This window comes from Phyllobates terribilis, unplaced genomic scaffold, assembly GCF_046119375.1.
Source record: "Phyllobates terribilis strain yellow unplaced genomic scaffold, ASM4611937v1 Scaffold_292__1_contigs__length_2399606, whole genome shotgun sequence".
Classification (NCBI taxonomy): domain Eukaryota; kingdom Metazoa; phylum Chordata; class Amphibia; order Anura; family Dendrobatidae; genus Phyllobates; species Phyllobates terribilis.
In genome coordinates this window covers 1,808,734-1,880,822 of record NW_027363052.1, presented here as the reverse complement: position 1 = coordinate 1,880,822, position 72,089 = coordinate 1,808,734, and the positions used below count along the sequence as shown (strand labels likewise).

General features: G+C 43.3%; 1 protein-coding gene and 1 pseudogene across 1 annotated transcript; one reads left to right on the top strand and one right to left on the bottom strand.

The window, feature by feature from the left end:
* Window positions 1-4,057, bottom strand: part of LOC141220428 (uncharacterized) — a 6,020-nt pseudogene extending 1,963 nt beyond the window's left edge.
* Window positions 4,058-35,260: 31,203 nt separating this feature from the next.
* LOC141220427 (uncharacterized) lies at window positions 35,261-62,124 on the top strand (the record flags this gene model as incomplete). The annotated part of the gene is made up of 7 exons (XM_073666346.1): window positions 35,261-35,314; window positions 40,428-40,562; window positions 40,692-40,871; window positions 40,954-41,077; window positions 41,161-41,258; window positions 41,456-41,546; window positions 60,151-62,124. Coding segments are annotated over 7 exons (2,127 nt in total), but the record flags the coding sequence as incomplete, so codon positions are not given.
* Window positions 62,125-72,089: the final 9,965 nt, after the last annotated feature.

Sequence of the window (72,089 nt, the reverse complement as noted above, 5' to 3'; positions counted from 1 at the left end):
TCTGGAAAAAACATTTCCCACATTCTGAACAGGAAAAAGGCTTCTCCCCTGTGTGAGTTATATAATGTCTGATAAAACTTGACTTCAATGTGAAATATTTTCCACAATCTGAACAAGAAAATGGCTTCTCTCCTGTGTGAATTGTCTGATGGTTATCAAGATGCACTTTCTGTTTAAAACATTTCCCACATTCTGAACAGGAAAAAGGGTTCTCACCTGTGTGAGTTCTCTGGTGCCTAACCAAATCTGATTTCTGGCCAAAACATTTTCCACATTCTGAACAGAAAAAAGGCTTCTCCCCTGTGTGAGTTCTCCAGTGATTAACCAAATCTGATTTCCGGCCAAAACATTTTCCACATTCTGAACAGGAAAAAGGCTTCTGCCCTGTGTGAGTTATATAATGTCTGATAAAACTTGACTTCAGTGTGAAATATTTTCCACAATCTGAACAAGAAAATAGCTTCTCTCCTGTGTGAATTGTCTGATGGTTATCAAGATGCACTTTCTGTTTAAAACATTTCCCACATTCTGAACAGGAAAAAGGCTTCTCCCCTGTGTGATTTCTCTGGTGCCTAACCAAATCTGATTTCTGGCCAAAACATTTTCCACATTCTGAACAGAAAAAAGGCTTCTCCCCTGTGTGAGTTCTCCAGTGATTAACCAAATCTGATTTCTGGCCAAAACATTTCCCACATTCTGAACAGGAAAAAGGCTTCTCCCCTGTGTGATTTCTCTGGTGCCTAACCAAATCAGATTTTTGGCCAAAACATTTTCCACATTCTGAACAGTAAAAAGGCTTCTCCCCTGTGTGAGTTCTCCAGTGATTAACCAAATCTGATTTCTGGCCAAAACATTTCCCACATTCTGAACAGGAAAAAGGCTTCTCCCCTGTGTGAATTCTCTGGTGTATAACCAAATCTGTTTTCCAGCTAAAACATTTCCCACATTCTGAACAGGAAAAAAACTTCTCCTCTGTGTGAGTTCTCTTGTGCTTAACCAAATCTGATTTCTGGCTAAAACATTTTCCACATTTTGAACAGGAAAAAGACTTCTCTCCTCTGTGAGTTGTCTGATGGTTATCAAGATGCACTTTCTGTTTAAAACATTTCCCACATTCTGAGCATGAAAAAGGTTTCTCCCCTGTGTGAGTTCTCTGATGTCTAATTAAACTTGAATTATCTGTAAAATATTTTCCACATTCTGAACAAGAAAATGGCTTCTTCTGCTTGTGACTTCTCTGATGATTAACAAGATTTGATTTCTGGTTAAAACATTTCCCACACTTGAAACAAAAAAATCTATTCTCTGCTGTGTGAATGTTTTGATGTTTAAAAAAAGACTTTTCAAGGGAAAAACTATTTCCATATTCTGAACAGAAAAATGGCTTCTTTGCTTTAGGAGCAGTTTGTTTTTTAATGCTTATTTCGTGACTTTGATTTTCCTTAGTGTTCGGTAATGAATCAGAAGACAGGACCTGTTTCAAAGTATCAGATGATTGATCTTTGCTGTGAAGGGATGATGGTAAATCTGGAGTAATGGCATTCACTTCAATCGTATCCTGTGGGATCTCAAGGTCATCTGATTTAAAAATTGAAGATGTCAGCTGTCCCTCTGATCTCCTGGTACAGTCATCTGCCAAGAAGAAAACCAAGAAAAAAAATCAGCCTTACTAACAACAAATCAGATAACAAATGCATTAGCATTTTAGTGTTTCTTGGGTGTACTGGAGTGTCTGTCTATGTGGGGTGCACTTATATAGTGCTAGGCAGCCCTCCTGATCTAATAGTATGGGCAACATCACTAGTTACTCTCTACAAGGAGAAAGGTTACCCCTTAGACCTCAGTCCAGAGCCTCTCATCTATCCAAATCACTTCTCATACTTTGCACTGACGAGGGCCAACAGCCCGAAACTCCGCGTCTGCAAATTGAGATTCTGATTTGGCTTTTATCCTAAGTCATATTGCACGACTCGTTAAAGGGTTGATTGTGACTAGAAGGATTTCTGCTTCCAATAGGTGGCGCTATAGAGTTCAAGTCCTCTTTTTCTCTGAAGAGGCAATTTACATCTGCCAAGAATAAAACCAATTATTTATGAATAACATATCCTTAAAATCTATATTGTTGAATATTTCTAATTAAACTCTCCGTAAAAATGTACTTTATGTAAAAGTATCATTATTTACTAAGAAAACATCACAGAAAAAAATCAGTCTTACCAACACCAAATCAGATAACAAATGCATTAGCATTTTAGTGTTGGTTGGGTGTACTGGGGTGTCTGTCCATGTGGGGTGCACTTATATAGTGCTGGACAGCCCCCCTGATCTAATAGTATGGGCATCATCACTATCCTAAGCCAGACACTGTGCATCACACCTACCTGTGTGACTGGCGTCCTATACAAGCTTCATCTGTGTGCATCTTTAATACTAGGCAGCCACCCCCTCCATGAATTGGTCGGTTTGTGAATGGTTTCTCCATCAGTATTTTGCACCTGCGCTGCCCCCCCTTTATCATGGGGGTCTGCGGCATCCTGCTAGTGCATTTGTTATATGATTTGTGTTGGTAAAGGCTGTATCTTTTTCTGTGATTTTTTTTTATTTTGCCCTATGTTAGCCATCATTATTCACCAAGATAATAACAGTTCACAGTCTAACAGAAAACCTCATAGGATGAACCAGTGGATCGTAGTGTTCAACTGTTTGTTAATTCTGTCTCCCAAATATGTAATAAAAAGCCACCAAACAATGTTATGTAGGTGAATAAAATACCAATAAAAACTTCTACTCATCTCACAAAAAACAAGTCCCCACTCAGGTCCATCATCTGTCAGTGGAAAACCAGAGGTTTCCACATTATTAGTGGCTCAAAGACTCTTGATAAGCAACATGGCTTCTATAAACCAATCCAGCAATATCCACTCCCCCAAAGTCAAATTTCACCCTAATTTTCACTCTCCAACATCCACTGCGTGCTAATTTCCAGAAAGTGCCTGTGGAATCAAAATAGTCACTACTCCTATAGATTATTTCACTGAGGGTTATAATTTCCAAAATGAAGTCACTTTATGGGGATTTCTACTGCTCTGGTTTTTGCAATTTGGCCACATTAGGGCTTCTGTAAATGGTGGGTCCCATCTCCTCTGGGATCTGCTCCTGCGACGTCTGCTTCTGTCACCAGGAGCCGCCTTATTCATCCTGCAGGTGGCGCTGGTGATGGAAGAGACGTCAGAACCAGAAGCTCTGGGCGGCGCAGGCTCTGCGCAGCCAGTAAGATTAGGTTGCCTGGGACCAGTAGTACCATCCAGTCTGGCAGTATGGGTGTGTGTGCTGTCCACCTGGAGTAATCTGCTCCCTGCTTTAGCCAATTGGAAAGCACCGCACCCTACTAAAGCTCAAAGCATATTGCCAAAAGCTAAAACACAGCAAAATAGGGCAGCAGTGTGTACCTGCCCAGATCTTCAGAACTAAATACACTACCAGGATGCAGCAAACCCACATAAAGATGGCGGCTACACAGGTGCAGAATACTGATGAGACAATCACTCACAACCTACCATTTCATGGAGTGGGTGACTGCGTAGTATTTGAATTGCACACAAAAAGGCTTGTATATGGAGCTGATCACACTTGGATAGTGCACAGTATCCGACTTACAGCCTATTAGTTACGGCCATACTATTAGATTAGGTGGGCTGCCCGGTACTATCCAAGTGCACTCCATGGGAACAGACACAGTTTACAATGCCCGCACTGATGGGCCTGGCTGCACCCGGGGATAAAAAAGTGCAAAAATGCATATATATAATATATGGATAGTACCGGGCAGCCCGCCTAATCTAATAGTATAGGCGTAACTAATAGGCTGTAAGCCGGATACTGTGCACCTTAGTGTGAACAGAACCCTATACAAGCCTTTTTGTGAGTAATTCAAATACTAAGCAGTCACCCCACCATGAAATGGAAGGTTGTGAGTGATTGTAGGTTGGTTGTGAGTGATTGTAGGTTGGTTGTGAATGATTGTCTCATCAGTATTTTGCACCCGTGTAGCCGCCATCTGTATGTGGGTATACTGCTCCCTGGTATTGCATTTAGTTCTGAACATCTGGGCAGGTAAACATTGCTGCCCTTTTTTGCTGTGTTTCTTCTTGAATATTGGGGGAATATTGGGGGCTTTGCTTTTTGTGCATATTACCAGAAGCTGCCAGATACAGCCTTGTTCTCCTCTGGTTCAGTCCTCTGCGCTCAGCCCCCGGCTTGTGTATTTGTTTCCTGTTGTGACCTCGGCCCATTTACTGACTACTCTTGTGTGATTTTCTATTTTCATTGACCTCCATGTTGTGACCCGGTTAAGTGACTATTCTTCTTGCCATTTCACTCAATAGAACAGCAGGAAACACTGTGGCCCAAGCCTAGGGGTCTCTGTCTAAGTCCAAATCCATGTAGAGGGGTTAAAGGGTGATGAGCAAGGCAAACCCTGAGATCTGGAAAATGGAGTAGATGACGCCAAGCCTGTTTGTGGTAGCCATCTTTTGCGCTGCCAGGTGACCATGAACAGTGTCTCCAATACATTGTGTCTGCAAACTATTCGAGCAAGATCTATATTCAAATAGCTAAATGTCGCTCCTTCCCTTCTTAACCTGCCATGTGCCCAGACAGTAGTGTGCAACCGTATATAGGGGATTGTCGGATTCAAGAGAAGTTGGAAAATAATTTGTAAGGTCCATTTGTTTCCTATTATTCTTTGTGAAGAATTCCAAAGTTATCACCAGATAAAGTGACACATGTCAGATTTGAAAAATGGGCCCAGATAGGAACACAAAACTGGCTACAAGAAGGGGTTAAATCAGAGTATTTTGGGCACTAACTACTGTAGTCAAAACTGTGACTATAGACAATAACACATCTACTGAAATGATCAAACTCAACAGTCTTCATCAGTAAGTAGTGAGTAACTAGCGGTGAAACCTCTCTGTGGTAATTGGAGTATGGGGCTCGGTGGCTCTTGGGAATCTAAACTCTCGTAAGGGACAATATTTTCTGTCAGATGAGTTTCAAGAAGAAATATTAGACACTCAAAGAGAACTTTTTATAATAGTGCAGAGCTGAGGCGTCTTAAATTTAGCTTAGAGATAGATCATGGCACAGGTGTAATGTTTTTTTGTTTAGTTTGTCACAATCCTGTTTGAAGTTAGTTTTAAAAAAAATTGAAAAGTCAGGATAAAGGGAAACTCTGTTGTTATTGTACAGAAATTCACACTTGGCCTCACTGCAAATTTAATGTTGTCGATCATAAAAGTGAAGTTTGGCCAGAAAGACTGGACCTGGTCTTGTAGGGACCATATGAGCACATTCATCAGCACAGAAGGGAGAGAAGGTGGATTCATCCAATAAGATATCAGGGATCTAGGAAGCCAACAGCATCATTACCCTCCGCTTTCTCTTAGAGGCCCATCATGATATTTTACTTCAAGTGATTTTCTAACTTGTCATCAGGTAACGGTCAGGATCTTCTAATCCCAGGGGGGAGGTGGATCCTCCAGGTTGTAAGTTCTATAGAAAAGGGCTTTCAGTGCCCAAAATCATCTGAACAGTTTTGGGTGGAGGAGAATGTTGTGGTCTAGAGGCAAAATGGTGATCACACGATTGTGATACAGCCAGACTACACCACCGATAAAGCAGCCACAGCCGGTGACTAAGAAGAATCTGTGACTTCTCTGCATTTAGTGTTTACTAGTGATGAGCGAGTACCGTAATATTCGTAATCGCTATACTCGCTATATATATAGTACTTTGTAATAATTGCGTATTCGTTCAGAATAGCGAGTACAATGTAAGTCAATGGGAAATGCGAATAATTTTCTGCTGGACCCTACAAAGGGGCCTGAGGAAAAGATGATGGGAAAGTGAAATGGATGGGAAAGTGATGAAACAGAATGGGAAGAGCCTGGAGAATGAGCCTGAATGCATTTCTGACTCACATATGGTTTCTGGGGATAAGTTTGTCGCAGTGTTACGCCACTTTTACAGACACACAAGAACAACTACCAAACTTAACCTAAATTGAATTTAACAGGCCAAAAAGGTTAAGAAACAGTTTTTCCTGCACAATCACTTGTATATAAGGCTAAATAAATCAGAGAAACCAAAAAATACCCCTTTTAGCGTTTGTTCACACATACTGTTGTGGCTTTTTTTTTCGCCTTTTATAATTGGGAGGGCCCTGACTTATACATTTTGTAGGTCCGTCTGTCATACATCATCTTTAGTGCGCTATTCCCCAGCACTTTACAAGCACAGCTAGAAAGTATCAGTATGTATGTAGATATTTGACCTGAGAGGCCTCAGGTGGCTCTGTAACATGCGTTTTGGAGGGACAGCTATTACTTAGACATTTGGGCGCTCCCTCCATCATTGACACTCAGATAGTGGAATACACATTCCATAGCAGTTTACAATATGCTCATTGTAGCATTGGGCTTGACCCTCCTCCTCCACCACCATGTGAGACTCGGGCCCTAAATTCAAATGTTCAGATCGCCTGCAGTAAGCAGGAAAGCTGAGTTTTGTGAGAGCCCTTGTGTGGCCCTGTAACAAACATTTTGAAGTGCCCTCCTCTAGAAATTTTGGAGTTGCCTCTTGTGTACACTTGAGAGTGCCCTCACTTATTCATACTGTAGGGCCCTCATTATTATTTAACTAATTTAAGGGCAGAGACTACAGAGAAAATGGCCAAGATACATGGAGTACTAGAAGGTAGCAGTGAGTGCGGACTACGACCCTCAGGTATGGCTGAACTCAGTGAACCGTAAAAATAAAACTGCACTAGTCAACTCGATGACAAGCTCAAATATATCACTTGTGCAAGTCACTGGACAAAGTATTTATGGTGCCCCCCCTCCAGGATGGGTTGGTGAAGCTTCTTAGAGATTGGCTTAGAGATTTTGATTGTCAATATTCCCCAGATTATATAGCAGGAGAAGACTTCTTGATACTGTACTACTTGGTCCAGTAGAATGTGCATCGTATTTCCAAATAATACTCCTGGGGCTGGGGGCTGTGTCATAGGTGCAGGAAGATTGCATGACAAGGGCCTCCCTTGACAAACATTACCTACGATGGAGTATGGTAGTAGTTGTGATCCTCAATTTAAGTTTTCAGAGGGCCATCAGTCGGTCATCAACAATCAGTGTAAATTTCTATTGAATATGTATCCCCTATCTCACAATGTGACACAACCTGTGAGAAGGGCCTCCAATGACAAATATTAGTTTGGAAGGACTACTGTACATTCCAGATTTGTCCACTGCACAATGTGCATATGGTTTGTGAAAATTAGGCCTATTGGCTAAGTCATGGTTGACGCAGGAAGCCACCATCCCAAGGGCCTCCAATCACAAATAGTAGTTAGGTTGGAGTAGGAATACTGTCCTGGTTTGTCCACGGCACAATGTACATAGGATTTGTAAAAATTAGCCCTATTGGCTGTGTCCCGGTTGACTCATTATTTTGGCTGTGCCTTTGACAGCTAGCTTGGCTTGTGCCATCAACATCTGAAAATCTGTCAACAAAACCCAAAATGCCAAAAAAGCCTGTTGTTAAGGGACGTGGACGTGGTGTTGTCAGTGGTGCGCGAGAAGCCACTCAGTCTGTGTCAGGTCAGAAGAAGCTTGATGCATCCACAATGTTCCTGGAAAAAGTTCCCGGTCTGGAACGTAAACATGTGTGGAAGCCACAAGAGCGAGAGCAGATTCTGTCTTGGATAGCAGACAAGGCCTCTACGCATTTGTCAAGCAGCACCAAAACTTCCACGACCACACAGTCTACTGTGGATACACAGAAGGCTGGCCCTTCCAATCCTGAAGCTGGTTCTCCTTCCTCCCACCATTATCAGTCACAGGAGACATATGACCCCAAGCTTGGCCACTCCGAGGATCTGTTTGGTTGGCTCTGGCCTATCACCATGCAGCATTGAAGAGGGACAAGAGGTGGCGGCGTGCGTTGATGCTCAAGTATTTTAGGACCTACAACCAGAAGAAAGCCACTTGGAGGAACGTCATTTACTGTCTCCAGAGGTGGAGGCTGATGATGATGAGACACAGTTGCCATCAGGTCAGCCTACAATATCAACTGGGAAGGATGATGAGATAGAAGACGACGTGGTCGATGATGAGTCCACTGATCCAACCTGGACCGTTGGCAGCAATACAGAGGAAGATGGACCAACACAGGCACCAAGGGGTCGTGGTTTGCCCAGAGTAAAAACTGGGTCAACTGTTCCCAAGAGCACCCCCGCTGTGCGCCAAGTCAGGGCAAGAGGGTGTTCAGCTGCTGTGTGGAATTTTTTTTTCTAAAAGTCCTTCAGAGAAAAACATTGTTGTCTGTAGCATCTGCAATACCAAGTTGAGCAGAGGCCAGCGCAAAGGCAACCTGAGCACAAAGAGTATGAGAAACCACATGGCAGCCAAGCAGCCGAGTAGGTGGGCGGAACACCAAGGTACCAAATCTGCGTCTGCGGGTCAAACCAGTAATAATAATACTCTTTATTTATATAGCAACAACCTATTCCGCAGCGCTTTACAATTCAGAGGTTCATATTCAACAGTCATAAGTAACATAGCTAAAGATAATATAATAATTAAAGGAAAAATAATGATGACCCTGCTCATAAGAGCTTACGATCTACAATGAGGTGGGGGGTGACACAAAGGACAGGGACTTATTTACAATGATGGTCCAGTCATCTTGAGGGGATGAGGGATAGACAAAGGTTGCATAAGCTGATCACCAGCCAGTATCTGTAGTGCTTTTGGGTTCCGTGGAAACTTATGCCATGTCGCCTGGGCTATGTCCTTCAGAATCTGCTGTTCAAGAAGCAGGCGCTCATACCTCCTGCCCACAAGCTGCGGTTGCTCACACGCAACAAACATCAACCCCATCCACTTCCTTGTTCCAGCAAAGTGTCCAATTGTCCGTGCCTGAGAGCTTGGAAAGAATGCGTAAATGCCCAGCCACGCACCCACAGGTACAAATACTAAACTCGCACATTGCCAAATTGCTAGCTATGGAGATGTTGGGCTTGTGGGAACACAGTCTTCCATGATCTCTTGGCTGTGGCTGCCCCACGATACAGTGTTCCCAGCCGCCACTATTTTGCCCGATGTGCCGTCCCTGCGTTACACAAGCACGTGTTAAACAATCTGAACCATGCTCTCACCAACACCGTAACCGGGAAGGTCCACCTAATAACAGACACCTGGACAAATTGTTGTGTACAGGGGTGATACATTTCTGTCATGCCACACTGGGGGAACCTGGTGGAGGGTGGGACAAAGGCGCAAACTGGAACATCACACATCCCACCCACGCTAAGAATAGCGGTTCCAACTTCTGTCAGGGTCTCCACCTATTCAAATTCCACTTCCTCTCTCCCCTTCTCCTGCTCCTAATCCTCTGCTGAATTATTCTCCCCATCACTGCCAAGCTGGGACCTGTGCAATAGTGCATCGGCAAAGTGGCAAGACGCTCTGCTGAAGCTGATCTGTTTAGGTCAGAAAGCACACACTGCAACAGAGCTGCGACAAGCTGTAAAACAACAGACCAATCAGTGGCCTCTGGTCGTCTGCGATAATGGGCGTAACCTGGTGGCGGCTTTAAAGATCGGCAAGCCGGTACACGTGCCATGCATGGCTCACGTGCTGGACATAGTTGTTCAGAAATTTCTGAAAACTTTCCGTGACTTCCTGTACCTACTTGAGAAGGTGAGCCATATTAGCGCCCATTTCCGCCATTCCTCTACTGCTTTTGCTGCTTTTACAGTGCTGCATAAGCGCTTGAATTTGCCAAGTCACCGACTCATTTGCGGCCTGCCCACGCGGTGGAACTCCACCTATCTTAGGTTTGCGAGGATTAGTGAACAGCAGAGGGCAGTAGCTGAATACCAGCTTCAGCATGCTGGTCAGACTGAGAGTCAGCCACCACACATAACATCTGTTGAGTGGGTGTGGATCGCTGACATTTGTGAGGTTGTTGAGAACTTTGAGTACTGCACCAGCCTTGTGAGCGGTGATCAGGCTATTATCAGCGTAACCATCCCGCTACTGTGTCTCTTGAAACAATCACTGCATAATCTCAAAGAGAAAGCTTTAAGTGCCCAGAATGTTGATATGGAGCCAGATTTCCCAATGGGTGATACTACCCAGCCCAGCCAATATTCTGAGGCAACATTGGGTGAAGAGGGGGAGGATGAGGAGGAAGAGGACTTGTTTTTCTGTGCTACCGAGGGGTAATGCTACAGAGGGGACACCCAACCCAAGCTTCATGTCTGCCCAGCCTGGATGGGCTGGAGAGGAGGAGGTGGTGGAGGAGGAGGAGGCGAGTCAGCGTGAGGAGAGGGTGGGTACTGTTTCTACTGTTGGGGACACAGAACATTTGCCTTTTTGCAGCTTGACCCACATGGCACAGTTCATGTATAAGTATCTGTGGCAAGACCCTCGCGTGATACACATTTTATCCAACAGTAATAATAATAATAATAATTTTTATTTATATAGACCAGCACAACAGTAAAGGCTATCTGTGCCTGTAACAATGCCAAGGAGGAATAAGTTGCAGAACATGGTCAAGGGGTACTTAAGTGACCATCCGTGCGTCCTTTCTGACACTTCAGTTCCCTTTAATTATTGGGTGTCTAAGCTAAACACTTGGCCGACCTCTCCTTATATGCCTTGGAGGTGCTGGCCTGCCCGGCTGCTAGTGTGGTGTCTGAGCGTGTTTTCAGTGCCGCTGGGGCAATCATCACTGATAGGCGCACACGCCTCTCCACGGAGAATGCAGACAGACTTACTCTGATTAAATTCAACAAGGACTGGATATCTCCACAGTTTGTAATCCCTCCAGATGAGAGCAAGCCAACCTAAATTCACCAAAAATGCAGATTCATGCTACTGCTGTTAACGTCAACCCCTTCCCATAAGAACCCGTTTCCTTCCTTCGTCAACCATGACTCAGCCCATAGGGCTAATTTTTACAAACTCTATGCGGATTGTGCAGTGGACAAACCAGGACAGTATTCCTACGCCAGCCTAACTACTATTTGTGATTGGAGGCCCTTGGGATGACGGCTTCCTGCGTCAACCATGATTCAGCCCATAGGGCTAATTTTTACAAACCCTATGCAGAATGTGCAGTGGACAAACCAGGACAGTATTCCTACTCCAGCCTAACTACTATTTGTGATTGGTGGCCCTAGGGATGGTGGCTTCCAAAATAGTGGTTAAAATGGCCTGGTGCGTGCTTTGTAGCAAGCGGTGGGAAAAGTTTGGACTACTGCTTTGTGTAGGGCACAAAATGCTTTTTTAAGTGGACTAATATGGACAGAAGGCAGGCTGACACCCCAAAATAGCAGTTAAAATGGGCTGGTGCATGCTTCTTTTGTAGCAGGCAGTAGGAAATGTTTGGACTACTGCTTTGCGTAGGGCACCAAACACCTTTTTAAGTGGACTAATGTGGACTGCAGAAGCCAGGCTCTGACCCCTAAAACAGCAGGGAAAATAGACCGGTGCTAAAAAAAAAAGGCAGCACAAAATGCTAGTTCTGTGTGTGCTGGAAAAATATTGCTTTGCCTCTGACAAGAGCTGTTTTAAGATGGACACTGAAAGAACACTAGCTAATACACTCCCTACCTAATACACAATCTCTCCCTCCCTGTTCTCTGATTTTGTTGTGTGCCTTCAGCTCTGAAAAGAGCTATTTTTTGGTGCTATTATGGAGCTAGTGAGCGGCTCCTTTAAACACAAAACTAGTATACACTGCAGGTAGCCCTTAAAAGGGCTTTTGTTTTATCAAGAGGCCTAAACACTCTCCCTAGCAGCTCAGCGATCTCTCCATAGGCTATTACAATGCAGGCTCCAGATCCAATGTGCACAAAATGGCGGCGGCAAGGCTTAAATAGACCCCATGACGCTGGGCAGCCAGCCAATCACAGTAATGCCACAACCAAGATGTCTGCGGCATTACTGTGATTGGTTAAGAAGCCCAGCATGTTTAGTGGCAGCAGAGAAGGCGCCAAAACTGCAGGGCGGGACATCCGAATATAGCGAGGCGAGTACACAAATACTCGCAGAATAACGAGTAACCCGAATACCGTACTATCAGTGTGAAAAGCGAATATTAACAAATACACTCGCTCGTTACTAGTGGTTACTACTCACCTGTGTAGTCAGTTTTGGGTGGAAGAGAATGTTGTGGTCTAGAGGCAAAATGGTGATCACACGATTGTGATACGGCCGGACTCCACCACTGATAAAGCAGCCACAGCCGGTGACTGAGAAGAATCTATGACTTCTCTGCATTTAGTGGTCAGTACTCACCTGGGTAGTCATATGTAGGAATCTCCTCTTTACACCGCTCATCACCCCTCACATATGTCTCTGTAGTATTAATATGGGTCAGATCTTCACCCTGAAACAAATATTGTAAAAGTCACAAACAGATGAGAAGTCACATCTATGATCAACTCTAATCCTGCCATCTCCACCGTTCTCATTACACAAATAGAAAACACATAATACTGGTGGATAAAACAAGACTGAACACAAGACCTTCACAGCTGTCTACACATCATAGGGGAGATCTCATGACACCTTCTCTCCATCTACCTGATGATCCTGAGGAACATTGGGATCTTCTTGTTTACAGTCCTGTGGAAGAAGAGGACGGGGACATCTCTCTGGTGTTTTCCTCTTACTGGATAGATCTGGAGGAAACACATACAGGGACTGAATTAATTCTTTACATACAGATAATTATAGGCCGTGTGTATTTAGTCCTGTCTCTTACATGGAGATGTGAGGGGCTGGGGAACCTCCTTCATGATGTCTTTGTACAAATCTTTGTGTCCTTCTAAATACTCCCACTCCTCCATGGAGAAATAGACAGCGACATCCTGACATCTTATAGGAACCTGACACATACAATGATACAGTCATCCCCCCGATCCTTTCATAGCGTTACTGTATAATGTCCCAGCATTCCCAGCAGTGTCACCTCTCCAGTCAGCAGCTCAATCATCTTGTAGGTGAGTTCTAGGATCTTCTGGTCATTGATGTCCTCATGTATCAGGGGATGAGATGGAGCCCCGGTGATTGGGCTCTGTGGTCTTCCCCATCCCTCAGACACAGGGGCCTGACAGCGCCCACTAGAGGTCTTCTTCACTATTGTGTAATGCTGGTTATGGAGAGACAAATTATTAAATCTCACTACAGACATTTCCAGAGTCCTCACCTCTCAAGTTCTGTCCATCTGTAACTCCCATAGATAAGAATGAGGTAATGTGACGTCATCAGAATCTCTCACCTCTCCAGTAAGTCGGAAGAGGATCTCTAGGGTGAGGCACAATATCCTCTCCGCCATCTTGTCTCTGTCCATACCCATCTTTGATGGGTCCATAAGGAAAATTCTCTTATATAGAAGATCTTCACTGAGAGCATCCGATATTGTAGGGACCTGAATGAGAAGATGATTAGCCAATGTAACATCATAAAAATACTGTGTAATTACACAATTACTGGAGAGAATAAGGGAAAACATATGAGGAGATATATCATTTTACAGTATTTAGTTTTCTTCTTTACATCTAGTAATAAAACCTATATATTTTAGGCCACAGACAACAAGCAGTTTCTTCCTTGGAGTCTGTAGCTGAACTCGTTTCTCAAAGACTCATCTTCCATAATGCTAATTCTCGTCTCATTTACCGACACTGCAGTCGGCATTAGCAATACTGCAGGAGATATTCATTACACGTGACATGAGAAATAATTACTTCATGAATAGGACGACATCTTCATCTTCTACTACGGCTGTAGAAAGATATTTGGCTAGAGTGCTTCACTGACTACATCTCCACCGGTCGTCTATATGAATGTTTTCCGTCTTCCCCGGACTGTAATCTTCTATCACGTTAGATCTCATGTCTGATTCACACACAGAAGTTTGAGGCTTTCACACATGGTAAGGTTTTTAATATTATACAGAGTAGGACTATCTCGAATGGGTGCACCTTGCTATGGTGGGATAGCTTTCATGCTATTTTTGATCAAAAACAGTGTTGATAAGAACCCTAATTTATTTAAATGCACTTTTGCTTTTTATTTATTTATTTACAGTAGGGTTTATGATAATTTTTCTTTATAGTTTTTTTCTGATTTATGGCCATAGTAAACATGCGTCTATGTGCTGCATGGATACCAATTTAAACCAAGCTCAAAATCTGTGTTTTTTCACGGGCACCATAGTGGCCGTATGGGCCGACGCTATGGATGATACACCCCCTAACTATCCAACTATCATTTGGTAAAAATCTCATAGGTCCTGGATTCATTAGTACCTGCACCAAGAATGGGGCTAAGTGAGTATTTATTAAAGGGAATCCACTTCAACGACTACCCCACGGCTGATTAAAGGGAATCTGTCACTCACTGGGACTTATCTGACCTCTAATATGGGCATACAGGTGATAGAAATGTGAATCTATACTTACCTGTATGGCCCATATTAGAGGTCTGTTTGCTGTGAAAAGGCTTTTTATTCAGTGAAGATTCCGATGCTTGCGGGCCGGGAAGAAATGCCCTGTGACGTGTAATCACCATGTCCAGGTCCCGCGCACTTCACTTCTTACGGAAGGCACAGTGGTACTGTGTACTAGGCAATCATAGTGCTGCAGGGATCTTGTGCACAGGCACTGGAGAGTCATGGTGACTTCCCGGCGCCTGGGCACAAGATCCCTTCAGTACTATAACTGCTTAGTACACAGTACAAGTTCGTCACTACCGTAAAAAGCGCGCAGTCGCGGGATCTGGACATGGTGACTGCACGTCACAGGGCACTGTGACGTGCAGGGGAGGTGGGAAATATTTTAATTAACACAGTAGGCGGGGATTTCTTCCCGTCCCCCGGCCAGCAAGCATTGGAATCTTCACTGAATAAAAAGCCATTTCACAGCAAAAGAAACTCTAATATGAGGCATAGATGTATAGATTCACATTGCTATCACCTGTATGCCCATAGTAGAAGTCAGATAAGTCCCAGGGGGTGACAGATTCCCTTTAATCAGCCGTGGGGTAGTCATAAAACCAGATACATATCAAGGTATTGTAAGGTGGCTAGTGGTCGCATAGTCGATGGGAGATATGTGTCACAGAGATGGCTAGTCTCTGTGATGTAACCTGGAGTGTTTCTCTAGAGCACATAAGCACTAAGAGGATTGTTCGGTGCACCTGGGAGCCGGGTTACAGGTAGCAATGGGCGGGTCCAGCTACCCACATACCTCACCTCTGGGTGTGGTTAACAGCCTATAAAATGAAGGCTGTTGTTTGGCACATGGTCTGTGTGTTTGGAGGTAGACAGCCTCCTGTGTATGTTTGTCTTCAGACCAAGCCAGGACACTGGACGCTACCCCAGCTTGTGTGGCACACAGGCCTGGCTGAGCAGAGACCTGCTAAGGACATTTACTTTGTTTGCCTCATCTAAAGGCTATTTGCTTTTATGTTTGGCTTCTGGGTTTATGAAGCCATAAACCCACATGAACTTTTAAAGGAACATGCATCATATTTTCCTCCCGTCGCATCCAAGTGAGTAAAACCCCTACTATATGTATAAAGAAAAGGGTATGGTACTCAGAAAATGTTTCAGTAATCCACCTCAACGCATTTCCCCCAACAGGTTCATCAGGAGGCTTGATACTGGGATGATAATTCATGATGTTCAGCATAGTGTGCCTAATAGCCAGGTGTCCATGTTTAAATAGCCCAATTCATCCAAAACCCCTCCCAGACTAGGAGGCCCATTCCCATTCCTAGAGGTGAATTGTCACAGGATATACAGAATGGAGTCTGTCTACAATAATGTACTGCACCTACGCTACTTCTCATGAGCTAGAGGACCGATAATGTCCATCCCCTAGTGTGCATGTTTGGAAGTGACGTGCTTTACACTGAAATGCTAGATAAACTGATTGCGGCCAAGCCACTCATACCTGTGACTGCGCATGGCCGTAGTTATAATTCCACACCGGAGTGCATCTAGGATCATTGTCCACGATTGCGCATGCCCAGATGTCTGCACTCCACACCGGAGCACATATGATATTGGATTGCATTCCACCAACAGAAAAATCCTATCTCTGAGATCAGCGTCATGGGAGACTAAAAACAAGTATTGCACATCCTCCCATCATGCAATAGGCATGTAGATCTACTTTATCACTACAGAAAATATGGAATGGTGGCCCACAGTAAATTCCTAAATGGTCAAATTTAACCCCCATTGCATAATTAGACATACACAAGGAACACCACACTTGTTAGTTACTTAATAGTATAAGTGGGATATAACTGATAAGAAATAATTCTGATATAGAAGCTCAGATCTCTCGATGAAGTAAAGCAATATGTGAACCTCATTCACAGGGAACTGAGTAGCAATGGGTAGAGTATAAAATCCAAAAATGTAATCCAGAATGGGGCTGTATTCATACAAAACAGGCATAGGAAATTTGTTCATTCAGTCCCTTAGGGGCTAGTGAATCCAGTCTGGAAATCCACTCACTTTCCTTTTTGACTACACATGTATTGAGATCACCTCCTCTCACATTGGGTTTAACCATCTCAATGATGCAAAAGGAGATGTCTCTTGTTTCACCTCAATGTGCACTGTTCATGTGTCTCACTAATGGGGTGTCCCGACCATGGTGTATTTTGCCCAAATGCCCCCCACCCTCCTCCTATACTAACTCTTGGTCGTGCATACATAATCTAGGGGACAGGTGCATGTGGCCATATATAAAAGTCCTGAGGTTTTACAGTTGGAATAATCCCTCTGGAAAAAGATTTTACCTGTAGAGGAACTCGAGAAATATTTACATGGTCTCATCCAATTACATATACAACTTTCTCGAGGTTCTTCTATCCAGCCAAGTCCACTTGGGTGCAGGTTTTTATCGAAAATATGCACTAAACAGTCCCTAATTGACCAACCCTTTCTGAAACGTATTGTGGGAGTAGATCCCACAGCACCCTCAGGTCCAGGTCGGCCAGGGTTTTCTGAGGATATTAAAGATATGGTCACTCTGATTCTTTTAAGTTCCTATTACTCGTGTTATCCCATCTTTTTCTTGCTCTCTTGGTTAGCTATAGAGGAATGTCTGTCTCTCCCGATTTTCTGCAAACAATCGTGCGGAATCCAAAATGTACTGTTGGTACCCTTTTTTCATGAATCTGGTGTTCATGTCTATTGCCTGTATATTAAAATTTGTGACATTAAAGCAGTCTCTTCTCAACCGTAAAAATTGGCCCTTGGATATTGCTTTTTTTTAAGGAGGATGGGGTGGTGACTATCCCACTTCAATAGTTTATTAGTGCTTGCAGGTTTTTGATAGATGAGTGTCCCTATGGTCTTATCCCGTACTTTCTTGATTGGTACATTCAGGAAAGGCAACTGGTAATAGTTGAATTCTGATATAAATCTCAGGCCCACTCTATTGACGTTGAGTTCCCTAACAAATTCAATAAACTTTTCACTCGTCCCTGACCAGATTAGAAAAATTTTGTGAATATATCTATACCATACCCCAATATATGGATGCCACCATTTATGATCATCCCTGAATATTGTGGTTTCCTCCCACCAGCACAGGAATAGATTAGCATACGAGGGGGCACTGGGGCTCCCCATCGCAGTACCCCTGAGCTGGTGGAAGTACTTCCTGTCAAAAAGAAAGAAGTTATGAGTAAGAGTGAATTTTAGAAGATCCTCCATGAAGTCATTATGTCTGCTACACTCTATCGATCTCGATTTCAAGAAATGTCTTACCCCTCTGATACCATCCTCATGTGGTATATTACTGTACAAAGCCTCGATATCTAGTAAGGCCTGCTCCCCTACATGCCTGTATACATGCTCGAGGGTATACATGGAGGGGAGCAGGCAAAGGGAAAACCAACTCCAGAGGGATTATTCCAACTGTAAAACCTCAGGTGGTACTGGGGGAACATTTTACTGTGGGGGGCATCATACACACTGCATAAGGGGCATAATGGGGGCATTACACTGTGTGGGGGCATCATACATCCTGCATAAGGGGCATAATGGGGGCATTACACTGTGTGGGTGCATCATTCATACTGTATAAGTAGCATAATGGGGGCATTACACTTGTGGGGGCATCATACATCCTGCATAAGGGGCATAATGGGGGCATTACATTGTGTGGGGGCATCATACATCCTGCATAAGGGGCATAATGGGGGCATTACACTGTGGGGCAGTAAAGGGGTCCTGTACTATGAGAACAATATGTTTCCTCCCTTCCTGTCTCCATAGTTGGGTCGTATGTATCTATTACAGGAAACAGAACAAAAACCTTATGATTCTTATAAAGGGGCAACACAAGACCCCAAAAGAGTCTCCGTGCTGAAGGGGTTAATGCCCCCTGCGCCCAGTAATGGGGGTCTCCACATACCTACACCTGCAGAGCCGCCACCACATATATGGCTGCTCTGTGCGCACAGGACCTGTGATGAGGTCACAGGAGGGGAGGAGTCAGGGGTCACATGATCAGGGGCCTCAGTTGATGCAGGACTCTGCTGTGCTGGTTGTCATGGTGCTGGATGAGCTGAAGTTTATGTGTGGGGTCAGGAGGGGTTTACAGTGTGGATGTAGCAGAGCCGCGTGTGTACGAGGTGTACGGAGCAGAGCCGTGTGTGTACGAGGTGTACGGAGCGGAGCCGCGCGTGTACGAGGTGTACGGAGCGGAGCCGCGCGTGTACGAGGTGTACGGAGCGGAGCCGCGCGTGTACGAGGTGTACGGAGCGGAGCCGCGCGTGTACGAGGTGTACAGAGCGGAGGCGTGTGTGTACGAGGTGTACGGAGCGGAGCCGCGTGTGTACGAGGTGTACGGAGCGGAGCCGCGTGTGTACGAGGTGTACGGAGCGGAGCCGCGTGTGTACGAGGTGTACGGAGCGGAGGTGCGCATGTACGAGGTGTGCGGAGCCATGTGTTTGAGGTGTATGGAGCGGAGCCGTGTGTACGAGGTGTGAGGAGCCATGTGTTTGAGGTGTACAGAGTGGAGGTGTACGCTTGTACAAGGTGTGCGGAGCGGAGGCGCGCATGTACGAGGTGTGCGGAGCCATGTGTTTGAGGTGTATGGAGCAGAGCCGTGTGTACGGAGCGGAGCAGCGTGTGTACGAGGTGTGAGGAGCTGCCCACTTACTAAAGACTATGATACTTTTCCATCACTGTTACAAATATAACGCTTACATTGGAGTAAGAGTACAGTGAGGATTGGAAGGAAAGCAATATTGAATTGTGTGGATAAAACAAAAGCTTGTTTAAGGTTTATTCAAAAGTGGTTACAAAATAAGGAAAAAAATAGTTGATAGCACAGAAAGAAGTATCAGGTTATAAGAGAGAAAGCAACATTCATAAGTTCTTAAGTATACAGCATGAGATGGTCCGTGGTGGAGATTCTCAAGGTATGAGACATCTGCCCATTCATGTCTGGCTCTCCTTATATACCATCTCGCCTCATAGACATACATTGGAGATTATTTTTACAGTTTCATAACCCAATATGGCGGCTTTCTGGTATATTAGTAACTTCTACCATGTTAGAACAAAACTAGTAACTCATGGAATAAGCCTTTTGGCTACGTGCACAATTACTTTATGTTGGTATATTTTAAACATATGGCTAGTGACCTTTAAGGATCATTAGTTATCTCCAAATAACCCATATTGACAAGAGCCCTATAGGTTTGACATACAGAACAGGTGTCTCTGCCAAGATCTTCAAAATAACCCCTCAGTCTCGCTCTAAAAATGTTTAAAACTGAATATGGTTCGAACCAGAGCTTCAAAGTTTCTTATTATGTATTTATTTTATCATTAGAGATTAATATTTTACAGTCCCCCCTGATTATGATTTAAGAAATATCATAATCAATCCTAAACTCATTCTCTCACCATTCGTACCACATTCATTCCTTATTCTGAAAACCTTGTATCAACTCCTGTATTGAATGTCATCTGAGTTCCCAAAAGCTTCTAAATTAAAAATAAAGACCATCTTCCTTTTTAATTTCTGTCTTTATCTTTTAATATATTTTCTTAATTTTACACATAAAAATCTGATAAAAAATGCTCAGCAAGATCAAAATAAATATGATTATGATTGGATTTGTTAATACATTTCCTGCTGCCATTTTTGCTGAAGACTGTGACCAACTAGTTACTGATCTTCCTAGATTTTTCCACCAAGATGAGCCTGACATACTTGTCCATTCATGTTCAATATCATTTAAATGGCCTTGTTCATGTCTGAATACAATTTCAGATTCTTTTAGTTGTTTTGTTAACAAATTTAACAAACCTTTGTCTTTATCTCATTTGTCCACATATCCCAAGGGAAATTATATACACTGCTCAAAAAAATAAAGGGAACACTCAAATAACACATCCTAGATCTGAATGAATGAAATATTCTCATTGAATACTTTGTTCTGTACAAAGTTGAAGGTGCTGGCAATAAAATTAGACAAAAATCATCAATGGAAATCAAATTTATTAACCAATGGAGGCCTGGTTTGGAGTCACCCCCAAAATTAAAGTAGTAAAACACACTACAGGCTGATCCAACTTTGATGTAACGACCTTAAAACAAGTCAAAATGAGGCTCAGTATTCTGTGTGGCCTCCACGTGCCTGTATGACCTCTCTACAACACGTGGGCATGCTCCTGATGAGGTTGCGGATGGTCTCCTGTGGGATCTCCTCCCAGATCTGGACTAAAGCATCCGCCAACTCCTGGACAGTCTGTGGTGCAACGTGACATTGGTGGATGGAGAGAGACATGATGTCCCAGATGTGCTCAATTGGATTCAGGTGTGGGGAACGGGCGGGCCAGTCCATAGCTTCAATGCCTTCATCTTGCAGGAACTGCTGAAACACTCCAGCCACATGAGGTCTGGCATTGTCCTGCATTAGGAGGAACCCAGGGCCAACCGCACCAGCATATGGTCTCACAAGGGGTCTGAGGATCTCATCTCGGTACCTAATGGCAGTCAGGCTACCTCTGGCGAGCACATGGAGGGCTGTAAGTCCCTCCAAAGAAATGCCATCCCACAGCATTACTGACCCACTGCCAAACCGGTCATGCTGAAGGATGTTGCAAGCAGCAGATCACTTTCTACAGCGTCTCCAGACTCTGTCACGTCTGTCACATGTGCTCAGTGTGAACCTGCTTTCATCTGTGAAGAGCACAGGGCGCCAGTTGATACTTTGCCAATCCTGGTGTTGTGTTCTGTGGCAAATGCCAAGCGTCCTGCACGGTGTTAGGCTGTGAGTGCAACACCCATCTGTGGACATCGGGCCCTCATACCACCCTCATGGAGTCGGTTTCTAACCGTTTTTGCAGACACATGAACATTTGTGGCCTGCTGGAGGTCATTTTGCAGGGTTCTGGCAGTGCTCCTCCTGTTCCTCCTTGCACAAAGGCGGAGGTAGCAGTCCTGCTGCTGGGTTGTTGCCCTCCTACGGCCCCTTCCACATCTCCTGGTGTACAGGCCTGTCTCCTGGTAGCGCCTCCAGCCTCTGGACACTACGCTGACAGACAGAGCAAACCTTCTTGCCACAGCTCGCATTGATGTGCCATCCTGGATGAGCTGCACTACCTGAGCAACTTCTGTGGATTGTAGAGTCCGTCTCGTGCTATCACGAGTGTGAAAGCACAACCAACATTCAAAAATGACCAAAACATCAGCCAGAAAGCATTGGTACTGAGATGTGGTCTGTGGTCCCCACCTGCAGAACCACTCCTTTATTGAGGGTGTCTTGATAATTGCCCATAATTTCCATCTATTGTCTATTCCATTTGCACAACAGCATGTGAAATTGATTATCAATCTGTGTTGCTTCCTAAGTGGACAGTTTGATTTCACAGAAGTTTGATTTACTTGGAGTTATATTCTGTTGTTTAAGTGTTCCCTTTATTTTTTTGAGCAGTGTATTTGTGACAAACTGAACTGTATAGGAAGGATTTTCAGATTTCTTGTCCCTATTGACGTAATATTAATACTTCCTTCTTGGAGATAGGTTTATATTGTACGGAGGGAAGTGTGAAAACTATGGTCAGATTTTCAGCATGTACACAAGATGAGAAGAATACAGAAACAACTTCTTTTTCTGACATAACTTGGAAACAAATTTTGTTTGAGCTTATTGGGGTCACCAAATCATGTATCGTGTGCACATTCTCAACTCTGGCATGACATGAGGTATGATTATGGAAACACAAGTTATAAATGACTTTATCCTGTCCAGGTAGACACATTACCTTAGAAACAAAATGTAAGTATGAAGAAATGTCTAATTGTTCAGTGTTGGTACCATCAAATGCAAAATCTGTGTACTGTAATAGATAATATAGTAATTGTGTATTACTAACAGGAATGCCCAGAACAGTAATAGGAACCATGGTTTCTTCTCTTCCCGATATTGGGATTAGTGTTCCTATACAAATGTTCTGTTCACATCCTAACCACTTATTTACCCACAAATCTGTGTGATTTAACGCAAAATTATATTCTGTAGGCAAATTTCTCATTATTCCTAAAGGTGTAATTCCACTTTCCAATGCTTGTGCAATCATTTTCAGATTGGTAGAATATTCAATCTGAATTTCTAGACATGCTCTGGCCACTTGGGATTTCTGTTCACTTTCTATTAGAGCTAAAGTAGCATCTTGTAAATGTGACACTGAAGATCCCAACACAGCAGCAGTGTTCAAAACCATCTTTTCAAGGAGTTGATGCAAACTTTTCAAATTTTTTACTCCTTTGCCTCCAATATACCCAATATTTTCTAAATCTGATTTGTGTATGAATGTCCATAGTATTAATTAAACTTCCCACTGTTCCTAATCCCCCCCAAAATACCTTCTAATATCCCCCTCTTACTTCTAATATGTGTTGACGTTCTTTTCCCAAACCATTGTTCTATTCCCATCTCCATGTTAATGAGATGTGATTGAAATTGGGGATATCTGGATGAGATTTTCCAACTAGACATGTTAAAAGTCCAGACCATAGTCATCAACACTCCATCCCTTAATAGAGGTTTAGATTGGAATTGATTGATTTGGAAAGGAGTAGATGGTTGAAACCTTGTCTGTGTACATACATTATCTACTGCTGACCAAACATTTACATCTTTACATTGTTTGTAATTATTTTCAGTTAAAACACAACATTGGTAAAGTCCCGAATCCTTAGGAGATGGATTATCTAGAGAAAAATCAAAATTCTTATGCAACCATCTCACATTCCCGTATTGACTTCTATGTATAACATTTGTTGGACCATTTGAAAAACTTCCCAAAAATATTTTGTTTCTGGTCCATGTTAACAAAGACTCGGGAGGTAACTCTAACCTTGTGTTGCATTTCAATAAAAGAGACGACATATTTTCTTGACTATGTTCTGCTTGTGGTGCAACCCTTACTTCTGGAGCGATAGTATTTGTTACTGTAAAAACTACAGATACTTGTACTGATTCTCTGGTTAGCTGGAAGTTCCATGTTTTTACCCAATCTTCATCTCCTTCTGTAATAGAAAGTAATGAAGGATAAAAAATTTCCCCAAAAGTTGTATCTTTAACATAATCTCTGTTTCGGATGTTCTAACTTTCCCTTTTGCAAGCATATCATTAGTAATATCACCCGACCACACAGCTTTCTCTTCACCTCTTATCTCTATATTCTAGTATAACACATCTGTAGGATTACATTCCCATATGCCTGTCATGCCATGTGATACATAATGTATCTAATAATGTATCTAATCTCCTTGTAATTGTGTAAATTTAGACTTAGATCCTATGGCAGCATGTAATATTAAGTGTCGTGTATGAAGTGTAGCTCAATTCAGCATTTTACATCATAACCCATGCAAATGTTCCCAGTAATATCTACTGAATCGTCTGGCTTATCTTCATCTATTAAATTTTGTATACTTGATCCTCTTGGTTTCCGTGAATGTAAAGTTCCTTTGATATGTCCATTCACTTCACTAGTATTTGTTCCATGATATAAAATGTCTTCTGTGTAGATCAGAATTGAAATAGTACAAAGTAGCAGAAATGTGGTTCCCATCAGATAGTAGCTTTTCCTGGGAAACCTTTTCTTTTCTTGAAGGATTGGTGTTGAATCCCTTCCATCAAGGACATGGTATTCCGTATTCCAGCTCTTATTGGAATCCATTTCTTCCTAAAAGAAATGCAGTATCATTATTTTGCAATATACAATTTGCATTGATCAACGTGTACCCACAATTTTTGTTGTCTGCGGATATTTTTAACCATGTTGGATGCTGGTTGCACTAGGATCATAACTTGTCCCATGGTGTCGATTATTTCAAAGGGACCCTCCCAGTTTCTTTCCCAAGGTCCACTCTTCCTGAAAGATTTAATCATGACTAGAGCCCCTTTTTTGAATTTGGATTCATATGGTGGCTCCATCCTCTGCATTCATGTGGAAGAAAGGTTTTCAAGTTTTCCTGCAACAATTGCAACCATTTGGACCTTGGAACAGCATCTTTTTGAGGTGTGGACAAAAATGGTTCATGTGGGAAAATCAATAGCATTTTTCTTCCTGTCATTAGTTCAAAAGGAGTAAATGGAGTTGTGGAGGAAGTTGTTCCTCTAACACTCAACAGTACAAAAGGCATCCACCCAAGCATTACCTTTGTCCAATAACATTTTGGCAATTCTGGATTTTATTGTCCTATTCATCCTTTCCACAATACCAGCAGACTGTGGATGGTAAGGTACATGAAACTATTGTACCCCTAGAATAGTACAAACTGCTCGCATGATTCTTCCTGTGAAGTGACTTCCTCGATCAGAGGTAATCTTTCTTGGGATCCCCCAAGTACAAAAGACACGATTAACTAATGCTCTAGCTATAGACAAAGCATCATCTTTCTTGACAGGTAAAATTTCAACCCATTTAGAAAAAACATCTACTACAACCAATGCATACCTGAGACCATTTTTACCTGATGGTAATGAACCAATATAGTCTATTTGTAACGTAGACCATGGACCATCTGCAGGTGCAGTTCGCAGTATTGGCGATTTCTGTCCTTTTTGTCTTGGATTAATTTGGGCACAAATGAGGCATGATTGAATAATATTTCATACAGTCTCTTCCATCTTTTCCCAGTAAAATCTCTCTGAGAATGCCTAACAATTTCTGTTGGCCCAAATGACCCAAGCTGTCATGATTATATCTCGTGAACTCATCCTGTAGATGTTTTGGTACAACAGGATGCAAGTCCCCATTTAGGTCATGACACAAAACCCGGGAAGCAACAAGAGTTGTATCTTTTTCTTGTTCTTCCGCAAAAGAAGGGATATGCGTGTCTGTTCTTTGAACTGCTGAAACCTCGAGAGGTTCAGGCTCAAACACTTCTATCAGGGCTGCCTCTTTGGCTAACGTATCTGCAGTTGCATTTCCAACAGATCATCATCATCAGACTTTTTATGGGCATGAACTTTGACAATTGCAAAACCGTTAGGGGTTTTTGAAGCTATCTCAAAAATTGTTTTCAGTGTGTCACTATGTACAAGAGTCTTGTTAGAAGAATCTACATAGCCTCTTTTTTCCAAAACTGACAGGTAATCTGTCAATGATCTCACAACATAGGAGCTATCACTGTAGATTACAATGGGACACTGATCGTCAGCCTCATTCAGCTGTAGCACCATTTTTACTGCTTCTAGCTCTACCCTCTGAGCTGAAAATGACTCAGTAACTTTTGTTTTACCACCTGTCTTCTTGTGGGATAAAAAATGGCATATCCTGTATAATAGTGCCCATCTGAATAGAATCTGGAACCATCTACAAAGACTGCTTCATCTCTTACCTCGGCCTACCGTCTGAAAAGTGATAGAATCGGATCCTGAAAAGAATGGAGACAATCATGAGTTTGCCCTTCATATTGCATCAACTGAGGAAGAACATATTTGGCCTTATAATCTACCTCAATTTGATTGGAAGACAATGACAGTAACCAATGGGCAAATCTCTGATGTGGGATACCTGGGATATTTTTCTCAAAGAGAAGCTTTAGTGTAGAATGAGGAGTTTGCAGAATGATTTGGTTGAAACCAACAATGTGTTCAGTTGCTTTGACTGCAAAGTAGACGCCTACCAAGTGTCTTGCACAAATTTCAAAACCTCTTTCTACAGATGAGAGAAGCTTAGAAAAATAGCCCAAAATTCTCCACTCTTCTCCCTGCAATTGTAACAGAACAGCAGACACCGCTGTCTCTGATGTGTGAACTTGCAAAGCAAATGGAGCTGAAGGATCTACTGTGGACAAAGCAGGTGCATTCTGTAAATTCATTTTCAATTGTTCAAATGAGGTTTGTTGTTCAACATCCCAAGGACCAAAGTAATCATTATTTTCACCTTTCAAAAGTTCATACAAAAGGCCTGGCCTTATCAGCAAAATCCTCAATGAAATCCCTAGAATAGTTTACAAGACCCAAAAAGTGTCGCAATGCCTTGTGTGTGGTTGGGATTGGGAGAGAAGCGATTGCCTCTATTCTTTCCTGCAATGGCTGTCTTTCTCCTGGACTCAACAACACTCCCAGAAACCTGACCTCGGTCTGCATCAATTTGACCTTTTTAGTGTTAAATTTCAACCCTGCATCATACAACAGTTCAAACAATTCTGTCAAAAAAGAAACATGTGACTCCTTATCCTAAGTAGACAACAGAATATCACCACATATTGCAGTATGCAATCAGGCCTAGAACATCTGGATAATACCTTCACCAATGCCTGATGAAAAACACTAGGTGACAAATGTGCTCCTTGCGGTAACCTGCAAAACAGATATTGTTCATCCAAGAAAGTAAATGCAAACTTGTACTGACAGCTCTTTTCAAGAGGTATACTGAAAAAAACATTACTGATGTGTAGTACAGAGAAATATTTTGTCTTTGCATTTAGCCTTGCCATCATGTCATGAGTATCTGCAACAATGGGAGCAACATTGGGAGTATGTTTATTAAACATCCCCAAATCCAATATCATTCGATATCTACCATCAGATTTCAATACACACCAGAAAGGATTGCTACTTACAGAGTTAGCCTTAGGTATGACACCTTGAGCTAGCAATTCCTGTATGATCTTATACATAGAACCAATTGAATCTGGAGGCAATTTATACTGACGCTGTGGAGGAGGATCACGTCCTTCTACATTCACAATTACATCCTTCATTGTACCCACCTCATTCCTGAACTGAGCCCAAAGAGAAGGAAAACATTGTACAATTTCAGTCAGTCCCTCATCACCACCAGTTTCAGGCCACAAATGATCTGATGACACAAAACATCATTCAAGCAAATACTTCCAACATGGCTATATTCACTAGGGTCAATGACTACAGGTTTACGTCCATTAGAATCTTTCCAGATCACTTGATTCCCTAGATCAATTACCCATCCAAATTTCTGCATAAAATCTGTGCCAAGTATATTCTCAGAATCATGACAATACCAAATGTCAATTTCTGTTTTAAAAGAACCTGGTATTTCCAACATAACATTGGGAACGAGCTTTGCTTTTGTTTTTCCTTTTCCGCTGAATTCGATAACATTACAACTTGGAGATTCTGATTTTACCATCAAATCAAGGTTAGTAACACTTAATTGTGCCCCTGTATCAATGAGAAACACAGCACTTTGTTCTGCCAAAATCACCCTGAGAAACGGTCTTCCACAGTCATCCAATGTAACTCGAGTCACAAATTCCAATGGATTGGGTGTGGGAGCATTCTTTGCTAGTCAGAAAGATGGAGGAGATGGAAGCAGACCAGTGTCTCTTTTACAAGCACTGTCCCAGGAATTTGACTTCTTCACTGTCATCTCTCTGCTCTGTCTGATTAATGGAGCTTATTGTGACTGTGTTTGAGTATTGTCAGTGTGAGGGGATGTGGGAGAATTGAATGGATGGGCAGAAGGTTTGATGGATGATTCTGGTATGAGTCCATTTTTCCTTCCAAGCTTACCTTTTCTCGATGTACCTGCCTCTGATTCTGCTCTCAAAAATTTTCTGCATTGCCACTTTAAGTGTCCAGGTATACCACAAAGATAACAATGAATATTGTTCCTTTGTGTGATATTTTTACCTTTATGTTCAGTGTAATCTCTCTCTATTCCTGGATGTTAATGTGGGTTTAGGTTTTGGTTGAGTTTTCTCTGATGTCAGTTGTCTATCTTTTTCCTCATCAACTACAGCTATTTTTGCCGTGACCTGATTCCGTTTTATGGATCTCCTAATTGTGTCGATAAAAGTTGTTGCCTCCTGCAATGATGTCAGAGCACTAGCCAATTGCACTGAAACAGGATCTAGATACTTGAATTTTGTTACATAAAATTTGATCATCGATGTTGGTTCCTCATTAGGCCCAACAGGCATCACCATTCTATAGACCTGTTCAAATTTGACCAAAAAAGCAAACGGGTCATCATGGACACTCGCACTCAATTGATGCAAAATGTCAAGAGAGGGCGAGTCTCCTGTGGTAAATAATAGCAATTGTCTAAGTCTGTCTTCTTTTGTAGTATGTGTCAGCTCATTATCCTCATTTAGTCTGGGTGTGGTCTGAAATCTTTTTGCCATATGTGAGGGTAACCAAACTCTGAATGTCTTGTTTTTCTGTTCATCATTAAAATTGAATTTATCTTTATTAGATTCAAAAATGTCGGCATTATCAAAATCATCCATCTTCTCATTGTACTTTGGAATGTCTTTTACAATTTTCATTAATTGATCGTGTATTTTAAGATTGATTCGTGCTACTCTGTCATGTAATTTTTTCTTTAGTAATTCATTTCCCTGTAAAGCTTCTCCTGAAACATCTGGACTTTGTGTCTGTGGTACGAATGATGTGGAGGTATTATCTTCACTTTTACTATTGGATCTTGTACGAACAGAAACCTTTTTTATGTCTTGGTGTAATTTGGACAATAACTCTGTCCGAGTATCAATTTGATCCTCCAATTGTTCAATATGTTCTGCCAAAATCAAACAATTTGGACAATCAAAGTAATCCCCGTCAGTGTCTTGTGTCTCAGTATGACTGGTCTCTTGTGTGTCCACCTGTTTTTTCGAAGACTAAATTATTGTACACACGGACCATAAGCATCACATTTTGAAGTTTTCTCTAACTTTTTTACAGAGAGAAACCTTTTATCAATACTAAGATTCTCTGCTTCACATTGGCTATACTAATAGACCATAATTGTGCATCTGTATGACTATGAACAAATCCATTTCTCACTTATGGAATGGCTTTTCCCCTCCTGGATTGATTCAACCGTCAATGGATGGTCCTTTGTGGCTTTTCTGTGTTCCGCAGACCTCCACGTGGTTGTATGCTTTGGAAGCACACTCCTCACCGTCCTGTAGATTCCATTTGATCCTTGTGAATATGTGGAATTCCTGATACTTGGACAACAGGTTTTTGTTTGTTTTTTTTAGCAAAAACTCTCCTCCCCCCATAAAAGTGACCCCGCTCAGTCCACTTCTATGGGAGCAGTGGTGTAAGGTGTGACCCCGCTCAGTCCACTTCTATGGGAGCAGTGGTGTCATGTGTGACCCCGCTCGGTCCACTTCTATTTGAGCAGTGATGTCATGTGTGACTCCACTCCATCCACTTCTATGGGAGCAGTGGTGTCATGTGTGACCCCACTGAGTCCACTTCTATGGGAGCAGTGGTGTCATGTGTGACCCCGCTCAGTCCACTTCTATGGGAGCAGTGGTGTCCTGATACTTGGACAACAGGTTTTTGTTTGTTTTTTTTAGCAAAAACTCTCCTCCCCCCATAAAAGTGACCCCGCTCAGTCCACTTCTATGGGAGCAGTGGTGTAAGGTGTGACCCCGCTCAGTCCACTTCTATGGGAGCAGTGGTGTCATGTGTGACCCCGCTCCGTCCACTTCTATTTGAGCAGTGGTGTCATGTGTGACCCCCGCTCCGTCCACTTCTATGGGAGCAGTGGTGTCATGTGACCCCGCTCCGTCCACTTCTATGGGAGCAGTGGTGCAATGTGTGACCCCTCTCCGTCCACATCGATGGGAGCAGTGGTGTAAGGTGTGACCCCTCTCCGTCCACTTCTATGGGAGCAGTGGTGTAATGTGTGACCCTGCTCCATACATTAGAAACTGTGTATCTAATCCCATCCTGTATGATACACTCTGCTGAGCTCAATATCTAATCCCATAATGTGATACACTACACTTAGTCCTGTATCTAATAGCAGCATGTGTTACTCTAAGCATATCTAATCGCGCATGTGATACATTCCACATATCTAACCCCAGTTTATGATACAGCAAGCAGCACCATCTATCAGGATCAGCTCTGCCGGCTGTCGTCAGTGACACTGTACTTGTCAGTATCGCTGGCGGTCACCAACAAAATGTGCGATACTCCCCAGGCCGGTGTATTTAATCCCGTCGTCGTGTGAGATATGCCCCGGACCGGTGTATCTAATCCCGTCATCGTGTGCGATACGCCCTGGACTGGTGTATCTAATCCCATCATGTGATACACTACACTGAGCCCTATATCTAGATATGTGTAGTGTATCATGTGCTGTGAATAATCCCAGTGTGTGTAACACTCCGCGTATTGTTATGGTAAATATTTATACTTTACTTTGATTATTATTTTAGACAATTAAATCTACCTATATATTTTTGATAATTTAATATTTTAATATTAGTCTTATAAGTGTTACTCATAAAAGCGATAACACGGCATTGTATGAAATATAGAGCTGTCTTCGTGTTAAGCTTTCCTTCTTTGTTTTTAAAAGTATAGTAAATTAGACAGAGCTAGCTTTCAAGGACTGTTATTTCCAATTAAAATACTTTCTTTCTTAGATAATGTTAGCCATCCCCTTTCTTCTGGGGGTGTAATAAAGTACTTGTTGCCTGGGTTCTGAGGGCTGACAAGAATTATACACTCAGACACTGGCTGTGTGTTATTTTATTTCTCCGATGCATCGTATTTATTTATTTAATTTGAACCAAAAATGGCAGATTTGGAGATAATTATCTCAATCCAAATTCTTGGAAGGGCTACCACAACAGTATCTAACCGCAGCTTATGACACAGAGAGCAGCACTAACAGAAGTGGCGCTGCCGGCAGTCCTCGTGACACTGTACTTGTCAGTATCACTGGCAGTCACCAACAAAATGGCTCCACACTGTGATCCTAAATTTCATCCTCTCTTATCCTGTTACAAACACCCAGAAAGGGAAGAGAGGAGCGACATCACACACAAGTACAGTGTCCATTTAAGGACATGATCAGATATCAAAATCAAACATCAGAATGATGTCAGTTTGAGGCTAAATACCCTGTCTGACAGGTGTTTCTGACAAGTGACTTTAAGTGACTTTTACAACTATAATAATAATAATTTTTTAAAAAAAAGTCACGGTTCGCTGATGGGGCTTGAACCCAAAATTCTGTTTCTAAAAACCAGCGCACTAAGCACTGAGCTATTAACTCAGTTAAAATAACCTAACAGTTATATTTGGTTATATGATTTTCAGTGCAAACCTGATTGAAACTCATTGGGACTTATGAACAGACTGCAAGCAAGCCAAATTCAAATGATGTTTGATTTTGATGTGTGAGTCTGATGTGTGACTTTCTTCAAACATCAGAATCACAATGACTTTTAGTCACCCGGAGTATTTTCATGGTTGATCTCATAAGACAAAAAAAGCTTCTAGCTACTATCACTTGACTGGATAGCTCAATGGTAAGGCATCAGCTTCTGAAGCCACCGCGTCACAGTTTCCTATAGAAATATTATTATTTTTTTTTTAATTATGCCTGTTTAGCACACAAACTACAGGGATGTTTTACTTTTAATATCTGACATTTTGATTGTCATCCTGACGTGTTAAGAGTTTCAGACACGCTGTCTATTTGCATGGTAAATTACATAGCCAAAGTAAATTGGGAGGCACTAATTTACTACATATCTATTTCCAAGTGACTGTACATTTGCATAATTTCTTAAAGGGGTCTAATGATAAAATTTGTTTATTGTCAATTTTTCTTTCCATCCACCCAAGAACTGGCTGCAAACTCCCAATTTACTTTTGCTATGTAATTATTATTATATATCACTACCTAAATAATCAAATAATGAACCTATAGTTTAATGGTAAGGAATCTGTGTCACATAGTTTTGGTTTGAAAGGATAATAATAGTAATAATAATAATAGTAGTAATAATAATAATTAATAATAAAAAGTTCAGTGTCCCTACAGGTTTTTCTTGGCTTATGAGATTAACCATGATAATACTCAGGGGGTCTAAAAGTAATTGTGATTCTTATTCTGATGTGTGAGAAAAGTCAGATATCAAAGCCAAGCATCAGTGAAGTTTGTGTGCTACCAGCACCATTTAAAAAGCAATAGTTTATTTTTTCTGCACCAGCGATGTAAACTCAGAACACCCACTCTGTGAGGCTAGAGAGTTACCATTCTGCCATAAGCTCAAATGATGCTGCCAGATGTTTTTTCTTGGTTTATGATATTTACTATGCAAATATTCATGGTGTCTGGAAGTCCTTCTGATTTTGATGTGTGATGAAAGTCAGGTATCAAACTTATTCATCAAACTCATACATCATTTGAATTTGGTTTGGACAATGACTGTGTGAAAGTCCTGATTACACTTGAAATAACATACCCAAGTACAATGCTTAATTCTCTTTAATAAGTGTATAGCTCACTGGTAAGTGTGTTGACTGGGAAAAATATGCTTTTGGGTGGTTCAAGTCCCAGTAGGGACACTCAACTTTTTATTATTATTACTAATAATGTATTATTATTATTACTATGACTATTATTATTATCCTTTCAAACCAAAACTATGTGACACATATGCCTTACCATTACACTGTAGGTTCATTATTTGATTATTTAGGTAGTGATAAATAATAATAATTACATAGCAAAAGTAAATTGGGAGTTTGCAGCCAGTTCTCGGGTGGATGGAAAGAAAAATTGACAATAAAGAAATGTTATCATTAGACCCCTTTAAGAAATTATGTAAATGTTCAGTCACTTGGAAATAGATATGTAGTAAATTAGTGCCTCCCAATTTAGTTTGGCTATGTAATTTACCATACAAATAGACAGTGTGTCTGAAACTCTTAACACGTCAGGATGACAATCAAAATGTCAGATATTAAAAGTAAAACACCCCTGTAGTTTGTGTGCTAAACAGGCATAATTTAAAAATAATAATATTCCTAATGGGATTTGAACAATGACACTTTAGTTTCAGAGGCTGATGCCTTACCATTGAGCTATCCAGGAAAGTGATAAGAACTAGCTGCTTTTCTTGTCTTATGAGATTCACCATGAAAATACTCAGGGTGACTAAAAGTCATTGTGATTCTCATTCTGAAGTGTTTGAAGAAAGTCACACATCAGACTCACACATCAAAATCAAACATCATTTGAATTTGGCTTGCTTGCAGTCTGTGCACAAGTCCCAATGAGTTTCATTATTATTACAGTTGTAAAAGTCACTTGTCAAAATCACTTTTCAGAATCACTTGCCAGGATCACTTGTCAGTCATGGTATTTAACCTCAAACTGACATCATTCTGATTTTTGATATCTGATCATATCCTAAAATGGACACTGTACTACAGAGACCCCTGTACAGAAATATTAGGGCTCCAGCGACATCACATCTATTATACAGAGAATAGCGCTATCTCCATAGCTCTGTACACAAGGACATAGAGATCAGACAAGGTCCTCATATTCAGGCAGCTTCTATTTTACTCAAACCCTCTTTATAAGAACAAGATCAGAGTCTCATTATACCGAGCAGAGAAGCTCCAGGGACAAAGACCCCGTCTGGTCCTAACACGCTGGGGGCCCGGAGTATCCAGCCACGGGGCCCGGATTCTCTCATTTGTGGCCACAGCGTTTCTTGTAGAATAAATCCCTTTCTCATCCAGTCCTGTAGTAATGACTTTGTTATCAGGTTTTGTAGGAGGGTTCGTCTGACTCCATCTTATGTTATCAATATCTGTGCGAGAAACAAGAGACGTCCGAGCGCAGTTTTACCGAGTGTCCAGAGTCAGTTCTTCTACAGTCTGATAAAGAGCCGCGGTGTCTCCGTCCGAACCTGGGAGTATAGAGCTGTATACAGCGTACATACCCGGCTCCGTACACACGCGGCTCCATAGACACATGGCTCCGCTGTGTACACCTCATACACACACGGCTCCGCTCCGTACACCTCATACACACACAGCTCCGCACACCTCGTACACACATGGCTCTGTACACACATGGCTCCGCTCTGTACACCTCGTACACGTGCGGCTCCGCTCCGTACACCTCGTACACGTGCGGCTCCGCTCCGTACACCACGTACACACGCGGCTCTGCTCCGTACACCTCGTACACACACGGCTCTGCTCCGTACACCTCGTACATGCGCGGCTCTGCTCCGTACACCTCGTACACACGCGGCTCTGCTCCGTACACCTCGTACACACGCGGCTCTGCTCCGTACACCTCGTACACACGCGGCTCTGCTCCGTACACCTCGTACACACGCGGCTCTGCTCCGTACACCTCGTACACACGCGGCTCTGCTCCGTACACCTCGTACACACGCGGCTCTGCTCCGTACACCTCGTACACACGCGGCTCTGCTCCGTACACCTCGTACACACGCGGCTCTGCTCCGTACACCTCGTACACACGCGGCTCTGCTCTGTACACCTCGTACACACACGGCTCTGCTCCGTACACCTCGTACACGCGCGGCTCTGCTCCGTACACCTCGTACACACGCGGCTCTGCTCCGTACACCTCGCACACACGCGGCTCTGCTCCGTACACCTCGCACACACACGGCTCTGCTCCGTACACCTCGTACACACACGGCTCTGCTCCGTACACCTCGTACACACACGGCTCTGCTACATCCACACTGTAAACCCCTCCTGACCCCACACATAAACTTCAGCTCATCCAGCACCATGACAACCAGCACAGCAGAGTCCTGCATCCACTGAGGCCCCTGATCATGTGACCCCTGACTCCTCCCCTCCTGTGACCTCATCACAGGTCCTGTGCGCACAGAACTGCCATATATGTGGTGGCGGCTCTGCAGGTGGAGGTATGTGGAGATCCCCCATTACTGGGCGCAGGGGGCATTAACCCCTTCAGCACCGAGACTCTTTTGGGGTCTGTGTGGTGTGAACAGTGAGGTAACAGCTGTGGACAGAATGCGGCTTAGTTGGTTCCCGTCCACATTAGATCCCATCAGACGACTGCAGGATGAAGGACAGAAGCCCAGAGAAGTCCTCACACAACGCCATTATTCATCTCCTAGCTCCAGCACAGTAATGTAGATACTGGTGATTTCTCTCCATTACTGGATCGAGTATCGGGGGAGTTCTAGACCGCGCCCCGTATGTCTTGTGTCTGTTATTCAGACAATGTACATTTGGGCATTGCCTGCCATACACTGTAGTGCTGTAGCCATGTTTTCTACTGGCATTACTGCGATTGGCCGGCCGCATCTTGTTATCGGTAGTGATGAGGGAACGTGCTCCGTTGAGGGGTTAACCGAGCACGCTCGAGCATAACTGAGTATCATAGGAGCGCTCGTATATCATGTTCGCATCCCTGCATTTGCATGATTTGCGGCTGTTAAACAGCTTCAACATGTGAGGATTCCCTAACAAACAGGCCATCCCTGCATGTGTTGAGGCTGTCTAACATCCGCAAATCATGCAGACACAGGGACTCGAACATGATATACGAGCACTCCGATGACACTCAGTTATGCTCGGGCGTGCTCGGTTAACCCCTTATCTAAAGACCATTCGCTGATCACTAGTTCTTGGGTCTTACAGAAGACCCCGCAATGCGATGCTCGGCCCACTGTCCTCAGAAAGTATGGTAGTTCAAGGAGAGTTGTTATAGGAGGGAGTGCTTAGATTAATGTCCTCTCCCTCCCCCTAAATATTATAAAGTTGCACCCTTTAGTTCCTTCCATCTGGCAGTAAAGGATGTATTTCACCTTTTTTAAACCTATTAAATAAATAATGAATTTAAAAAAATGATGTGGAGTCCCCCTCCCTATTTTTGATAACCAGCTAAGGTAAAGAAAACAGCTTGGGGCTGATATTATCCAGCTGGGAAGGTCCATGGATATTGGCCCCTTCCAGCCTAAAAATACCAGTCCGCAGCAGCCCCAGAATTGGAAAATCCAATTTGATGCGACAAATTTTGGCACTTTGCCTGCCTCTTCCCAATTGCCCTGGTATGTTGGCAACCAGGGTAATATTTTTTGGGTTTACGTCAGCTGTGTATTGTCAACTGTTATCAATCCTAACAGTTAGTATTGGAGAAGCGTCTATCAGACACCCCCATTACAAACCCAGTAAACTAAAAGAAAAAAAAACACACACAAATATTTTTTTAGAAAACAACTCCCCGACAGACAACAGAGGAATAAAGTTCAGAGAAGAAGCTTCATAGAAAGACATTGAAGTTACAGACGTCATTTAACACTTTGGGAGAAAGTGATTCCAGGGAGTAAATCCAGAACATGTCTCTGTAGAAGTTTACTGCGTTGTGATTGTGAATCCTCTGCGGTCGTCTCTTCTAACACCGATCGTCGGAGTTCAGAACTTTTATCACCAACTCTGAGAAATGTCTGGCCACGGTGGTCTCACCAAACTTCTGCTCTTCATTCTTTTTTTTGCAGCGGCCGCAGTGGATTTCATCCTAGACTCATTAGAGCCGAATAGAGGAGCCATGTTCCTTCAGTCTGATTGTAATTGATCGTGGTGTTTGTCCATTGTCCACTTTAAAGAAGTTGTTCACTACTTTATATGAACCCCCCCAACGTATCCCCCCCCCCCGGGGCCCAGAAATGTTTTTGAAAATACCTTGCTGTGCCTTTTCTGCCTCTGAGCGGCGCTATCGCTGGCCGCTCAGCGGCATCACGTGACCCGTCACTGATGTCACGTCAAGTGAGGCGTGACATCAGTGACGCGCTCCCTGCAGTGGATGCTGGGCTGTGGGCGGGGTTACCCCGTGCATCACACCCAGGATCCACCGTGTGCTTTCCCAGTGAATGAGGAGAAGGAGAGTGCGCGGTGGATCCCGGGTGTGATGCGCAGGGTAACCCCACCCACAGCCCAGCATCCACCGTGGAACTCAGAAGTGAGTACCCCCTGCTGCAGCTGGAACATGACGTGACATCAGATGTCAGAGCCGGCTGAACCGGGAGGTCACGTGATGCCTGTGAGCGGCCAGTGATAGCGCCGCTCACAGGCAGAAAAGGCACCACAGAGTATTTAGAGAAACACTTATGGGCCCTGGGGGAATACATTGATGGATCATATAAAGTAGTGGACAACCCCTTTAACACAAGGGCACTTTACCGAGTAATTCACACCAGAAATATAGCCAGTAAAAACCACCAATATCCACAGGTGTCCCTTCTAATTGGTGGGAAAACTATCACCTCTAATAATCCTCACACAGTTCTGGAATGACAAACACGTAAAAGTGCCCCTTTATGGATTTGAAAGAAAGTCTGTTTAGACACTTTAGCTTAATAGTATCAGCTCTAATCAAATGGTTATATAGCGATTTACCCTGAAGATTCACAAATTATGGGGTTGTTTTAAAAATGTTATATTTATAGTGATTTTGTGAAGGAATCATGTATTGCTCCCATAGTACAGTGCCCCTTTCATGGTCCCCACACACAGTATACTGTTCCCTCTAGTACCGCCATCCACCCACACACTGTATAATGTCCGCACACTACCTCCATCCCCAATTGGATTTTTTGGGGGTGTTTTTCATGTAATATATGGAAACCTACCGTATTTGCCGGAGTATAAGACGACCCCCAACTTTTCCAGTTAAAATATAGAGTTTGGGATATACTCGCCGTATAAGACTACCCCTCTTCTAACGCAAATACGGTAAAAATTAAAAAAAAATCTATTTGATTTCAATATGGTAATTTTAAAGTGATGAACCTTACCGACGATTGGCTGGTTGTTGTATACAAATCCTGCTTGGATTGGTCAGCTCTCCCTGCCTGCCCAGCCCTCCCTGTCTCCAAGACTATCAGAGCGGTAGCGCATCCCTCTGGCCCTTGTATCATTACTGGTACCTCCTTCTCTGCCTCTCTGATCTTGCTCCTGAGGACTACAGTGACGAGGTGAGGGGGACGCCTGCAGCTTGCTTCACTTAAACTTTCCCGGTGAGACGCCCCCTCACCTCATCACTGCAGTCCTCAGGAGCGAGATCAGAGAGGCGGAGAAGGAGGTACCAGTAATAGGATACAAGGGCGGTCCAGAGGGATGTGCTACTGCCCTGATAGTCTTGGAGACAGGGAGGGCTTATAAATTACCATAAATACCTTATTTTTCGGACTATAAGACGCACTGGACCAAAAGACTCACTTAGGTTTTAGAGAAGGAAAATAGAAAAAAATGTAAGCAAAAAATATGTTCACGATGTACTTTTAAGGGGGAGGGGGTCTTCTGCTGACACTAGTATAGGGGTAATGTCCCCCAATTCTGACAATATGCCCCATCCTGGTATATATGCCCCCCCCCTTCCTTTTATACGTGCATCCCTCCATCCTGGTATGCCTGGAACCCGTCCATCCTGGTATGCATGGCACCCCTCATCCCTGTCCCGGTATGCAAGGCACCCCTCATCCCTGTCCCGGTATGCAAGGCACCCCTCATCCCTGTCCCGGTATGCATGGCACCCCTCATCCCTGTCCCGGTATGCATGGCACCCCTCATCCCTGTCCCGGTATGCATGACACCCCTCATCCCTGTCCCGGTATGCATGGCACCCCTCATCCCTGTCCCGGTATGCATGGCACCCCTCATCCCTGTCCCGGTATGCATGGCACCCCTCATCCCTGTCCCGGTATGCATGGTCCCCCTAATCCCCATCATGCTGCACATAAAAAAAAATAAACACTCCTACTCACCTTTCTTCTCTCTCCTCCAGAGCTGCATCCTGTCTGCCTGCACTGATCTCTCCATGTGAGCCGTGCATGACGTCACTACCATTCGCGGCTCACAAGGAGAGCTCAGCTGCCGGAAGTCACTGCTCCCCATGCCAGGACTGTGTGCGCGGGGAGCAGTGACTTCACTCTCCTTCATAGCCGGCACACAGCAGAGCCGCGCTGCGGCACCTGCTGCTGCCGTCTATCTCCTGGCCCGCTCATTAAAGGGCATGAATATTCACCCCCTCCCCACACCCATGGACGTAGAGAGAGGTTGAATATTCATGTCCTTTTACAGCGGGCACAGGCAATTCCGGCAGCAGCAGGAGCCGCAGCGTGGCTACACTGTGTACCACTATTAAAGAGCATGAATATTCAGTGCTCCCCACGCTCCATGAGCATGGGGAGCACTGAATATTCATTTTCTTTAGCAGCGGGGACAGTGTAGGCTGCAGCCTCCTGTGCCCCGCTCCCCCCACACCCCACACATCATATATATATACCCCCTCCTCCCACAGCTTTCGGAGTATAAGGGTATACGCCCTATAAGATGACACCCGGCGTATAAGACTACTCCTGACTTTTGAGAAGATTTTCAGGGGTTAAAAAGTCGTCTTATACGCCAATACGGTACATGAAAATGCTAAAAAACTCCTATCATATCCAGAGAAAAAAAATACATTGTATATGGAGAATTTGGCATCAAATACCTCTTGTGTTGGTGTTCTTACAAACAAGCTTTTATAAATGTCTCAAACTTCTGTGTGTGAATCAGACCTGAGATCTAACGGGATAGAAGATTACAGTCCGGAAACATTCATAAATAACGGCCGGTGGTGATCTAGTGGGTGACAGGACTCTGGCCAAATATGTTTCTAGAGCCGTAGAAGATGAAGATTTCGTCCTCATCATGAAGTAGTTATTCCTCATGTCACGTGTTATTAATATCTCCTGCAGTTTTGCTAATGCCGATTCCAGTGTCGGTAAATAAGACAAGACTTAGCAATACGGAAGATGAGTCCATGAGAAACGTGTTCAGCTGCAGACTCAAAGGAAGAAACTGCTTGTTGTCTGTGGCCTAAAATATATAGGTTTTATTACTAGATGTAAAGAAGAAAACTAAATAGTATAAAATAGTAAATCTCATATGTTTCCCCTTATTATCTCCAGTAATTGTATTATTACACAGGATTTTTATGAATTTACATCGGCTCATCATCTTCTCATTCAGGTCTCTACAATATCGGATCCTTTAAATAAGAAAATTTTTCTGATTCATCCATTAAACATGGATTTGGACAGGGACAAGATGGTGGAGAGGATATTACACCTCACCCTAGAGATCCTCTTCTGGCTTACTGGAGAGGTGAGAGATTCTGATGACGTCACATTACATCATTCTTATCTATGGGAATAACAGATGGACAGAACTGGAGAGGTGAGGACTCTGGAGATGTCTGGAGTGAGATTTATTAATGTGTCTCTCCATAACCAGGATTACACAGTAGTGAAGAAGACCTCTAGTGAGCGTTGTCAGGAACCTGTGTCTGAGGGATGGGGAAGAACCCTGAACCCAATCACGGAGCTTCCATCTCACCCCCTGATACATGAGGACATCAATGACCAGAAGATCCTAGAACTCACCTACAAGATGATTGAGCTGCTGACTGGAGAGGTGACACTGCTGGGAATGCTGGGACATTATACAGTAACACTATGAAGGGATTGGGGGATGATTGTATCGTTGTATGTGTCAGGTTCCTATAAGGTGTCAGGATGTCGCCGTCTATTTCTCCATGGAGGAGTGGGAGTATTTAGAAGGACACAAAGATCTGTACAAGGACGTCATGATGGAGGTTCCCCAGCCCCTCACATCACCAGGTAATAGACAGGACTAAATACACACGGCCTATAATTATCTGTATGTAATGAATGAATTCAGTCCCTGTATGTGTTTCCTCCAGATATGTCCAGTAAGAAGACAACACCAGAGAGATGTCCCCGTCCTCTTCTTCCACAGGACTGTAAACAAGAAGATCTCAATGTTCCTCAGAATCATCAGGTAGATGGAGAGAAGGTGTCATGAGATCTCCCCTATGATGTGTAGAAGGCTTTGAAGGTCTTGTGTTCAGTCTTGTTTTATCCACCAGTATTATATGTTTTATACTTGTGTAATGAGAACGGTGGAGATGGCAGGATTAGAGCTGATCATAGATGTGACTTCTCATCTGTTTGTGACTTCTACAATATTTGTTTCAGGGTGAAGATCTGTCCCATATTAATACTACAGAGACATATGTAAGGGGTGATGAGCGGTGTAAAGAGGAGATTCCTACAGATAACCGTCCAGGTGAGTAGTAACCACTAAATGCAGAGAAGTCACAGATTCTTCTCAGATAATATAGCACTGCTGGGATAGGTGAACAAGTAGGGTCCATTCAAATAGCAAATGAAACTTGGCACTCAAACAGGCATAATTGTAATGTATTTAATTGCAGTCCAACACAGGTACAATTGTTTTGGTCCTCAAGACCTTCATCAGTGTGTACTGCAGCATAAAGACAAAAAAAATAAAAACTACATATATCAGACAAAAGCATAAAAAGTACCTTATTTTTTGGACTATAAGACTAACCTAGGTTTTAGAGGAGGAAAATAGAAAAAAAATGTAAGCAAAAAATGTGGTCATGATGCCCTGTTAAGTTGTGAATATTCATGGCCTTTAATAGCGGGGACGCTGACAGCCGAGCGCAACTGGAGCCGCGCTGCGGCTACAGTGCGCGCTATTAGGTAGAATGAATGCTCACTGCTCCCCACGCACAGAGTCCCAGCGTGAGGAGCAGTGACTATTCCGGCACAGAGCTGGACACAGCACTGGAGGAGAGAGAAGGTGAGTATGAAAGTTTATTTTTTTTCTGTGCAGCTTGAAGGGGATCAGGGGATGCCAAGCATACCTGGATGAGGGGGCCATACATACAGGGATGAGGGGGGCCATGCATACAAGGATGAGGGGGGCCATACATACAAGGATGAGGGGGGCCATACATACAAGGATGAGGGGGGCCATGCATACAGGGATGAGGGGGGCCATGCATACAGGGATGAGGGGGGCCATACATACAGGGATGAAGGGGGCCATGCATACCTGGATGAGGGGGGGCATACATACAGGGTGCCATACTTACCAGGAGCTGCGCTGCAGGCAGAGTGTGCCGGTTATTAAGGAAAATTAATATTCACTGCCATGGGCGTGGGGAGCAGTGAATATTAATTTTCTTTAGTAGTGGGCACAGTGTAGGCTGCAGCAGGCGGCTGCTGCCTCCTGTGCACCGCTACTCCGCCACTGTCGCTTCCCCCACATCCCCTACCACCCACAGCCACAGTATTTTATGTGTATCGAACTATAAGACGCACCCCCCCACTTTCCTCCAAAATTTTGGAGGAAAAAAGTGCGTCTTATAGTCCGAAAAATACGGTACTAGAAACAAACTGTCATAAAGTATTTCTGAAATTCATAATCATCTGAAAATCAAAATCATTGCAATAGAGAGCACATAATGGTTGTATAATAAGTGTGACCTACCAGACTGCTAGGAATATAGTTAAAAGTAAAAGCAGGAAGGACACAGTGTCTCAGTGGAAAGACAGGATCTAGGGAGACAAACAGCCATAAGAACACCAGCCTCATAGGGAATTATCCAATCGGTACCAGCAGATATATGTAGAAACATACCCAGTAGTGAGAGCAGGAAGTATGACAGGCGTGGAACATGGTATCCGCCGCTGGTTCCTAAGGTCGTCATGTTAAGGGAGGAGAAAGCCTAGTATATGTGGCGGGAACTAATGTCCCAGGAGACCAATCAGGGTGAACCGCTGGTGTAACGTTCCTGGAAGTGGACTGAAGCGTTAGGAGGCGGTGTCTGGATAGCAGTGACGTCACCGGAAGTGACGCCGTGTCAAGCGCTGCTATCAATTGCCTGAAGGCATAGGAGGTGTGACTGGAGAAACTGAGGGCGAACGTGCGTTCCACGGTGCAGGATGTGCATGTCAGAGGCTGCGTCCTGCGTTCCAACAGCAGGAAGACTGTGTTCTGAGTGGGTGGAGTGCGTTACAGAACAGGGGAGTTTGCGTTTTACTGTGTGATGAGGGATGGACGCCGTGCAGGACTATAGGACAAAAGAATAATAAGCCTGGAAATATGACAGGAGGTGAACAGGTGTAAGTGGATCAGCCTGTGGGCCGTGGAGGATGATGATCAGTGATTAAAATAAGGAGAAGCCGTTCTGCAACATAAAGAATACAAAATAAATACCATGATAATGAAAGAAAATTAATCTCTAAAATGACATGCAAATACTGTATCTCAAAACACATATATGTACACTCCCAACAGTGAAAAACTCAAGGCTGACAATAATGTGGTACAATTTATGCAGTTCTCTCTAAACTTATCACAGGAATGACAATTAAACATAATCCCTATTGAGCCCCCTGGGGGTAAGAGTTTGAAGTTCATGGATCTAAAAGGCCTCCCTTATCTTCAGTAGGCGTGCACGGTCACCTCCGCGTCTAGGGGAAAGCACCTGGTCAATGATCTGGAACTTGAGTTGAGATATGTTATGGCCTAATGTAACAAAATGTTGTAGCAAGAGTAGTAGTAGATTCTTACATCTAATTGTGGACTTATGCTTGTGGTTGTGTCGTGTCACCAATGTATGCCAGACCACAAGGGCATTTAATGAAGTATAATATGAAGTTGGTGTAACAGGTAAAATACCCTTTGACCGGGTATTGTTTACCAGTATGGGGATGGTAAATGGTGTTCCCATGTAGGATGTTGTTGCATTGGTGGCACTGCAAGCAGAGGAAGGTTCCCCTTAGGAATTTGTAAAAAACGTTGTTTAACCCAGGTATGTGTGAGGCCCACGTCGGCACGAACTAGTCAATCCTTGAGATTGGGTGCCTGTTTGAAACATGGAAAAAATGGTTGTTGGAACTCTGGGATGTGGGGATAAGCAGATTGTAGAATGTTTCAATGTCTCAGGATGGTTTTGTGCAAGATGTATGCGAACGGATGGTAAGTGTGGACAAACAGAATCTGGTTCATGGTTTTAGGATGGGTGTGAGCTGAAGGTGTGTTATGTTGGTGTAGGATTACAGGGGGATAGCCCCTTTCCTCAAATTTGTGGCACATTTCCGGTAACCTCTGTGAGTGTAATTGATCATTACTCACTATCCTATTTACCCGCTGGAACTGGGATTTTGGAATTGACCGTTTCATTTGTAAAGAGTGATTACTCGTAAAGTGTAAGAGACCGTTTTGATCGGTAGGTTTTGTGTATGTCAGTGGTTAGTAATCCTTGTTGGTCCTTGAGGACCTTGGTATCCAGGAAACTGATTTGATGAGAACTGTGAGTCATGGTAAAGCCCAGGTCTGTCCAGGAGGAGTTCAAAAGGTCATAGAACTCATTTAGAGATTCCTGTGGACACCCCTCATATGCAAAAAATGTCATCGATGTAATTTTTCCATGCGATGGAGTGAGTATGGAAGAATGGATTAGAGTATACTATTTGGGCCTTGAAGGTGGCCATATGAGAGTTGGCATAAGGGGGGTCATGTCAGAGCCCATCGCTGTCCCTTTAGTCTTTAGGAAGTAAGCATCTTGAAACAAGAAATCATTTTTGTTAAGAACAAAGATCAGGAGTTCAATGCAAAGTTCAATGATAAGGGGATCTGTCTGTGACTCAAGAAACAGACTGTGTAAAGCACGTATACCTTTGGAGTGTGAAATACATGTATAGAGGCTGTTGACATCTAAAGAAACCAAGATGCATTTAGGGGGGGACACATTTTAGGTCAGTGATAAAACTGAGGAAAGCTCCTGTATCTAGTAAAAAGGAGGGGTTTTTTTTAATCAAAGGTGTCAATATTTTGTCTAAGAAAATTGATAAAGGTGAAAGAAGCAAATCTGTTGAGGTTACTATAGGACGACCGCGAGGATGGTCAAGGCTTTTGTGAATTTTGAAGAGTACATAAAAGACAAGTGTGATGGGATGTTGCTTAGTGAGAAAATCACATGCCTTACTATCAATCACTCCTCTGGAGAGAAAATGTTCCAACACAGATGCTATTGCAGTCCTGACTTGATGTGTTGAGTCATGGGGTAGTTGTTGGTATGTGGAGTTATCGTTAAGTTGTCTATTGACTTCCAGGAGATAATCCCCTTTATACATCACTACTATGGCGCCCCCTTAGTCTGCCGGTTTGATGATAAGATTGCTCTCTTCCTGAAGGCTTCTGCAGGTCTGACTGTTAAGGGGAGAAATATTGGACTGGTAATGAAGCAGCCCTTTGTCTACCTTGGAATGCAAGTCCTGAAAGGCACTAGCCATGAAACCAATGAAAGTCTCGAGCGCATATAAGCCATGTGGAGGTCTGTATGAACTTTTGGGGCGTAGGCCGAGACTGGCAGCCGTGATGGAGGTATTGACATCAGAGAGGGTAGAGGAAATAGAAAAGGTATTGCCTAGTGTGTCATTGGCAAAGTGTGTCCTAAGGCGTAGTGAGAGATAAAAACACTGTAACTGCATATCAAGATTTAATGTGTTGTACTTGTTAGTGGGACAAAAAGATAACCCCTTCTGTAGTACAGAAAGTTGTGCAATACTCAAAGTCCTAGAGGAGATATTTACCACCAACCATGCTGTGCCTGGGAGCGGATCACTCGTCCACGTTTCCGCTTGTGTTGGCCACCTCTTCTGGTCTTCTGCTTCGGGAATATCTTTTTCGTTGACCTAAAAAAGGAGCAGAATTGGTAAAAAGGTCCCTCCTGTCCGTGTCCGAACTGGAGGTAGAAGAATCTGTAGTGGATTTGGCAAATCTGGGAGCATAATTTCTTGGTCTATCTGTTTTGCCATCTATAGACCCAGTCTTGCTCGTAATCTTCGGTATCTCTCGCAAACTTTTTCCTTTTCTTGCTCTCCGTATCTCGTTGATGCTGGTCGATGTTCGTCTTGATTTTGTTTTGTAGAGTGATGAGCGAGTATGTTCTGTTAACCCTTTCGCCGAGTATGCTCTGGCCGAGCTCTGAGTATTTACAGCTGCTCGGTAATATGTTTGAATCGCTCCTGTGTGCATGATTTGCAACTGTTTGACAGCTTTATTACATGTGAGGAATGTGTAAGAAATAGACATTCCTCCCATGTATTAAAACTGTCAAACAGTCGGAAATCATGCACACGGGAGTGATTCAAACATATCACAGAGCAGCTGTAAATACTCGGAACTCGGCCCCAGCTTACTCGTCGAAAGGGTTAACAGAACATACTCGCTCATCACTAGTGCTGAGTTCTTCTGTAGAGATAGTAGCAGCAAGTTGAGTCTCAATATTTTTTACCTGTTCTTTGATCGATAGAATAGCCTTCTGTAAGTAGTCAACTGTTAGGGTCATAAGATCAAAAGAGCATTTATTAAGGATATGTTAACATTTTATGCAGTACTCAGACTGATCGCTAAACAGGGTTGGACGAATTGGGACCCTCAATCCCCTTAGAATCCTTTGTACTCTGAAATATTCCGTCAATGTGGCACAATGCAACTCGATGCTGGTGAAGTGGCGAAATTCTCGCTCTAAGGTATGTCCTCACGTCTCCTTCGGGGGAACTTTTAAGAAATCACATGATAGGTTAGATTGAGCAATGATATTGGATGTTTCCCCAGCATTATACGAGAACGTGGAAGAGGACATGACACTTCAGCGTGCTTACGTACTGGAGTAGATAATAGTGTAGAAAAACGCAGCACTGCTGGAATAGGTGTGCAAGTAGGGTCCAAAACCATTCAAATAGCAAATGAAACTTGGCAATCAAACAGACATAATTTTAAAGTATTTAATTGCAGTCCAACACAGGTACAAACGTTTTGGTCCTCAAGACCTTCATCAGAGTGTACTGCAGCTTAAGCACAAAAAAATAAAAACTACAAATATCAGACAAAAACATAAAAGTACTAGAAACAAACTGTCATAAGGTAATTCTGAAATTCATAATCATCTGAAAATGCAAAACATTACAATAGAGAGCACATAATAGCGGTATAATAAGTATCTCAACTCAAGTTCCAGGTCATTGAACAGGTGCTTCCCCCTACATGCGGAGGTGACTGTGTACGCCTACTGAAGATAAGGGAGGCCTTTTGGATCCATGAACTTCAAACTCTTACCCCCAGGGGGCTCAATAGGGATTATGATTTATTGTCATTCCTGTGATAATTTTAGGGAGAACTGCATAAGATGTACCACATTGTTCTTGTTAACCTTGAGTTTTTCACTGTTGGAGTGTACATACAGTTAGGTCCATATATATTTGGACAGACAACATTTTTCTAATTTTGGTTCTAGACATTACCACAATGAATTTTAAACAAAACAATTCAGATGCAGTTGAAGTTCAGACTTTCAGCTTTCATTTGAGGGTATCCACATTAAAATTGGATGAAGGGTTTAGGAGTTTCAGCTCCTTAACATGTGCCACCCTGTTTTTAAAGGGACCAAAAGTAATTGGACAGATTAAGTAATTGTAAATAAAATGTTCATTTCTAGTACTTGGTTGAAAACCCTTTGTTGGCAATGACTGCCTGAAGTCTTGAACTCATGGACATCACCAGACGCTGTGTTTCCTCCTTTTTGATGCTCTGCCAGGCCTTCACTGCGGTGGTTTTAAGTTGCTGTTTGTTTGTGGGCCTTTCTGTCTGAAGTTTAGTCTTTAACAAGTGAAATGCATGCTCAATTGGGTTGAGATCAGGTGACTGACTTGGCCATTCAAGAATATTCCACTTCTTTGCTTTAATAAACTCCTGGGTTGCTTTGGCTTTATGTTTTGGGTCATTGGTCGTCGTTTCAAACTACAGATGGACAATCAGTTTGGCTGCATTTGGCTGGATCTGAGCACACAGTATGGCTCTGAATACATCAGAATTCATTCGGCTGCTTCTGTCCTGTGTCACATCATCAATAAACACTAGTGACCCAGTGCCACTGGCAGCCATGCATGCCCAAGCCATCACACTGCCTCCGCTGTGTTTTACAGATGATGTGGTATGCTTTGGATCATGAGCTGTACCACGCCTTCGCCATACTTTTCTCTTTCCATCATTCTGGTAGAGGTTGATCTTGGTTTCATCTGTCCAAAGAATGTTCTTCCAGAACTGTGCTGGCTTTTTTAGATGTTTTTTAGCAAAGTCCAGTCTAGCCTTTTTCTTCTTGATGCTTATGAGTGGCTTGCACCGTGCAGTGAGCCCTCTGTATTTACTTTCATGCAGTCTTCTCTTTATGGTAGATTTGGATATTGATATGCCTACCTCCTGGAGAGTGTTGTTCACTTGGTTGGCTGTTGTGAAGGGGTTTCTTTTCACCATGGAGATTATTCTGCGATCATCCACCACTGTTGTCTTCCGTGGGCGCCCAGGTATTTTTGCATTGATGAGTTCACCAGTGCTTGCTTTCTTTCTCTGGATATGCCAAACTGTAGATTTTGCCACTCCTAATATTGTAGCAATTTCTCGGATGTTTTTTTTTCTGTTTTTGCAGCTTAAGGATGGCTTGTTTCACCTGCATGGAGAGCTCCTTTGACTGCATGTTTACTTCACAGCAAAACCTTCCAAATGCAAGCTCCCCACCTCAGGTCAACTCCAGGCCTTTTATCTGCTTAATTGAGAATGACATGACTCCAAGGCTATTTCATGGACAGGTGTGGGCAATCTCTTTGTTATGTCATTCTCAATTAAGCAGATAAAAGGCCTGGAGTTGACCTGAGGTGGGGAGCTTGCATTTGGAAGGTTTTGCTGTGAAGTAAACATGCAGTCAAAGGAGCTCTCCATGCAGGTGAAACAAGCCATCCTTAAGCTGCAAAAACAGAAAAAAAAGCATCCGAGAAATTGCTACAATATTAGGAGTGGCAAAATCTACAGTTTGGCATATCCAGAGAAAGAAAGCAAGCACTGGTGAACTCATCAATGCAAAAATACCTGGGCGCCCACGGAAGACAACAGTGGTGGATGATCGCAGAATAATCTCCATGGTGAAAAGAAACCCCTTCACAACAGCCAACCAAGTGAACAACACTCTCCAGGAGGTAGGCATATCAATATCCAAATCTACCATAAAGAGAAGACTGCATGAAAGTAAATACAGAGGGCTCACTGCACGGTGCAAGCCACTCATAAGCATCAAGAAGAAAAAGGCTAGACTGGACTTTGCTAAAAAACATCTAAAAAAGCCAGCACAGTTCTGGAAGAACATTCTTTGGACAGATGAAACCAAGATCAACCTCTACCAGAATGATGGAAAGAGAAAAGTATGGCGAAGGCGTGGTACAGCTCATGATCCAAAGCATACCACATCATCTGTAAAACACAGCGGAGGCAGTGTGATGGCTTGGGCATGCATGGCTGCCAGTGGCACTGGGTCACTAGTGTTTATTGATGATGTGACACAGGACAGAAGCAGCCGAATGAATTCTGATGTATTCAGAGCCATACTGTGTGCTCAGATCCAGCCAAATGCAGCCAAACTGATTGTCCATCTGTAGTTTGAAACGACGACCAATGACCCAAAACATAAAGCCAAAGCAACCCAGGAGTTTATTAAAGCAAAGAAGTGGAATATTCTTGAATGGCCAAGTCAGTCACCTGATCTCAACCCAATTGAGCATGCATTTCACTTGTTAAAGACTAAACTTCAGACAGAAAGGCCCACAAACAAACAGCAACTTAAAACCACCGCAGTGAAGGCCTGGCAGAGCATCAAAAAGGAGGAAACACAGCGTCTGGTGATGTCCATGAGTTCAAGACTTCAGGCAGTCATTGCCAACAAAGGGTTTTCAACCAAGTACTAGAAATGAACATTTTATTTACAATTACTTAATCTGTCCAATTACTTTTGGTCCCTTTTAAAACAGGGTGGCACATGTTAAGGAGCTGAAACTCCTAAACCCTTCATCCAATTTTAATGTGGATACACTCAAATGAAAGCTGAAAGTCTGAACTTCAACTGCATCTGAATTGTTTTGTTTAAAATTCATTGTGGTAATGTCTAGAACCAAAATTAGAAAAATGTTGTCTCTGTCCAAATATATATGGACCTAACTGTATATGTGTTTTGAGATACTGTATTTGCATGTCATTTAACGGAGATTAATTTTCTTTCATTATCATGGTATTTATTTTGTATTCTTTATGTTGCAGAACGGCTTCTCCTTATTTTAATCACTGATCATCATCCTCCACGGCCCACAGGCTGATCACTTACACCTGTTCGCCTCCTGTGATATTTCCAGGCTTATTATTTTTTTGTCCTATAGTCCTGCACGGCTTCCATCCCTCATCCCACAGTGGAACGCAAACTCCCCTGTTCTGGAACGCACTCCACCCACTCAGAACACAGTCTTCCTGCTGTTGGAACGCATTACGCAGCCAAATCTGACACTATACGGCTGTACACTGTTATCTGGGCACATGGCAGGTTAAGAAAGGAAGATGCGCCATTTAGCTATTTGAATGCAGATCTTGCTGGAATAGTTTGCAGACACAATGTATTGAGAGCACTGTTCATGGTCACCTGGCAGCTCAAAAGATGGCTACCATAAACAGGAATGGTGCTATCTACTCCAATTTCCATATCCGAAGGATTGTCTTGCTCATCACCCTTTAACCCCTTCACGACATTGGACTTATCCATACATCCAGGTCAGTAAGTACTTACCTACCTTGGATGTATAGATATGCCCAGTTGATTCTGCGTGCACAGGAGCTGGGCACGCACGATGGCCGCCGGGTGTCAGTTGATCTGACAGCTACACCTCAACTGTTCTTGGAATCAGTGTAGGGTATTAGTAACTTATTAACTAATTCCCGTAAGGCAAATAATCCCTCAACTCAAGATTCTCTATTAATATATATATTTACCAATAACAATAAAAGAAAATGTGTGCAATTTTAAAATTACAATGAATGTGTGGTCTTTATATGGTCTTGATGTAAAGCGTTCTAATTTATTATTGAAGATAAAGACAAAAAGCCGGCACCTGTGTATTTCAGAGCCTCCTTAAGCAGCAATGTTACAAAAGCAGTCAGGACACCTCATCCCACACAAGCCGGACGCATATCTCAATGGAAACAGTGAGCAATCGTCTGTGTCAGTAAGAGGATAGATAGCACTCACTGACTGTAAAAATACCAGTCTTTATTTCATCACTTTAAAACCTAAGAGCGGGGGAGTATGTGGAACATATCGTGGATGACAGCCATTTCACGCTTCCTTGCGCTTCTACGGGTCTCAAGATGAATGCTATCTATCTTCTTACTGACACGTTCTAATTAGTGATGAGCGAGCATGCTCGTTACTCGAGATTTACGAGCATGCTCGGGCGAGCACCTAGTATCTTCAGAGTGCTCGGAGTTATGTTTGAATCACTCCCGTGTGCATGATTAGCAGGCATTTCTCACATGTATTAAAGCTGTCAAACAGTTGCAAATCATGCACAGAGGAGTGATTTAAACATAACACCGAGCACTCTGAAGATACTCTGTGCTCGCCCAAGCATGCTCGCTGAAAGGGTTAACAGAACATACTTGCTCATCACTGGTTCTAATTTATTAATTTGTCATCAGTAACAGAAACTATATTATCTTTTCCATGGTATCACCTATATTCATTGATAATGAGCACGTCCACTAGAGGGCGTCTCCTACTAGTTCGACGTTGTCTCACTGTCAATAGTTTATAATGAGGGACTAACCACTTTTTTGGAAGCACAGAGGCTCTGGAATAGTGAAAATGGCTTCTCACTCCCCAAAAGAAATATAGCAAATTCTGCTCTCCCAAATGCAAATGCTCCCATCCCTTCTGAGCACCACGGTGTGCCCAAATCGCAGTTAGCGTCCATATGTTTGGCATTTCTGTAGCGATGAAAGTTGGCCTAATTAACGGGTGCATGTCTCCAGAAGTATGAGCTAGGCACAATGTACAGGCAATACAACGTACTAGGCACTACAAAGGTAGTTTGCAATTTTCACTCGGCAACATCCACTGCTGCTTGTTTCTGGAAAAGAAAAACATGGAGTGAAAATCTACACTACACCTGTAGATAAAATCCCAAAGGGGGTATATTTTCCAAAATGTGGTCACTTGAGGGGGGATTCTGCTCTTCTAGCACTTAGGGGCTTTGTATATGGAGTCCTGCGCTCGAGGAGGCAAATAGTGCTCTGTCCTTCCCGAGTCTCTGTGTGGCTAACCAGTACTGTACAGCCACATGTGGGGTATTTCTACATTGAGCAGAATTTGTGGGATTAATTTTGGTGCCATTTTTATCCATTTCCCAGTGTGAAAAATCTAAAATCAATGGCTAAAACAAAATTTTAGTGGGAAAAATTATATTATTTTTTCTTCACTGCCCAATAGTATAAAATTCTGTAACCCCCCCTGTGGTGTCAATATGATCACTGCACCCCTAGATGAATTCATTGAGAGGTTTAGTTTGTAAAATAGGGTCTCTTACGGGAGAGGTTCTATTGTTCTGGCACCTCAGGGGCTCTGCCAATGGGATATGGCACCCTCAAGCCAGCCCAGCAAAATCTGACCTCCAATATGGCACTTTTTCCCTTCTGAGCTTTGCACTGTGCCTCAAAAGTAGTTTTCTTCCACATATGGGGTATCGGCATACTCGGGAGAAATTACGCAACAAATTTTGGGGTCCATTTTATCCTGCTATCCTTGTGAAAATGAAAAAAATTAGGGCTAAAACAACATTTTTGTGGGAAAAATATATATTTTTCATTTTCACAGATCAACGTTGTAAAATTCTGTGAAGCACTTGTGGTTTCAATGTGCTCACCACACATCTAGATAAGTTCCTTGAGGGGTCAGGTTTTCAAAAAGAGGTCACTTGTGGTAGTTTTTCACTGTTTAGGCAAATCAAGGGATCTCCAAATGCGACATGACACTCGCAGACCTGAAAGGTCTTGGAATTACTGTTGCAGAAGTTCCTTCAGTTGCTTAGCTCCTGCAGCCTCCGTTCTGTCGGTAAACTTCCTCTCCTGCTCTTCACCGGTCACATAGATCAGTGCAGAGCAGAAGAATAGACAGCAGCTCTTTCTGTGATTGGGGAGGATGCAGTATCAGCTTTCTCCTCCATCACAGGAAGCTACCTTCGGACTATAAGACGCACACTTTTTAACAAGAGTTTTTCTTGTTAAAAAATGCATTTTATAGTCCAAATAATATGGTAGATAAATTCCTTAAGGGATCTAGTTTCCAAAATGGGTTCACTTGTGAAGGTTTTTCCTCTATTCAGGCACATCAGGGGCTCTCCAAACACGACATGACACCCGCAGACCATTCCATCAAAGAAATGTCGTACGCCTAAACAGTAGTTTCCTCCACATATGGAGTATCTGCATACTCAGGAAAAATTGCACAACAAATTGTGTGGTGCAATTTTTCTTGTTACCCTTGTGAAGAAGTAAAATGTGGGGCAAAAAAACATTTTTGTGGGAAAAATTAGATTTTCTGTATTTTCACGGCTCAACATTATAAACTTCTGTGAAGAACATGGGGGTTCAAGGTGCTCACCATACTTCTAGATAAGTTCTTTGAGGGGTCTAGGTTCCAAAATGGTGTCACTTGTGGGGTGTTTCCACTGTTTAGGCACATCAGGGGCTCTCCAATCGCGACATGGCGTCCACTAATTATTCCAGCAAATTTTACATTTAAAAAGTCAAATGGCGATCCTTTTCTTCTGAGCCCTGCCATGCGCCCAAACAGTTGTTTTCCCCCACGTGGGGTATCAGCATGCTGAAGAGAAAATGCACAACACATTTTGGGATCCATTTTCTCCTGTTACACTTTGTGAAACTAAAAATTTCCTTCCACATTCCATTAATTCCTGTGAAACACCTGAAGGGTTACTAAACTTCTTGAATGTGGTTTTGAGCCCCTTAATGGGTGCAGTTTTTAGAATGGTGTCACTTTTGGGTATTTTCTGTCATATGCGTATTGACAAATTACCGAGAGGGTAAAAAAAAACCTGGTTGAGGGGTGTATAAAAAATGTCTTTTATTACTGTTTTACTAAAATGTGGTAAAGAAGTAAATTAAAACTACACTAGTTTTGTCTGTGCACTTACTATGATATTAAGTCTCTAGAAACTGTATAGTATTAGGATACATCTGATATCATGAGCTCATTAAATTCATTATAGTTTTCCTCTGTCTGCAGTTCATAGATTAGTTGATCACTTTATTTATTAGGACATACACAGTTTCCCTAGTGCTACCGAAAATATATACATGGCCACCCCAACAATTTTCGCCATGTTTGGCTTCCTCAGGGGGCTGGGGCTGTTAGTGGCTGGACAGAGCCTGCGCCGCCCAGAGCTTCTTCTTCCGACGTCTCTTCCATCACTAGCACTGCCTGCAGAATGTATAAACGGTAATTACTTACCGGTAATTTGACTTTCCTGAAATCCATGACAGTACCATACGAGAGAGTAGGATCCGCCCATTACTGGACAGGAAGCCCTGAGCACAAAATAAAAAGGCAACTCCCACTTTCTCCTTCAATGTGGTTTCCAGGAGTCAAGTAAGAGTCACCCAATTCATCATCATTTTTATTTATACATTCACTCAAGCGCATTCTTCATTGGGAGAAGAGAAGACTAAGAACTATCAACCAAAAGCCAGAGGGAGGGAAAATTAGGGTGCTGTCATGGGTTTCAGGAAAATCAAATTAGCGGTAAGTGATTATCGTTTTTCCCTTCCCCCATGACAGCACCATACGAGAGACAATAGCAATGGAGCCCTTCAATAGGGAGGGAGCACCCATGTAGGATCTTACACCTGAAGAAAGATCCCTGAAATATCCTAGTTCAACAGATTGTGATTTTTTTAGATATCATTCAGTCTTCCTTCTTGAAGCACTATCAACATAATCTCTATCGATTTGGAGCTTAAACCAAAAGCACCAACAAGAGTAAAAAGGATTTTTACAACACTCTTTCCTCTTTATCTCCCAGAGAATGGTCTATATTTAGAGACTTCACTTATATACATGGTTGAATATCTTTCACAGATTTGATTAGATATTCTGTTTTCATTAAATCAACTAACCAACAACTGAAGTATATAAGAACTGGTACTAGGACACAGCGTGTAATAGAAGCAGAAGTTAATCGATTCAGGGAACCTGGTAACCTTAACCAGGCTTTGACTAGGGTTTCTACTTTAATATTGTTGGCATTTTCAATTGAAGGCCCCACTTAAGCCCAAGATCTGGGCCCTAAACCCTTTCTAGGGTCAATGATCACATAATTATTCAAAACTACCCAACTCTATGCTACCAAGAGTAGATAGAGCATCCCAGATTGCCAAAATGGGGATCTCAAAACCAGCAGAAATATTTAGTACTTTATATCCCTTAAGATGTAATGTTAAGTCCCCCCAAAAAATGTATTTAAGCCGAACGGACCCTTATAGTTTGAGATTTCCATCCTGGGGAGTTTCTGGCTACCACAATCTAGCCAAGGACCAAGAGCTAATACAACTAGAAAGGGTAAGATACAGATCTGAGCTATTCCAAAAGAAAAGTCACAATCCACCGTTCATGCAGGTGTGATCGTATTTACGCTATTCCCCTATAATAGCATCAATTCTGCAACTTTATAATCCAACCATGGAGATTGCTAGATGAAAATAGTTCAAATGAAAAATAGATTAGTTTTCAAGCAAAGAAACTAAGTAAACCAAGTGATAACCATCTCCTCTGACACACTTTTTTTTTTCTCCAAAGCAACTCATTCAGAAAGAGATCTAGATCTCTTATGGCATTGGTCAAATCTCAGATGGTCTTAAGCTAAGGTATTAGCATCCCATCCCGTTAAACATGTACCTTAAGTACATATCATCCTGTGCTTGAGTAATAATCAGAACAGTCTTACCTCAGTGTGAAGGCATTCATCTTAACTAGCAAAGATGCTTCTCCTTCACCACAGGAGTCTCACGGGTACGGGAACATTTTAACTCATCCACTGATTCCTCCTTTTATAGGTTTATTGCAGCGCTGCCGTCTTATCACTCCAAGAGCGCACTGACTGGATATTTAACCAACTCGCCACTTAGTTGAGTCTACCAGTTTATGACTTTAATCACAAGAATACATAGTGTAATATGGTTCCATTGACTTAATTTCCAATTTGTCCATCTGCACTTCTAACTGGGAGGATACACTGGTCTTGAAATAATTTTACCAGATCTGGTATAATCATGTCTGTCGGGCAACTCCATTAGGAAAATGGACTGGGATATTTACTGGTTCGTCAGTCCCATACCAGCGAGTCCAACTCGTACCTTCCTTAGTAGGGCAGGCCGGTAGTGCTGCCCGACTCAGTACAATCAAGTTTATCTTATCATTCCGAATCAGGAGGGTAGATTGAGGCAATTTTTGGACTATCAACCATAGTTAGCAGTGAGTCCAGCTCGCACTTCCCTTAGGAAGGCCGACCGGTATAGTGCTGCCTTACTTGGCACAATCAAGTTTATCTTACTATTCCATACCAGGAGGGTAGATTGGGGCAATTGGTGGTCTATCAACCAACTCATACCTCCCTTAAGAGGTCAGACCAGTATAGTGCTGCCCTCTTGGCACGATCAAGTTTCTTATCACTGTAAGCCAGAAGGGTAGATTGGAGCAAATGTTGGATTTTCAGCCCCCCACCGGTGAGTACAACTCGCAGCTCCTCCTACCATTTCCTATCAGGGGGATATGGGGTATAGAGAGTTTAATCACTTGAGGTCCAAAAGGTCATTCGAAGTGGTTTCTTTTAAGCTTAGCGTAGCCATGTTCCTCTTGCACCTTCAACCAGGAGGGGGTGGGGGGAACTGAGCTGCAGATGTTTATCAGCCAGTTCATCTAAAGAGATGGAGGCCTCTCATATGATGAGAGGTTGAAAAAGTTGAGCTTGTTTAGCTTAGAAAAATAACTCCTCAGAGGGGGATCTCATTTACATCTATAAATATATGTGTGGTCAGTACTAAGGACTAGCACATGACTTATTCCCTCCAAAGACCATACTAAGGACCAGGGGCACTCATTACGGGTGGAAGAAAGGCGATTCCAGCTCCTAAAATATGAAAGGGTCCTTTACTGTCAGACTGTGGAATGCCAACCACAAGAGGTAGTAAGGGCAGACACTAACAGCTTTCAAAAAAGATAAGGCTGGATGATTTCCTCGATACACATAACATTGTGGGTTACAGTTAAATTAGATAAAATATTACACCTATAGTAGTACATTTGATCCAGGGTTCTAGGACTGATCGCCTTTTCTTGGGGTCAAGAGGGAATTTTTTTTTTCCCCCTTGATGCAAATTGCTGAATGTGTCCTGGGTTTTGCCTTCTTCTAGATCAACAGTTTTTAGGTATAGGGATTTTACTAAAACCATTATTAGAAATACAAAAAAATAAAACTAATTAAAAATTATAAACTGGTTCATTATAATTGTAATAGTGAAGTTATAATAAAAACGGTAATAATACATTTGTGAGGCCTAGTTCCAGTAAGTTAGTGTCAGAGTACAATTGGGGGAGAAAGGTTGAACTTGATGGACCTAGGTCTTTATTCAATCTATGTTACATTACTAATGATCCCAGATTGTGAAGATCAACTGGACTTAAATTGGTATTATTCTTTTAGCACCCCCATTCACACCTTTACCAAGAAGACCACTGGGACATAGATGTTAAATGCAGACTAGTTCAATATTCTATCCAAGTATGAGGGATTGACTGGACCTGTTACTCAGCAGCTATCCTTTGGACTGTATTTAATAGAATCACCCCAGACCGAGGGCATCGTCCAGAGACCTTCCTTACCAATATCGGTAATATTGCTAGTAAAGGGTAGTGAAGTTTTGAGACCTTAGTGAAACAGATCTACAAGCCCCAAGTTGTCTGGCTAACCAGGCAACCCCCCGTAAGGCAGACAGCTGAGGAAAATCCTAGACCTAACGTGACAGCTTTTTCCGCAACTATGAAGCGGTCTGAAAAAAACCTTCAGACAGGCCAACATGAGTCATAAACCTACACCTGAATTGGCATGAGGCCTAGCCGTGAGGCTCAATATGCAAGCCATGAGGCCTGGCCGTGAGGATCAATATGCAAGCCATGAGGCCTAGACATGAGGCCTAACCGTGAGGCTCAATATGCAAGCCATGAGGCTCAATACGCAAGCCGTGAGGCTCCATGCGCAAGCCATGAGGCTTAATACGCAAGCCATGAGGCACAATACGCAAGCCATGAGGACTAGCCATGAGACTCATTACGCAAGCCATGAGGCCTAGCCGTGGGGTTCAATATGCAAGCCATGAGGCATAGCCGTGAGACTCCATACGCAAGCCATGAGGCTCAATACGCAAGCCATGAGGCCTAGCCGTGAGGCTCAATACGCAAGCCATGAGGCCTAGCCGTGAGGCTCAATACGCAAGCCATGAGGCCTAGCCGTGAGGCTCAATACGCAAGCCATGAGGCCTAGCTGTGATGCTCAATATGCAAGCCATGAGGCCTAGCCATGAGGCTCAATATGCAAGCCATGAGGCTCAATACGCAAGCCATGAGGCCTATCCGTGAGGCTCAATACACAAGCCATGAGTCCTAGCCGTGAGGCTCAATGCACAAGTCACGAGGCCTAGCCATGAGGCCTAGCCGTGAGGCTCAATACACAAGCCATGAGGCCTAGCAGTGAGGCTTTATACACAAGCCATGAGGCCTAGGCCAAACAAACGTAGGTAGGTACGGAATCATTAAATTTAGTTTCTTCCAGACTGATGTTATCATTTCAGCGCCCAACTGGGCCCCTGCTCATTGCTACTCACTAGAGGTAGCTATAGAACTCAGCATGGTGTTCCATGATTTATGGCTGCTCCAGCCGTGAGCTCCAGGCTTCTACATCCTTGAGGACAGGAAACACATTGAAGGAGGAAGTGGGAGTTGCATTTTTATTTTGTGCTCAGGGCTTCCTGTCCGGTAATAGGGGCAGATCCTACTCTCTCTCGTATGGTGCTCTCATGGGGGAAGGGAAAAAGGTGGCTCCTGGTGACAGAAGCAGATGTCACAGTAGGAGATCCCAGAGGAGATAGGACCCACCATTTGCAGAAGCCCTTATATGACACAATGGCAGAAAACCAGAGCAGGAGAAATACCCATAAAGTGACTCCATTTTGGAAATTATAACTCTCAGTGAATTAATCTATAGAAGTAGTGACTATTTTGATTCCACAGGCACTTTCCTGAAATTAACACACAGTGGATGTTGTAGATTGAAAATTGCAAATATGCTATTTTATTACCCAACACATAGTGTCCAGATTGTGCTCCAGGAGACACACACCATAAATTAAGTGGGTTCTGCCACTATAGTAATGCCAAATACATGGATGCTATGTGGTTTGGGCACACTGCAAGGCGCAGAAGTGAGGGGGAGATTTGACTTTGGGAGAGCGGATATTGCTGGATTGGTTTATGGAAGCCATGTTGCTTTTCAAGAGCCTTTGAGCCACTAATAATGTGGAAACCTCTGTTTTTCAGATGATGGACCTGAATGAGGACTTGTTTTTTTGTGAGATTAATAGAAGTTTTTCTTGGTATTATTTTTGCCTACATAACATTGTTTGGTGGCTTTTTATTCCATATTTGGGAGGCAGAAGTAACAAACAATTGAACACCACACTTTACTGGTTCATGCTATGAGGTTTTCTATTAGACTGTGAACGGTCATTGTCTTGGTGAATAATTCAATTTTTTTTCATAACTTGCCATTTTTACGGACTATTTAAGTAGAAATGTTCAAAAATATATAATTACAAGGATTTTTTATTAAAAAATAATAATTGGTTTTATTATTGGCAGATGTCTGTACCAGGAGATCAGAGGGACACCTGACATCTTCAATTTTTAAATCAGGTGATCTTGAGATCCCACAGGATACAATTGAAGTGAATGCCATTACTCCAGATATACCATCATCCCTTCACAGCAAAGATCTGTCATCTGATCATTTGAAACAGGTCCTGTCTTCTGATTCATTACCGACTACTAAGGAAAATCCAAGTCACAAAATAAGCATTAAAAAACAAACTGCTCCTAAAGCAAAGAAGCCATTTTCACGTTCAGAATATAGAAATAGTTTTCCCCTCAAAAAGTCTTTTCTTAAACATGAAAAAATTCACACAGCAGAGAATAGATTTTCTTGCTCCAAGTGTGGGAGATGTTTTAACCAGAAATCAGATTTTGTTAGGCACCTGAGAACTCACACAGGGGAAAAGCCTTTTTCCTGTTCAGAATGTGGGAAATGTTTTACAAAGAAATCAAATCTTATCAAACATCAGAGAACTCACACAGGGGAGAAGCCATTTTCATGTTCAGAATGTGGAAACTGCTTTACAGTGAAATCAAGTCTTATTGCACATCAGAGAACTCACACAGGGGAGAAGCCATTTTCATGTTCAGAATGTGGAAGCTGCTTTACAGTGAAATCAAGTCTTATTGCACATCAGAGAACTCACACAGGGGAGAAGCCATTTTCATGTTCAGAATGTGGGAAATGTTTTATAAAGAAATCAAATCTTATCAGCCATCAGAGAACTCACACAGGGGAGAAGCCATTTTCATGTTCAGAATGTGGGAACTGCTTTACAGAGAAAACATATCTTATTGCACATCAGAGAATTCACACAGGGGAGAACCCATTTTCATGTTCAGAATGTGGGAAATGTTTTATAAAGAAATCAAATCTGATCAGCCATCAGAGAACTCACTTAGGGGAGAAGCCATTTTCATGTTCCGAATGTGGGAACTGCTTTAAAGAGAAATCAAAACTTATTACACATCAGAGTACTCACACAGGGTTGAAGCCATTTTCATGTTCAGAATGTGGGAAATGTTTTATAAAGAAATCAAATCTTATTAGACATCAGAGAATTCACACAGGGGAGAAGCCATTTTCGTGTTCAGAATGTGGGAAATGTTTTGTACAGGAATCAAATCTTATTAGACATCAGAGAATTCACACAGGGGAGAAGCCTTTTTCATGTTCAGAATGTGGGAACTTTTTTACATTGCAATCAACGCTTATCGAACATCAGAGAACTCACACAGGGGAGAAGCCATTTTCATGTTCAGAATGTGGGAAATATTTTGCAAAGAAATCAAATCTTATCAAACATCAGAGAACTCACACAGGGGAGAAGCCATTTTCATGTTCAAAATGTGGGAAATGTTTTAACCAGAAAGCGCATCTTGATAGCCACCAGAGAACCCACACAGAGGAGAATGCCGCAGCTAAACCCAACTAGTCTCTGTACAGACTAGAAAGGCCCTAGCTGCACAACTAAAAACGCCACGGACCTAACTCTCTATTAGGCCATTGAGGAGTTTCTCGTACCTCCGGAGGAACCAGAGGGGAGGCCACAACACACTGTCAACCAGGGAAAAGGAAAGTATGAAGTAAAATACGAAAACCCTGAGTGAGAAACCTAAAACACATTCATATAGGGCAAAGTAAGCAAGCTGAGGAGAACTAAAAATAAAAGGAACAAGTATAATCTCCCAGAAACCTAACATTGTTAGACTTAAAAGGTACTGGGAGGGAAAGCAAACTAAGCAAACTGACCAGGAGGATAGTTTCACCTTTGTGGTGAAACTTACAAAATTCATCCTCACCAACTGTATATGTAAAACCCGTCCATTTATAATGACCACGGACAAGATAAAGATTCCCAACTCACATCAGGACCACAAGATCCCAGGTACTTTCAGCTGCATCACATCTAATGTAATGTACTTAATTATATGTACCAAATGTCTAACTGGGGGTCTGTATGTAGGTGAGACAGGGCAAAAACTTAGAACAAGGATGAATTCTCATCGCCACACAAGAAAAGAAAAAAAGAATAGATTTACTTGTAGCCAAATATTTTTTATCCCTGATCACAGCATCATGGACATGAAATTACTTGTATTAAAAGGTAACTTCACATCTCAGAGAGACAGAGTTATGACAACCTTTGACACTCGGAGCAGGAATGAATGTGTCACTTGGATTTATGTCTTTTTACTAGTGATGAGCGAATACATTCCGCACTATTTGTTACTCGCACGAATAGTACACAATTCAGGCTATTCGGCGAGTAATTAGCTATTCACCTCGGTATATTCGAGTGACCCGCCCAGTATGTTTGGCGCTTTATGTGTAGCCAATGAACATGCTGGGCTTGCTTGCCAATCACAGTAATGTCGTTGCCATCTTTGTTGTGGCATTACTGTGATTGGCTGTCCTTACAGCATCGTAGGGGGATATTTAAGCCCTGCCGGTGCCATCTTGCGCATATTACATCAACGTAGTGTGAGCGTAGGGAGAGTGAAAGCAGCGTATAGGGAGAGTCTTTTAAGACCTATTTAGAATGAAGATTAGTTCTCTGTTAGGTTGAGATAGCGCAGAGTGAGATTTAATACGAGGGAGAGGAAAAGGGCGGCAGGGTGTTAGCATTGCAAGTACATGCTGCAGATCTCTGCTAGGTTGCATTGTGTATAGTCAGAAGCATATAAACCGAAGAACATGGCGGAATAGATAAACCATAGTTCATATGTGGGCGCTCCCATAAAGTACAACCTACAAAAAGAGTGGAGTGACTGAGCCCCAAAAAGAGTCAGGTCACCATCATAATGAGTCCAGATAAAAAATCAGTTTGATTGTGTATCAAAAGTAAAAAAAGGAGGTCCCACGGACACTCCTAAATAGAGGACAACCAATAAAATAGTAGGTCATGGGTGAAAGCTACACAAAGGTCAGAGAGATAACCATGTGACTCCACAAATATGGGTACATGAAAGGAAGTGACAATATTATCAATCAAAGTATCAATTATTCCAGTTACCAAGTAAATGGACAACGTAACTTACAATTAATTACATTAAATGTCCTATGTTAATCCATTCCTGGACACTTCAACATGAATAAACAACCAAAATATCCAGGTCAATATATACTAAACGTCTGGACAATGAAGAGATACCAGCTGCATATAAAAGGTATAGATTTTATTTCATCAAATTGATAAAACCAATTAACAAGACAGGGCAACAACCTCTATAAGGGAGTGACACATACATGAGCTGGGAGGGAAAATTAACCCCCAAAAAAGGCCAAAAAATTGAACGTCACTAGTAAACAAGAAATTAATTAATATAATGCCATATACGTATACATACAATGCACTTGTTACTAAGTGACATGAATCATACACATGATGGTAACATAACTTAATTTAAATCAATACTGAAGAGACTATCCTAATGAAAAAATACAGCCTAAAATGCCAAAGTTTAAGGTGCCAGTGCTTCAGTGACTCTGATGGTCATACAGATAATAGATAGCTATGCCATGATGTAAAACAGGCCTATGAATACAGGTAAACTGCAGACTGTGATATTTCAGTTTTTCTTTTTTAATAAATTTGCAAAAATTTCTACATTTCTGTTTTTTTTTCAGTCAAGATGGAGTGCAGAGTGGACTTTAATGAGAAAAAAATGAATTTTTTAGAATTTACCAAATGGCTGCAATGAAACAAAGAGTGAAAAATGTAAAGGGGTCTGAATACTTTCCGTACCCACTGTATATATTAGTATAAAATAACCCCTATACATTTAAAACCCACATCTAACATAGTGATACAATAATTCACATAGACGACTATATTGTCACTGTACTCTTCTATCCCACACGTATAGGGTCATCCGCGAGGATAGACACGCAACTGCCTTGCTCGTACAGTTGAGCTGGTCCCCCAGCCACTGGAAACGGACATCCCACACGACCCATCAACCCAGGCAAAAGCTTTCCTAAGGATGATTAAAAACAAGCACCAATACATGTACAATAAAACCATAAGATATTAAAAGAACCCCCATCTACTCATTAGCCTCAATTATAGGAAGGAACTGAACCCAAAGCTTTCATTAAGTCCAGCCGGTGCTAGGGTACCCCGTCGATAGATCCACTTACTCTCCAATTGTGATAAAATCCTCCCCAGGTCCCCTCCTCTTGCTCCCATGGTGACTTGATCAATATCTATGATGTGGAATTCTCTTGGGCTGCATTGATGGTGATGGAAAAAATGGCGTGGTAAAGTTTTGAGTGCTAGGATCTTCCACCGTTTTGGCTTTGATAATGTCCCCAACATGCTCTCTTACTCAAATTTTTAATTCTTTAGTAGTAAGTCTGACATATATCTTTTTACAAGGACATTGGGCATAATAAATTACGCCCTTCGAGGTACAATTTAAATGTGCCCTTATTTCTAATGTTTTGGAGCCACCAAAATTATCAAACTTCTTTGCCTTCTTGAAATAACCACACGCCTTACAAAGTCCGCACGAGAAAAAAACATTAATCTCTTTCCTGTTATCCTGTTTATCTCTACATCTCTCCAGATCATAGTGACTGTGAACCAACAGATCTTTTAAGTTTGGACTTTGCTTCGCCACCATTGAGGGTGCTGGGGGGAGGATTTGACGGAGGATAGGATCTGTTAATAGAACTTACCAGTGCTTCTGTAAAATTGATCTCACTTCAGGCCACTGATTGTTATATACCGAAATAAATCATACCTCCTCCGATTTGTTGTATTTTTTATTGCCATAAATTAATTGATCTCTTGGGGTTCGTGCTGCTATCCTGTAACCCCGTCTGATTAAGCTACGGCTATATCCCCTCTTCAAACCGATTAGCCAATTCTATCGCTTGTTCCTCAAATGTTTTCTCATTAGAGCATATCCTCTTGGCCCTAAGGAACTGACCTATTGGAATTCCTCTTATGGTGGAGGGTGGGTGTGCCAATTCTGCCTGTAACAACGAGTTTGTCACAGTTGGTTTCCTAAATATGTCAGTAGTAGTGTTGAGCGAACATGCTCGACACTGCTCGGTACTCGCCCGAGCATCACGCTACTCGGGATGTTCGGCGAGCACCGAGCATTTCCGGGTTACTCGGGCGGGAGCTCGGGTCTCCGCCCTGCATGTTTGGCGCTCTTTACAGAGCCAATGAACATGCAGGGATTGCCAGCCAGTCACTGTAATGCCGCAGCCATGTTGTTTGTGGGCATTACAGTGATTGGCTGGCCGCACAGCGTCACCTCGAGTATTTAAAACCGGGCGCCGCCATCTTGGACACAGTCGCTCCGGATCAGACCGTGTAGGGACAGCGCTGCTGATTTAGGGAGAGATATATCCTGCAAAATAGTTAGTGTAGGGTCTGTAAAGGCTGCCAGATCAAACAAACAGTCCTTCTCAGGACTAATATCCATCCCAGGTATATCAGGCAGGCAGGCTGTATAGGAGACGCAGTGGTTATACCAGCAAACGCTGCATTACAGTCCTGTGTGCTGCTCCTGTTGCTGAAATTGCTGGACTTAGCTCCAGGTCCCGGGGGCCAGGAAAAATCCTTTTTTTTTATCTAAATCCTCTTTTTTTTTTCCTCCTTCACAATGTACAAATACCCATCTTATTAACCTTTTGGTGTCGTCCCCCCCCCCCCCCCCCAAAAAAAAAAAAAAGTGTGCCTCTGATTTTTCAGACACAAATATATCTGTTGAAAATAGTCTGGTGTAGGCCAGAGAAATTGAAGTGTGGTTTTGCAGTTCTATGGACCATTTGTATCTAAAAAAAACAGTTTGAGTGTGTCGCTCACTGTTCAGCCGCAAATATATATATATATATTAAAAAGCCTGGTATACACCAGTAAATTATTACTGTGGTTTTGATGTTCCACGGTAAAAGATCTCTATTATCCTGTTTTTGGCATTTTTTGCTGTATAAAAATAAGAATAGTGTCTCCCTGATTTTTCAGACACAAATATATCTGTTGAAAATAGTCTGGTGTAGGCCAGAGAGACAGAAGTGTGCTTTTGCTGTTCCATGGTAAAAAATCTCTATTATCCTGCTTTTTGCATTTTTTGCTGTAAAAAAAAAAAAAAAAAAAGTGTCTCCCTGATTTTTCAGACACAAATATATCTGTTGAAAATAGTCTGGTGTAGGCCCGAGAAATACAAGTGTGGTTTTGCAGTTCCACGGTACAAACCTCTGTATTATCCACTTTTGGGCCATTTGTATCTAAAAAAAACAGTTTGAGTGTGTCGCTCACTGTTCAGCCGCAAATATATATATATTTTAAAAAGCCTGGTATACACCAGTAAATTATAACTGTGGTTTTGCTGTTCCACGGTAAAGAATCTCTATTATTCAGGTTTTGGTAGTTTTTTCCGTAAAGAAAAACAGTAGTGTCTCCTGACTGTTGTGACACAAAAATATATCTGTTGAAAATAGTCTTGTGTAGGCCCGACATCCCAGTGTGGTTTCGCAGTTCCACGGGTCAAATCGCTGTACTATCCAGTTTTGGGCCTTTGGTATCTAAAAAAAAAAGCAGTTTGAGTGTGTCGCTCACTGTTCAGCCGCAAATATCTCTATTTAAAAAAGTGTGGTATACCCCAGTAAACAGTAACTGTGGTTTTCCTCTTCCATGGTTCTAATCTACTCTTTATTACCCTTTTTACATTGATAGTGCAAGTGTAAGCTATTTTACTTCATTTACAATGGGCAAGGCGCGTGGCAATGGACGTGGAAGTGGACGTTCTGGTGATGGTTCGTGCAGAGGACGGGGCCGTGGCCAAGGTGAAAATGTGCCACAACCAACAGCCACATCTTCTCGCTCCCACTTCTTGACCGAATTACTAGGGAAGCACAGAACAACACCAATATTGAGAACTGATCAGTGTGAACAGGTTATTAATTGGATAGCAGACAATACTTCCAGTTACCTGGGCACCACCACCTCCGGTCTGTCTTCCACACGGTCAACTCTTAGTAGCCGTGAGTCTCGACCGCATACTCCTCCTCACCCTGATGCTCCTTCCTCCCACCATGCCGAGTGTCGTCAGACAGCAAGTGATCCCACACTTGGACACTCTGAAGAGCTGTTCACTGGTCCATTTCCATATTTGGGCCCCTCGCCTGATACGCTTGAAGTGGTGGAAGAGGAGATCCCATGTTGCGATGCCCAAATATTTGAACAGCCACGGCCACAGGAAGTCGACGTTGGCAATCTGTCACAAGAGGTGGACGATGACGAGACACAATTGCCAGGAAGTGAGGAGGAGGATCGTGGTGCGCAAGTGGAAGAGGAGGAGGTGGTGGATGATCTAGTAACTGACCCAACGTGGAAGGAGGACATGCAGAGTGAGGCCAGCAGCACACAGGGGGAGGGAGGCAGAGTACCCCAACAGGCAGGAAGAAGCAGTGTGGTGGCCGCAGACAGAAGGCAGGCAACCGTTCCCCGTAACACCAACACGAGGGACATTGCCAGTACAAGCGGTAGGTCTTCCAGAGTCTGGAATTTTTTTAAAGACTCTGCTGATAACCCCAAAAAGGCCATATGTTCCACCTGCCATGCCAGCATCAGCAGGGGTGACAAAACTACCAGCCTGACCACCACCAGCATGATCAGGCACATGGCAGCAAAGCACCCAACTTTGTGGGGCGAAACCCAGGGTCCACGACCAGTGTCAGCGGGTGTCACCACTGCTTCTTCCACTGTTGTGCGTGCAATAGAACCCCCTGTTGTGTGTGCAAGGCAATCCCCTGTCCATACTGCATGTAAAGATGCCCCCTCCTCTCAGTCTTCACTTGTTATGGCAGTTTCTCAAGAAACAGCATCAACGTCCACGTCCCACCGCAGCGTTCAATTGTCCATATCCCAGACCTTTGAACGAAAGCGGAAATTCGCAGCTAACGCCCCACAGGCCACAGTCCTAAATTCGCACATTTCACGACTGCTTGCATTGGAAATGCTGCCTTTTAGGCTGGTGGAGACGGAATCCTTCCGCAATCTTATGGCGGTGGCCGTCCCTCGGTACTCGGTCCCCAGCCGACACTATTTTGCCCGGTGTGCCATCCCCGCACTACACAAGCACGTGTCCCAAAGCATCTGCCGTGCCCTCAACAACGCAGTTACTGGGAGAGTCCACCTGACAACGGACACGTGGACAAGTGCTTGTGGCCAGGGACGGTACATCTCTCTGACGGCACACTGGGTAAACATAGTGGAAGCCGGGACCCAGTCGGACCTTGGGACGGAACACATCCTCCCCACACCGAGGATTGCGGGCCCTATGTCAGTCAGAGTTGCCCCCACAGTGTACAGCTCCTGCGCATCCTCCTCCTCCTCCTCCTCATGTTCAGCCTCCATCTCAGATATCACCACATCAGTTACAAGCTGGAAGCATTGCAGTACTGCTGCCTCCACCAAGCGGCAACAGGCTGTGCTGAAACTCATAAGCTTAGGTGATAAACCTCACACTGCTTGTGAGTTGTGGACAGCTGTGAAAGAGCAGGCAGATCTGTGGCTGAGACCGCTGAACCTACATCCCGGCATGGTCGTGTGTGACAATGGCCGTAACCTGGTGGCGGCTCTGAGGCGAGGTGAGATCACACACGTACCATGCCTGGCTCATGTGCTTAACCTCGTGGTTCAGCGGTTTCTTAAATCGTACCCCGAGTTGCCAGATCTGCTCGTGAAAGTACGCCGCCTGTCAGCTCATTTTCGCAAGTCGGCTACAGCTGCCGCTGCCCTTGCTGTGTTCATAGAATCATAGAATCATGTTGCAGCAGCGTTTGCAGCTTCCGGCACACCGACTGGTGTGTGATGTCCCCACACGTTGGAACTCTATCCTCCACATGTTGCAAAGGATTTGTGAGCAGAAGAGAGCAGTTGTGGAGTACCAGCTGCAACAAGGCCATCGATATTCAGGTCAGACTCCACACATAAGACTTCAGGAGTGGACCTGGATGTCTGACATATGTACCATCCTGACAAACTTTGAGGAGGCCACCAAGATGGTGAGTGGCGATGACGCCATCATTAGTGTCAGCATCCCACTTGTCTGTCTTTTGCAACGCTCTCTGCAGAGAATTAAAGAGGAGGCATTGCAGCCAGAGTATGATGAGATGGATCAAGAAGCCGTAGTGGGCGATTACACACAGCCCAGCCTCATCTCATCCCAACGTGCATTGGGGGACAATGAGGGAGAGGAGGAGGAGGAAGAACAGGAGCTGCTATCATGCGTTGTAGACGGTAGTACCTGTACAAGTGTCATACCATCGGTTCAGCGTGGGTGGCCTGAGGACAGGGGGGAGGAGGAAGAGGAGGAGGACAGCATGGTCAGTCGTCATCTTGGTGAGGACACGGAAATCTTGCCCGTTACCAGTCTGGCACGCATGGCTGACTTTATGTTACGCTGCCTTAACCGTGACCCTCGCGTTGTCAAAATGTTGGGTGACAGTCATTACTGGTTGGTGACACTTGTAGACCCCCGCTACAAGGAGAACTTTCACTCTCTTATTCCTGAGGTGGCGAGGTCTACAAAAATGGGGCAATACCAGAAGGCCCTTGCTGCAGAACTCTTAAAAAAATTCCCATCTGAACACGCTAGCGGCAGAGGTCACAGTTCGTTGCCCAACCAAGGCGTACAGGCGAGAGAGATGCAACTCCAATCCAGCAGACGCAGGGGAACACTGTCAACGTTCTGGGACAGTTTTCTGACACCCGCCCAGCTTACAGGCCCTGAGGCGCAGGGTACTCTCACAAGGAGTGGAAAGTTTCAAAAGATGGTGAGGGAGTACCTTGCCGATCGTACCAGCGTCCTCCGTGATTCCTCTGTGCCTTTTAATTATTGGGTATCCAAGCTGGACACTTGGAATGAACTCGCTCTGTACGCCTTGGAGGTCCTGGCCTGCCCTGCCGCTAGCGTGTTATCGGAGCGTGTTTTTAGTGCCGCTGGGGGAATTATAACTGATAAGCGCACTCGCCTGTCAACTGACAATGCTGACAAGCTGACCCTTATCAAAATGAACAAGGGCTGGATTGGGCCAGACTTCTCATCACCACCAAATGACAGCAGAGTAACATAAAGTCAAATCCACTGTGTTATTTCTGGAGGTGTATTCACATGCACCGCTTCACACCCACACATGGGTATCCGCTTCCTCGTTTCGGCTGTTTAATCTTCTTCTCCTTATCCTCAGCCTCCACCACCACTATACCACCAGGGTGCCAGCATTGCAAGTTCCTCCGTCCTAATTTTTGGCAGCTTTTGCTGGGAAAGCATAAGCAAATACCATGGGGCACCCACTCCCCAATAATGGGACTTATGTTTGTAATATGCTGTACTGCATGGCTCTTGTAAGGGGCATTGCAAGTTGCTCCATCCTAATTTTTGGCAGCTTTTGCTGGGAAAGCATAAGCAAATACTATGGGAGACCCACTCCCCAATAATGCGACTTATGTTTGTAATATGCTGTACTGCATGGCTCTTGTAAGGGGCATTGCAAGTTGCTCCGTCCTAATTTTTGGCAACTTTTGCTTGCAAGGCATAAGCAAATACTATGGGACACCCACTCCCCAATAATGGGACTTATGTTTGTAATATGCTGTACTGCATGGCTCTTGTAGGGGGCATTGCAAGTTGCTCCGTCCTAATTTTTGGCAGCTTTTGCTTGGAAAGCGTAAGCAAATACCATGGGACACCCACTCCCCAATAATGGGACTTATGTTTGTAATATGCTGTACTGCATGGCTCTTGTAAGGGGCATTGCAAGTTGCTTCGTCCTAATTTTTGGCAGCTTTTGCTGGGAAAGCATAAGCAAATACCATGGGACACCCACTCCCCAATAATGGGACTTATGTTTGTAATATGCTGCACTGCATGGCTCTTGTAAGGGGCATTGCAAGTTGCTCCGTCCTAATTTTTGGCAGCTTTTGCTGGGAAAGCATAAGCAAATACTATGGGAGACCCACTCCCCAATAATGGGACTTATGTTTGTAATATGCTGCACTGCATGGCTCTTGTAAGGGGCATTGCAAGTTGCTCCGTCCTAATTTTTGGCAGCTTTTGCTGGGAAAGCATAAGCAAATACCATGGGACACCCACTCCCCAATAATGGGACTTATGTTTGTAATATGCTGTACTGCATGGCTCTTGTAAGGGGCATTGCAAGTTGCTCCGTCCTAATTTTTGGCAGCTTTTGCTGGGAAAGCATAAGCAAATACTATGGGAGACCCACTCCCCAATAATGGGACTTATGTTTGTAATATGCTGTACTGCATGGCTCTTGTAAGGGGCATTGCAAGTTGCTCCGTCCTAATTTTTGGCAGCTTTTGCTGGGAAAGCATAAGCAAATACTATGGGAGACCCACTCCCCAATAATGGGACTTATGTTTGTAATATGCTGTACTGCATGGCTCTTGTAAGGGGCATTGCAAGTTGCTCCGTCCTAATTTTTGGCAGCTTTTGCTGGGAAAGCATAAGCAAATACTATGGGAGACCCACTCCCCAATAATGGGACTTATGTTTGTAATATGCTGTACTGCATGTGACGCGCCCCCTGGGCCGTGTGTACACGTGTGTGGGATACCCGGTGCCGGGTCTCTGGGGTCTGTAGTCTCCGTGGCGGTGACCCGGTCCCGTGGCTCAAGCTGGTCAAACCAGTGGCAATCTTTCTTAGGTTTTGAGGTTAATTGTCCGATTGCGCCACCCGTGGATTGCGGTCAGGGAGTACCACCGCTGCGAGGCAGACCGCTGAGGCTGGTGTTGTGTGCGCAGCATAAAATGGGATAACTCCCCTCGGGAGGAGTATAGCCTCAGGGCAGTGAGTGTGGATGATGGGGGTGATGGTGCACGAGCGCAGCAGGAATGACTCAGAGTCTTTGCAGTGCAGTTCAGGGTCTTTACTGATGATTATA